Source organism: Nannobrachium achirus (genome assembly GCF_963921795.1).
Source record: "Nannobrachium achirus genome assembly, chromosome: 8".
Lineage (NCBI taxonomy): Eukaryota > Metazoa > Chordata > Actinopteri > Myctophiformes > Myctophidae > Nannobrachium > Nannobrachium achirus.
In genome coordinates this window covers 42,839,799-42,902,970 of record NC_137817.1, presented here as the reverse complement: position 1 = coordinate 42,902,970, position 63,172 = coordinate 42,839,799, and the positions used below count along the sequence as shown (strand labels likewise).

Genomic DNA, 63,172 nt, shown 5'->3' with positions numbered 1-63,172 from the left:
CTCGAAGGATCCTCTGCAGATTCGAACTGAAGATGGGAGGAGTCAGTTTACTAGGCTAGGTTGCTGTAGTTCATTCACTGTGTATGTACCCTTGCAAATGTACTTGGCAATACCCTGGCTGCTGTAATGTTAAGATCAACCACTTGGAACAGCATAGTTTTGGATTTCTTAAGACATGGGGTGGCTCATCATCATAAGCCTAACTTAGACTTAATCAACCCCCTCCGTGAGCCAGACTCTGGAGTCTGGATGTCATTTGGAACATCTCACAGGCTGTGTGCCACTTGGCTCAGTCAGTCCTCCTGAAAGTCCTAGTGGGTCACACTCTGTCATTAATGACAGAGTGAGCCGATCTATTGAGGATAAATGTCCAGAGCTATTTGACATGAGCCCTGGCTTGTCTTATTCTGACCTAAGGTCGCAGTTTACCATGAGAAATGTCACATTTTTACAGTCTATGGGTTGGTTCCCTTGACACATAACTGTGACATCACAGGTGATATCACCAATATAAAAGTCCATATATGGGTATTCCCCAGAATCCCTTTTATGCCCATATATGAAGATCCCTGATGTCATCGATATATATCACTGGCCAGATGGCCAAGACATGGCCCATATCTGTGTGGCTGGTTCAGATAGGGATCTCCATGTATGGGCATACAATATATTGTATGTTGTGATGTCATGGGAACCACTCTAACAGAATCCCTTTTATGCCCATATATGGAGATCCCTGATGTCATCAATATTAAGCCAACAGGACTTCATATGGGAATGCCCATATATGGAGGAAGACAGGGATCTCCATGTATGGGCATAAAAGCGATGTACTATATACAGTACATGGACTGGTCCGATATACATCACTGGCCAGATGGCCCTGAGGCATCTTACTAGTACAGTATAAAATACAGTATACTAGGCTAGCCTTTTTACCCAATGGCTTGACTTAACCCGTTGCCCCCCAGATTGTTTTCAAAGACGTACAGTATGTACGGTGCCTTTGGACAAGATCTCTCTAAATCACTGGTTCTCAAGCACATTCCCAAAAAAGCTAAGATTTTCTAAGTAATTTCATTAATAAATACAAGAGAAATATAAGAAGTTCCATAATGTCTAAGAAGTAGTGAAAATAGCCGGTATAAACTATACAAGTCTTTTTACTCAATGGCTCGACTTAACCCGTTCCCCCCAGATTGTTTTTGGTGCCTTTGAACAAGCTTCTCTCTAAATGGTGGTAATTTGGGTCATTGTATTATAGGATGAATGAAGGAAAAACACATTGTTGCATTTTAACAGACATGTCAAGCAATGCACAATAAGGCAGTCAGGGCAACGCCTACAGTATATAGTCGGCATAATATAACGTTTAAACACATGCACATCAAATAACTCACCAGAAAAAGCAACAGCTCCTTTTACTGTCTCTTTCCTTCCTCTCAGGTCCTTCTTTCTTATTTTCCCCGTGTCCACTTTCCACTTTCACTACGTCTATTCTAATGTCACCCAGAGATGGTTATTTGAGGTATCTTGCTTCTCTTAGTGGCTGGGATTGAGAAGGTGAGAAGGGACATGCTGTCCAATGACTGCTTTGCTGGATCAATTAATACAGAGGTGCCGAGTCTCACCACAGCCTGGCAACGCATTCTACAAGACCCATGACCTCCAGTGGACAAGCCTGCTTTCCAGGTCTTGGCAAGGCTGCAAGGAAATGTGACTGCATCTCATTTGTTATTGCCACTTTTAATATCGTTGACAGACAGTACATCGAGGAATTATGCAGTTTGTAGATTTTTTTCTATCACATTTTAATGTCTCGATCCCAGACGTCTCACAGTTTTTGTCACTGTACACTTTGAAAATGAAATCCTGCTATACAGTTACAATTTTTAGAATAATATTTCCATCTCTCTTTTAAACATTTTTGTATTTAGCTTTTTTAACACCCTATACAAGTGTTTAGAAACGAGCAAAAACTACTATAATTGTCAAGAAAACAATATACCATGGTCATTACCTTTCCATGTCAGAAAGGGTAAAATCATTGTATTTTATACAGAGAGCATCTTCTGTCCCAAAAAAAGAAAAAACATCAAATAGTCCACAAGGTTGCACAAACCTGTTAGTCAGTTTTATGTGCAGAGACATGACATCGGCTCCAGCTCAGTGCGGTTCAACATCACACTTCCTCTCTAAACGGTATGTTTAATGAGGTGTGTGTGTGTGTGTGTGTGTGTGTGTGTGTGTGTGTGTGTGTGTGTGTGTGTGTGTGTGTGTGTGTGTGTGTGTGTGTGTGTGTGTGTGTGTGTGTGTGTGTGTGTGTGTGTGTGTGTGTGTGTGTGTGTGTGTGTGTGTTTTCTACCTCCCTCTCTGGTCTATCTTTATGGCATACATTCTGCTGTATAGCTTGCATAGCATGCCACTGCTATCTATAGTATATCCCTTTAGTTCCATCACAGGACTTATCCTTTCACAGAACTCATTGTTTACTGTCAGATACTGTGCTGTCAGTCTTTCTGGCATGCTGCACGTGTGATGTAGGCCTACATATGGAGCTCATAACTTTTACACTTAGAAGTAATATAATAGAAGTAATATTTTGGTGTCACATAGATTTGATTTGATTTTCCTTCTCTTTCTATAGGGCTGTAATAACATTTTGTTTTGTGACTGAGCTGCCTTGAACAGAAGTCAGAAGCCTTTATCTATGGGTTTCTATCTGCCTACCCAAGTACCCAGGCACTGTAAGGTCAGTGAAAACACTTAAAATTACAGTTTTGGAAGCCGTAACCCCCTTGTTCTCACTGCATGACTGTTATTTTCCTTTTAAAAAAACAAAGTGCTGATTACAGTTGATGTCCATGTTGTGCGAGAAAATATTACACCAAGAATACTTTCCCGGCTAAATGCCACCTCAACTCTACTGCTTTTCTTTTCTCCATCAGTCTCTGGTTTCTCAGCTGAAGAGTTGAGTCCCTTTAGTTCAAGATGGTCAACATGGAGATATGTGGTGAAGCCAGAGTTTTGGTGTCCATGGCAACGACTTTAGGCAGAATCCTCTTCTGATACTCCAGTGTCCTGAAATGCCACAGTGATATCACTCTTAATCCCAATTCATAATTCGTCGCACGTTGTATATAGCCGACCTACAAGCTCACAATGCACGCGGATGTGACGCGTTGTGATCTTGTAGGTCTGCTATTTTTGGCGCGCAACACCGTCTTGTGGCGGAGCATAAATTGGTCTTGGCTGACCTCCAGAGCTTGTAGGCCTTAACTTATTCTACTCCCAATAATGGGTTAACCACATGAACCCTAGTGTTGCTTTTTTTGGAGAGAACATTTGGTCATAATGGCAGATCTACAAGCTCACTAAGCATTGCAAGATCATCTTTTTTCTGCAAATAGTCCAGTATAGGTCCAAAATTGAATATACATATTGAATACAATATGGTGGCCATCTTATAGGATCATGATTCTAGTGGCTAAATCAAAAAATGTAGTGAGGAAATCCAATGGTGCTAATTACAATTACAAATATTTGCAAATTATCAATGGCACAGATTTGGGTCATCATCTTTGCGTTAATCAGTGCTCCCATCACAAATACCCTAACAATATATGGCAGCAAAGTATCTGTACCTGTCTCAAATTGTGCCTTACAATCCATACATTCTACACCGGTACAATGCTCACATCAATCTGGAGACTGTGTGTGCGCTGTGCGGTCCTATGCAAATACCTTGCTTGAGATGAAGTTACAAACAAGAAGCGCTACTTTCTCAGCAATGTTGTTTATGAAGCGATCCTGACAAATGCATGTGACAACTCTAATCTACATTCATACAAATTCTGAACTCTGACTGGGGAGGGGATCTGGGACATAGATGGCCTTATTGCTCTAGTCTAACGTCAAATACAATATCCTCATGTGAAAGACGATATTTCACAATAAAATATAAACCTGCCACTTCATGTCAGAAAGGTCGCAAAAGTAATACAGACAGAAACAGAATTATACACGTGTGCAGAAACAACATTGCACCATTGCAACTTGCATCACTATTAGGTAGTAGGCCGGTGCCCCAACCGGCACTGTTCTAGTATATTACAATTCTTGATCGCTATGTAAATATGTGCTATTGATGTTTAGCTGTACTGAATTCTAATTAGAACGCTGCATTAGAACGCTGCATTTTAATTAGCACCATTAGATTTCCTGAAAACTTTATATTAAAAAAGTCCATGACTGTATCACTGTCTTGCTAATAATGACAGTACGCCTCTTTTGTAATATTGCTTAGTTAAAGTGGGATGATAATGTAACTTTGACAAATTACATTTGGTGTGGTATATTATGTAGCTTAAACAAGTCTCTCTCTGCAACTTGATTTTCATACTACACTGATAGTGGATTATTTGAAAATGAAATAAATTATAAAAGTTTCGAAACTTGTCGGCAGTGATGTCAAGTAAACCTTAGACTACCTTTATGGTCCTTTATTAAATGTTTGTTTTCAATTGGAGAAATACGCTCTGTGCTATATCACCCATGACCACTGGCCAGACTATTTGCAAATGCTCCCGTCATACAGTCTGGCGCAATGGAAGTCTTATGATGAGTGTGAGATAAAAGTGGTGCAGTAGCGATAACAAGTCCTACTGGATATTTTTGGGGGCGTTATCTCGTCTTTCTCTGGTGTTGTTGGTGTTCCTTCCATGATGTTTTCAAATGTTTTCTTAAACTATACACAAGAATATGCTGCTCGAATGACTCTGTCTGTGCTAGTGTGCTTCTGTTATGTTTCCAATGGTACTACAGTTCCATGCAGCAGTGACTACTTCCGTTACTCGTCGTTCGGGAGCTGTAGTTCCAGACTCTATATAGCATTCAGAGATTGTTGAATAGTTGTCTGGCTACGTGAGACTAATATCACCCATTTTGTAGTCACATTTTTCCAGAAGGTGGAAATTGAATATTCATTTGAATATCCTGCTCCAGTTCAGTTTCCCATAGCTTCCTTTGATTGGCTCGGCAGCAACCAGAATTTGAACCCGAATCACATGGTGTCATGTATTTCCGTTTCAAATCTTTACCGAGCCAATCAAACTGAAAGTGGGAAACAGAAGCAAGACAGGAAACTGGTATGCCACCTTCTGAAAACCTGGGACTACAGTTTTGCACAAAGCCCATTTCAGAACTGCCAGAACCCTTCAGAAGTGAAGTGCCCATTAACCACTTACACCAGTTGTTGACCGAAGTCCCCAGGGGTCTGTATACTAGGCCCGCTCAATTTTTCTCAGCAATTCTCTTCACCAGAAATGGCTGATGTACAAGCTCCCAACCCATTGCAACAAGAGGCACTGTCAACTTGTAGATCTGACATTTAAACCGAATGTTTGCCACCAGAATAGGGACGCAAGGGTTAATGTGGTTAAATCAAAAGGAGCAAAAGTACTACCATCTGGGGAACAAAATCATTTTACATGCAGTGAATTCTACGTGGCTTACCATCAGCTCTTGAGCTCTGGGAGACATGGCATATTTCTGATATGCAGAGATGATACAGTCTCTCCTGCAAAGACAGAAACAGAGGCAGATGGTCAGTGGAATTTGTTTCGATTTTTAGAGCCACATGTGGCTAAGAGTTCTAGTGAACAGACTACATACTTACTACTACTACTTATGATGTGTTTTGGCTCACTTGCTAGTAATGCCACCACCTGGTGGCAATCCTGGTATTGCTTCTGAGGTCAGGAATTTAATCACATACAACAGATCAGGTTCTTCGTCTCTAGACTTCAGCAGCTGGATACCCTCTATGGAGACAAATAGTGAACACCACAACGTAATGAATCAGGGAGATGGAATTTACCTCAAGGTATAGTAAGTTTAAAGGCCTGTTGTGTTGTTTAGTAAAGGCACTCAGATTATGATTATATTTTAGGGGTGTAACGATACATTTTAATAGTGATTCGATACATATACATGGTTGACGATACGATACATGGACGATATTGGTTCATTCATGGTGATACGATTCGATTCAATGATTTAAAATCGATATAGTAACTATTTATCAAAGAAATTAAATCTGTGTGAAAGGTGTGGATAGTGCAGGTTTTTAAGGGAAACATGTATTATTATGGACATAAATAAGTAAACACAGTGATTGTCTGCCAAAATACATGGTCATTGTATATTGACAAACCTGCACCTTGACATGAACCCAGAGATTACACACATTTATCGATAGACCAGTGTAGCTATATGGAAAGGAAAAGTAATTAAACCCCTCCTTTTATTTTTTTTGTCTTAAAAATGCTAAATACAATGCACAAGTAGGTAGTATCCATAAAATCAATTCTTTGCGCTGCCGATACGATACAAAATAAAACTATACGATTTATTTTCATTTAGATATACTTCGATTTTTTAAGTTAAAAACGATATTTCGATCCAGTTACTATATCGTTACACCCCTATTATATTTGTATCATTTATTAGTTGTCATGTTACTGAAATATTTTCAATAGCAAATCACCTTCCACTTTGAGCTCAATCAGTTGTTCCAACTCTGCCTCTTGTTGCAGTGCCTCCTGTGACACCTGGGGGGCGCCGGGGAAACGTACAATGATCAAACTCATGTTGTCCACACTTCCCTATGGAGGGGGGAAATAGAGACAAGATTGCATTTATTAGAGTTATTATGCTGAAGGGCATAACAATCTATACATTACATATATTTAAATGGTTTGCTGGTGATGGTCGCATGCATATGCTACTGTATAGTGAGGCAACACAATGAGTTTAAGTTCTTATGATGTCACCTAAGGTCATAATTATGGTATTATCAATTCACTATTCAATAGAATGATGGCTTGATGATGTTACAGAACTATTGATAAACACTACTGATAAACAATTGGATAATACATTCCTTGTGAAAATGCATTCATATGGCTACCGTACAGATTTTGCGACATGAAAACTAAATATTGAATATTGATCAAAGGAATAAGGTCTGCGTATAAATACTAGGGCTGGGATGCGATTAAAAATTTTAATCTAATTAATTACAGGCCCTGTGATTCATTAATCGCAATTAATCACATTTTAATCGCACATCGATATTTGACCTGAGAAGCATTTTTTTTTTTCAAGTAAAACACATTTTGTTGTACGAGTGAATCAACGAGTGAGTTTTTTTATATGAATTTGGCCCAATGTCACATCCACTGGACCAAGCAAAGCGCTCTGATCGGCTACTTCTCCCTTTGCGTTTGTTGTCTCTTCTTGATTGGTGCATCGCTATGATCAGTATGCCCGAAACTGAAGGTTCTGTGGTGCAAAAACTAAGTGCGATTAAAATGCGCTAATTTTTTTAATCGCGTTAATTTTCTGTAATTAATTAATCGCAATTAATCAGTTAAAGTCCCGGCCTTAATAAATACGTATAAATACTTCTAAAATTCTAAAAAGTGTTCATTTAATTCAGAGAGGATCAAGATGGGCACTTACAGGCACATATTTTACACTCAATTACTACTCGGGTTTGTAAGTACTGTATAGAACCTTTTCCCAGACAGTGGGTATAATGCCTGACTGTCCCATCTGGTGTGTAGTCAACACATGCAGGTTAATCCAAGTCAGTAGCCAGTTACAGTACATGACCCTCCTTCTCTTAATACATCTATAAATAGTGCAGGCTATGCTGGTGCAGTCTTAAGACATGCTATGTTGGTACTAACCAACGTAAGAATGACCTGCAGGAGAAATCCACTTACATAACAGTGAAGTAACATGTAACCCGGGAGGCTCCACAGTTAAATACTATTCATGGTCTACTGCCCCTTTTCTCTTGACATACATCTAGCCATTCATAATTCCATTCATTTGGAGAACTGCTTTTTGCGTTGCAGCTAAATCCATTGAGCTTATTTCAGAATAATGGAAGGATTTAGGTGTCAGCTAAGGTCACAGAGTTATACTATGTATTGTACAGTATGTGATTGGACTAAAGCCATTAACCCTAACCCTGATTGTCTTAAAACAATCCCAGGCTAATATAAGCCAAATATGAGTTATTCAATTATAATTGTCCTCTATAACCAAAATGTAAAATTAAAAACACTTTAAATATTTAATTTATTTTAGAAATAGTTCATCTTTTCCATCCATCTGATACTGTACTTTACTCTAGGGATGCGGTATCGGTACTCGTGGTATCGGTACTCGCCCCGATACCGGCCTATTTTGCGGTATCGGTACTCGTCCGATACTGCTCACAAAGCGCCTGAGTACCCTGTGTGTTCCGCCACTTCGCCTTTCTCTCTCTTAAAGTATCAAAAGTAAAAATACAAAATGTTTGAGCATAGCAGATCTAGAAGATTATGCACAGTACAGGAATTTCCATTTAATTTAAAGACATTTTGTATTATTAATTGTACTCGTATCGGTACCCGGTATCGGCGAGTACTCAAAATGAAGTTCTCGTACTTGTACTCGGTCAGCAAAAAAGTGGTAACGGGACATCCCTACTTTTACTCCCAAACAACAAATCTCACCATAACAACATATCTATCCCATAAAGGACCACTTCACCCATTTTCAACATATCTTTATATATTTGCTCATCACTAATGCTCATTAAAAGATGGTACCATTTTGTCTATTAGGTCTGTGTCTCAGAGAAGGAGGGCTGTACGTGGACACTGAACAGTTCAGTTTCAGAAACCCTACTACCAGTGACAACATCAGCAGGCAGGTTTGGTCATTTCAAACAATATTCTGAAATGTATTTTTTATTAAAGCAAGAACAGTGGCTTCTATTTTAGCATGCTAACCTTTCAGGAAGAGAAAGGGTTTCATTTGAATTACCTTAGAATACAAATTGATGATGTCACTGATGGGCAGGTTTCTGAACTGTCCCTAGCCCTCCTCTGAGACACAGTCCTGTAACTGTCTGGATTGCCATGGAATTTAAATTGATACAAATAATAAATAATATAATAATAATCTAATTGGCATATTTGGCAGCTTGCCATGAAATTTGCTGAGCACATACACGCCCACCAGCAGTTACCCCATGACTTGATTTCTAGCGCCACCCTTAGGTAAAACTTTGTGTATCAATTGTTCATTCAGTCTGACATTTGATCAGTTGTGGTGCACTGGTCTTGGGGAAAGTCCCAGAAAAGATGCGCTGTGATTGGCCAGTAGTCACCTTCAGTGGCAGTTGGGGCGGCAAACGCAGTCTTCCCAACATGATTTACGATTCTGTGCCTATCGGTACATAACTCGGACAGCATTGAGTTGGCTAAAGCAAAGTTTGCAACGATCGGCACTGCAACTCGCCCGCTTTAGCTCGCTCTGCGGTGCCTTGGACCAAATATTTCTTATATTTTCGATTGCACTCCAACAGTCTTGAACAATCCTGCCGATCTCTCACCTTGTAGAGGCAGAGGTCAATGACCTGTTCACAGATCTCTCTCAGGTCACTGCTGACCCGCATGCGGCTCCGCACGAACGCGCACAGCTCCTCGTTTCCCATGGCGTCCCACACGCCGTCGCACGCCACGATCAGGAACTCGTCCTCCGTGTTCCTCTCCAGCTCGTAAACCTCTGGCTCCGGGGACACCAGCTGTTCTGTCTGGGGCCTCCATTTAGGGATGGGACGATACCAAAATGTCATGTCATGATTATTGTGACCTTGATCAAAAATGAAAAAATACGCACATCTCTTGAATAAGGTGCTGGGTGAAAAATAGCAAAATTGAAAAGAAACCCGCACACTTTGCTCCAATGACTGAATTTTTATTGACAACGTTTTGAGCGTTTCTAGCTCTTCATCTGGTCAAACTCGAGATGTGAGTCACCAACCCGCTTTTGTAGTGACACCCATAGGTCACGTTGTCAACAGGGGGTGGAGCAACACAAAAAGTCAAACAGTGAACAAAACACAAGCAAATAAGACATGATTATTACATACCAACTAATTAAAAAAATCATGTCATATGTTTCTTTTCTTGGGCAACAATAGAACAAATATATAGAAAAAGCAAAAAATCCATACCAAAACATGTATATATATATACACACACATACAATAGAGAGACAGTTACAAAAAGTGGCTTATATAGAACTCCTCATTCATTCCCTTGGGAGACATAGTGTAAGGTAAAAATCCAGAAAGATTCTCGTTGTAATAGTAATTTGTTTAGGTCCCCACCTCTTCTAGGGCATTTGACATGTTCTATACCTTGGTATCTGATGGCCAAAAAGTGCATAGCAACAGGGCTCTTAGGATCGTGGTTACGAATGCTGCATCTATGTTCCGAGATGCGCGTCTTCAGGGCTCTGTTGGTCTTACCAACGTAACCCAGACCACATGGGCATTTTAACAAATAAATACAATTTTTAGTTGTACATGTTATGGTACCTTTTATGTCAAAATGTTTGCCCGTAAGTGGGTGCGTAAAAGTATGGCTCTTGGTGGTAAAATTACACTGTGCGCAGCGACCGCACCTGTAGTTCCCCTCGGGATTTTTGTTAAGAAATTGGATTCTGTCACTATTGGGATAAGGTCAGATTTTACCGCTGTCTGTCTAATGTTCGGTGAGCGTTTATAGACCACTTTGGGCATATCTGTAAAGGAAGTGGCCAATTTTGGGTCACTGCTGAGAATATGCCAATGTTTTTTTATCGTGCGTTCAAATTCTTTGCCGAGGGCTGAGTATTGTATGATACATAAGGGACCGTTATTGGAGGAAGAGTCTCGTTTTGACTGTAAAGCTTCGTTTTGTGTACAGTCACTAAATCTATCACGTGCCTTTTTTAGCCACTCGTCTGGATAGCCTCTGCTTCTGAAGCGCATATCTAGGATGTCCGCCTGCTTATTGTAGTCTGCTGCATCACTACTTAGTCTCCTAATGCGGCTATGTTGGCTCACAGGGAGGCTGCGCTTCAGAGGTAGAGGATGGAAACTATCAGCTCTCAGCAGGGAATTCCTGTCTGTAGACTTTCTGTACACATCTGTTTTAAAACCGTTTCCATCCCGCATAATGCGTATGTCCAGGAAATTGATTTCACTTGTATCATAATTCATGGTGAATTTGAGTGACTGATTGTAAGTGTTAACATAGTCAAAAAACATTTTTAATTCATGTTCATCACTGCCCCAAATCAGAAAAACTTCAACATAACGACGCCACAATTTTATATGGGTCAGATAGGGATTTTGTGAGCCAAAAACAATCTTTTTTAAATAGGCCCATAAAGAGCCCTGCGTAATTTGGGGCCATGCGGCTGCCCATAGCAGTGCCGCGTATTTGGAGAAAATAATCATTCTCAAACATGAAATAATTCCTAGTGAGAACCAATTCAGCCAGCTCTTTTATACAGTTGGTACTTGGTGAGAGCTGGGTATCACGTTGGTCTAGGAAAAAGGTAAGTGCTTCCAAACCACCTGTGTGTGGTATACAGGTGTATAGGCTCTCTACATCAAGAGTGGCCATAATCACTTCTCCTTCAATATCCCCCAGTTCTTTTAGGGTGCTAATCATGTCCATGGAATCTCTCACATAGGTTGGGAGAGAAATTACATGTGGTTTTAGGAAGGAATCTACATAGGTAGAGATCTTCTCAGTTAAAGACCCAATAGAGGAGACAATGGGTCTACCTGGAGGTGATTCCAAACGTTTATGGATTTTTGGCAAGGTGTATATTACTGCTGTGACAGGATCTTCGACTTTCATAAATTCAAATTCTTTTTTATCAATTTCATGATTGTCAAAAAAATATTGTAGTTTTTGTGACCAAAATGATTGCGATTTATGATATTATCGCCATAATCAAAATATGCCTAATACTCTTAAAATGCCACTTTTATGAACTACCTGCATCCATATTCTGGGGCAGAATGTTTTCCAAAAAATAGGCCTAATATAAAAACTATATAGTTTGCACTACATTTTACTTTCTTCAAATACAAAAAAAAACTTTGGTCATTTTATTATCTAATCAGGCTTTTATGAACACATTGAACAGTTTTTAATTTGCTTTATTCAATATTTAGATATTTGATGTAAATGTTATCAGGCCCTCCTCAACCATTGTAACTTCAAACTCCACCAAAACTCCATTTTAACCATAATAGATTTATTAATAACACCCATTATGTTTTCTGGTGCCCTCTAATATGTGAGCAAGCCGTGTTTTTTTGATAACTTTTTTCATTTATTTTTAATAATTCTTTGGGAAAATGGAAAAAATTAAATACAATAAAGAATTATTAAAAATAAATAAAAAAAGCTATTAAAAAAAACACGGCCTGCTCACGTATTAGGAGGGTAGTATGAGTCACTAGAAAGAATAATGGGTGTTTTTAATAGTATGAGTCACTAGAAAGAATAATGGGTGTTTTTAATGAATCTATCATGGTTAAAATGTAGTTTGAAGTTACAATGGGTGTGTATGGGGCCCTCCTCCTGGAGGAGGAGGACTGATATCGTTTACATAAAATATCTAAATATTGAATAAAGTAAATTAAAAACTGTTCAGGGTGTTCATAAAAGCCTGATTAGACAATAAAATTACCCAAAACTTTTTGAAAGTGAAATATCCCTTTAAGAGTGTAATTTATACGTCGTCGTACGACTGTCACACATTAAAAAATGTACGATCTATAAGCTCACACCACACCTGTTCGGACCACGTGAGCTTGTTAATCTGCTTTTTTCGGCAACGATAGACTAAGAATGCGTCGCACGTTAATTATGTCACGCTATTATAGGTGACAGTAGTAGTAACTAGTCATTCATTTGCAGGGAGCGATACTATACCTATGGAAGGGAGATTTGAGAGTTTCCCAAACGGATTAATATCAACTGGATTTTTAATGTAATGTTGTCAACTGGCGAGCATGTGTGTCCTGCGGCAGTGCCGACCGCGCCATCATCGCACATCGCATTGATATTAATGAGGGAGGCAGCAGCTGTCCGCAGCCTATCTGATACAAATTCTCTCATAACAAGTTTGGCCACATACTGTAGAGGGGGATAATCATAGGAGATAACTGCCTCAGACCCTCAGTGGCTGCTTGGCCGCCATGGACCTCTCCTTGGGCCGCCAAACGCCCACGGGCCACCTGTTTGACACCCCTGGTTTAAGTGGATCAAAGGTGAATTGATCCCAACGTATGACTGAGGACAATTTCACGATATATTAAAATCTCAGATTATTGTGAGCGTTTTTTATCACAATAAATGATAATGATTATCGTCCCATCCTTACCTCCACTCTACCTCCTTGAAGTCAAAGTCCCCCAGGGCCCTGGACACGGCCAGAGAGCCGTTGACTCTCTGCAGGGTCACCTGGCCGCCGGCGTTCTGGATGCGCTCCTTCTCCCTGGGGTTGTAAGGCTTGTGGTCCTCGGTGTAGAAGACCACCTGGCCGTTGCGGCAGAGGAATGTCCGGGAGTCTCCGCAGTTGATGAAGTAGATATAGCGAGGCGAGATCATGACCGCCGTCGCCGTGGAGCCACTGCGGTCCCAGTTGTCGCGGCGAGCGAGCTCGTGCATGTGGCGGTCGATGGCCAGGAAGCCCTCTGTGATGCCTTCCTTCACCGCCTCTGGGTCCTCCTCCACTTTCACAGCACCTGCACACGGTACGATGCTCATGAACCCCTAGTGACCCTATTCTGCAGATCCACAACCTCGCAAGTAACGCAAAGCGGTTTGAGCTTTTCTAGTTGGTGAGATTTGGTGTGGAGGTAAAAAAATGTAAAGGGAAAAAAAGAGGAGTGAACCAATTATAGAACCCTGGGGGACACCAGACAACTAAGTATACTATGTTGTGTAGAGAGAGTGTAAAATGGAATGTTAGGTTGTGTGTTTTGGTAAAGTATGTTGTACACCCAGGGTCACACTGCCTACATCTGGCCTACATCTTTGCACAAAGCGCCCAAAGTGTGTTGTACGCCCAGGGTCACATTGGCCACATTTTTGTAATTCATACTTTTGTATATAAAGTATCTTTACCAGTAAGACTCCCTAATCGGGAGATAAGCAACCGTCAGGTCGCATACACAAACTTGAGCCAATCAGGTGGGAATATGGGAAATGGGACAGAATCATGTTGAAGACATGACTTTAGAGATACTGTGTACCGTTTTGCGTGATTTTAGGGCAAAATCTGTAGGAGCAGTATCCTATCCAAAAATGTGTTTTGCAAGACTCGGCCTCATGATGGCGCTAGAAGAGGGCCATGTGAGAAATGAGGGGCATGGATCGGGGCAACGGTGGCGGAGATATGAGTAGGGCAAAAGTGTGACGTGTGACAGACCTGACAGTCGCAACATTCTCAGGTCACTAATGGCAAGCTTATCCACTCAGGACTTCTACCCTCAGTAATAAGTGGATTCTTGACATCTATTTAAGGTTTAACTGTAGCTCAGCATAGATGTCAATGGCTTGATCCAAAGCCTTTTCACTCTCACATGCCTGCTTTAAATCGAGGAATGTTCCTTGGTCGTTGTTCTAACACTAATACATCATAGGAAGGTGTTTTTAAGATGCTTCTTGTAGCTTTCCAATCTGTAGATGTCAGATAAATCCTCCCTTAAACTTGTAGAACAAGCCGTTTTACTACACTGCCCTGGGCCCTAATCCACTACTGTCAAGTACTTTGTGTCCATTAGACTGATTAGACTGAAGTAACTCTGAAAATGGTCTTACCTGATGACCTACCCCATTAAACCCACACAATTATCTTGTTAGGGAGGCAACAAGTCATGAGCACTTTGAATGAACAGACTTCACTTGAACGTGGCGTTGTAGGAAATGTATGCATTGAAACTGTACCTACATTCAACAGTTAAACAGTTATTAAGGCTAACATACAACTTACATCGCTGGATGTATTCAGGATGTTAAACACTGTGACCAGTGCCTGTATTCAGGATGTTCGTTAACTATGACCAGTACCTGTATTCAGGATGTTCGTTAACTGTGACCAGTGCCTGTATTCAGGATGTTCGTAGCTGTGACCAGTACCTGTATTCAGGATGTTCGTTAACTGTGACCAGTACCTGTATTCAGGATGTTCGTTAACTGTGACCAGTACCTGTATTCAGGATGTTTGTAGCTGTGACCAGTACCTGTATTCAGGATGTAATCCAGCAGGTATCTAGAGCAGTACTGTGCTACCGTGTTGCCAGCATGTCCATCAAAGACGGCGAAGTAGCCCCACTCCTCCAGCTCCCCTCGCATTCGAGGCATGCAGGTGTGGGCATCCTCCATCTGGGCCCTCCACCCCTGCATGCCCGTCACGGCGTAGCTCACCCCCGCCGGGCAGCCTCCCTCCGCCGTGTGCTTCTCCAGGACGGGGCGGTCCAGGTACGGGCTAGGCACAGCGTCCTCCCCCTCCCCCCAGAGGTCCTCGTCCTCTCCGCTCTCCCTCTCCCTGGGCCCCCCTTTGAAAAAGAACGTCAGCCTCTTCTCCGTCTCTCTCGCCAGCTGGCGGAGGAAGGAGGGCACCTCCACGTTGCTCGCCCGCCTGGCGGTCCGCATCGCCCCGCGGAGTCGGCGCTCAAGCTTTTTGCCCGACCTGGCCGCGGCGTGTCTCCGCCTGGCGACTCGCCTCCGGCCCTTTGTCTTCCGCAGGAGGTCCAGTGCAACAGTTTAGCCGTGTTACTGCAACGGGGTGACAACTTAAGTTAGTTGAGAAAATCAGATTTATGGTTATATGGAAAATTGGGCCGGTCCGCCTCTAGAAAGTATCAAATTCATCTTCAAATTCATCTTCGTCTTCCTCGACTGTTGGGAGAATCTAAAAATCCATGTATAGCATGTATTAGTTGACACGATGTTGGGTGATGCCTTCTCTTCTCTGTCTTCTTCAGGATGTGTACACTTCTGTCCCTCTTCTCCCTCCCTCTTTCCTCTGTCTGTCCTCATGTTGCCTTGGTGCGTCTATTGGTCCATCTATTTCTGTTGACCTATCCCTCCTCTAACACCCTCCCAAGCTCATTGTCTGTCTCTCTCACTCCCTCTCTATTTATTCCACTTCCAGATAATCACTAAGCTTCCAAGAGAGTGTGGATTAGCTGTGGATGCCCTATGGATTATGAGCATGTCAGAATTTCATAACAGTTCGTTGAATTCCTCTCATCCATAGGAGTACAGTACAGTACCTTACTGTATAGTTGTGCTTAACACCATATCTGTACTACATTATAAAAACAATCAGTGTAGCCTATACACATAAAATCACAAATTGACCCTCCAGTCATGCAGTTCACTTGGTAACAGTTGATTTGTTGCTGTTCCGTTAGGACTACTCTCTTTCTTAAGCTCATTAGCCACTTAAGCCTGGTGTAGTTGCAGTAATTCTGTAATTGACATACTAAATGTGCTGTATGTAAGAGTTGTTCTTATGACAAAGTTAATGATTTGTTTGTATGAGATTAATTTAACAGACGAACCCTAGGGTCCCTATTCGTCTGCATGTGGAAATAGCCAATCTATACACAAATGAGTCGCAAAGTACTTGCTATTTTTGCTATTTAGAAGGGAAAAAAGTTTGTTTTATACATTTTATGTATTTTAAAATGACATCACCTATAATGCCATGCACAAAATAGGGGTGCCAGGTTGGAAGTGCTTAAGAATGGGTGTGTATAGGCCTACTGTATATTTTCTGTCACCACAAGTTGACCAACTACACACTGCCCCCTAGCATCAGTCATCCACTGTGACCCCATCATCCATTATGAGAAAGGAGCCTGTGAGACAGACAGTGTCTTTGCATTATTTATAGATAGTCTCTCTACAGTATGCTAGATTATTTGCTGCAGTTAATTTGATATCATATCATCAGATAGAATTATTATTATCCATTATTTTTCTGCATTTCTACTTTATTTCTGAGATGGTAGCAAAGAGGGTCGGATTCGAACCTGGACCAGCTGTGGGAAGGACTACAAAGTTATTTATTTTATGTGGTATGCTCAATTCTTTATTAATATAATTTATATTGCACATGTTCTATTTTCATTCATGTTTTGTGATCAGAGGATATTATAGATGTTTCTCCATTTTCCCTCTCTGAATATTTGAACTGTCTGAGACTGTCAGAGTAGTCTTTCCCTTAAGGCAGACCATGTTATGGACTGAGAGAATGAATGGGAGGAGGCTTTATAACGGTGTGAGTGGCAGGGTGGGACACTGGGTCGGTCTTTATGGCAAGTTATGCTCCGTGCCAAAGAATTGCTGATCTAAAAGCTCACAGCACATCCCAATATAGGCTTTAGACTGTGGTTCTCAAATTGTGGGGCAAACTTTGGAAGGCAGTCATAGCCACTTGGAATGTGATCTGAAAAATCTAACCCATACATCTTGATTACATGACCCCATAGATGAATACCAGTTTGAGTGAGTTTTAGAGAATGAGCATCCAAAGAATACAGGGGGGAAAGATGATGTTGTATGAGCTACGGTTCAAGGTTTATTGGCCAAAACATTAAGTGGGCAGTTGTAACACCACAGCATCTCCTAGTAATAACGAGGTCAACATATAAGATGCTGATGTGAAACCATACGAGGATGAGAGAGGTGGACACGTGAAGGATCATCAACATGATGACTAATGAATGCAGGACAGCGTGCATGCGCGCACGCATACACACACACACACACACACACACACACACACACACACACACACACACACACACACACACACACTCTTGTAATACTATACTTGTGAAGACACTAACATATTGGGACGGTGATTTTGTGAATGTCGCTTAAAGGTCACATTTTCAAGCACTGAAGTCGAAAATAGACGATCTACACGCCGCGTTGTGAGGTTGTAATGTACAATTTTCAGTGCGCAACACAGGCACACAAATAAGCATGAATCAGACCCTAAACCTAACCTGTAAATGTCTAATCCTAACTTTTTTTCTTTTTTTTTTACACAAATTGAACAACCACCAACGGAAAAGTATCCTCACAATGTCTATTTCTCAAAATCAGGGGTATTGGTCTTCACAAGTATAGTGATACAAGTACACACACACTCTCCTTTGCCCCTGTTGTCATTTCCCTGCAGATATGATGATGTTATCCTAGAGAGCGGCAGAGGGAGAGAGGAGTGGGTGGAAGGAGAGGAGGGGAGGGGAGGGGCTGCAGAGCAACAGAGAGGAGGGGTGGGCTCATAGTAGATGAGGGAGGGAGGATGGAGGGAGGGAGGGAGGGATGGAGGATGGAGGGAGGGGGACTCGGGGGACCAGAGAGAGAGAGGGGAGGCAGAGAGAGAAATCCACCGGTCCTGAGGAGAGAGAGAGAGAGAGCCGGCGAGGGAAAGTGGGGGCTTCCAAATTGGCTGAGCCCAGCGATGCCTTGATGGAGCATGGGCCAGGTTTTAGGATTCTCCCACTGCCGTGAGTCTGTCTCTCTTGTCTGTCTGTCTGTCTGTCTGTCTGTCCTGTCTGCTTACTTGAACGAGTTGTGTATTTTAAGATCTGTCTCTTTGCAGCATCCTCATGTATATATTTCTGCTGAGCACCCTGTTTCTTGCTAGCTGCTATAGAAGCATCGTACTGTATGTGCTGTGCTACAGTCCTGCTCTCTCCTTCCCCTCTGCTGTGCGCTTGCAACACATGGTGGACTGGGGTTTATGCGGCGCTGTAGTGGCTGCCGTTGTTGTCGTTTCCATTCAGCTGCAGATGTGTGTGTGGGGGGGAGGTGGGTGGTGGGGTTACAGTCATGTTAGGCCAAGAACGGTAGTGTGTATTGTTGCTTTTGTGTGAAGTTTAAAAGGCTACTTTGCTGCAGTCAGACTGTATCTCCTTGACGTGGCGTGATGCGCCAGCAAATATGAAATCACAGATAATAGTTTGTGTTTGTCTGTGTGTTTGTATCGTTCCTTGTGTTGATGTATTAGCTCGCCTCATGCTGGCTGCTAGCTAATGTAGTGAAGGCCTTTACTCCCATGTCAGCATAGTGAGCTGTTTTCATATGCAGTTAAATAATTTATGTTGGACTTATTCTGTAGGTCAATTTATTGATCAACCTTTTGTAATGGGATGGGAACATGAAATTATACCCGTTAATGCATGAAGCAAAAGAACAGCCGTCCTCCATCTACCAATCTGTTCACTTCACAGCTCATGAGCGTTTTCCTGAGTCAACATTAACCTTTACATTTTTATTAGGTGTGATGAGTTCCAACAATGTGATGTTTTAGTCCTACAAGTGTCCTTTTGTTATTCAATCCCTGCAAATAAACTTTGACTTTTGCGTTTTAGCGGGCTTCATATTGAAGTCAAGCTTTTTGTTTTCTTCCAGAGGAGTACGGCTCAGTAGCTTCCACGCCAGACTCCACACCCCCCTGCACTGATGGTAAGAAGAGAGTACTTAAAGCTCTTAACCTATTTAGACCTGAAACACCTCTGCGTTCAAGCCGGGAACACTGTGTGTAGTTGTTGTTATATACAGTATATCATTGCTGCTTTTGGGCAGAAACCCCTTATCGCCATAATTTCACCTTTTGATTTCTTCGTAAAATCAAAGCTCTACTCAATCATACATGCATCACACAAAAGTATAACAAATTGCAGATCAAAAAGATTTTTTATTTTATTTGAATCCTGAAAAGTACGTTTTGGAAAGACAATAGCTAATAAATTGAGAACCGATCCTGCCATAAAGTAAGGGCGCTGTTTTTCATTTGACGATTGGTTCCCAGTAAGTAGTAAGTAGCCTCTGGAACCAGTGGTTCCCAAGCTATGGGACTGAACCATGACCTCCCAGTGTCAGGGCGGACACTCTAACCACAAGGCCACTGAGCTGATCTGACATGCATCATCTACACATATTGAAGTTGATGATGATGTCTGTACTAATATGTCGAAGTGGACTTCCACTGCCTTTTTTATATATATAATTGCTTGATGTTAGGAAAGGAAGCGCTTATCAAAGACAGTTTTATGCTTTTGATGCTTCACCTGTTTGTACTGTCACACAGGTGGGCTTTCATCTCCCACACACCTGTGTGACACATCAGAGATCAAACCAAACTAATCCTTTTGGGAACTCATGTTACAAAGCTAACACTATTAACCACATGAAGTACATGAACTACTAGTGTACCTATTCTGGGGTGACTATTTAGCAAAAATAGCCAATCTTCAAGTCTCGACACGTTGTGACTTCTGAGCTTATTTTCTGAGATATTTTGTATAGAGGGGGGGAAAAAGGACAGTCCTAGCATCCTAGAGTCCTGGAGACTGGTCAACAAGTATGCAGGGTTTAAGTTGTGTAATACCGAATATAGTAAAAGAAAAATAGAAGTTTCTAATGCAAGTTAGAAATGTCCTTATTGTCTCCACCAGCCGAAGGCTTGGGGGAGAGTATGTTTTCCCCTTCGTCCGTCCGTGTGTGCGTGCGTCCGTGCGTGCGTGCGTCCGTCCGTCCGTGTGTCCTCGCAGTTTGTGTGCAGCTAATCTCAGTCATCGTTGGCCCGGTCGCTGCCAAAGTGAGCACACACATTCCCTGGATGCCAATCTAGAACCTCTGCCCTAAATTTTTCAAATGGGCCTTTTCTAGCGCCACCTAGTGGCCGATGTTCGCAAAACACATTTCTGTGCACTACTCTTACAGATTTTGTCCAAAAATCCTACAAATCGTTAGGCAGTATCTCGACAGTCATGTGATCGACACAGATCTGTCCGCTTTTGCATATTCCTTCCTAATTGGCTAAGATTGGCTTCCAAAGTTTGTAGGATTGAGCCGTTTTGAACAAATGCCTCAAATCCCAAACGCAAAGTGCAATTATCATGAAATCGCGCACACACGTTCCCACTAGGCCGAGGAAGAAATGCCACTTAATTTTTTTTTTATCAGCCTCATGGTGGCGCTATAACAGGCCGATTTGTGGTTTTACCTATAACTCCACCGATCAGTTTCAAACTTTGTAAGCGCACTCCCTAGAGGATAAGGATAAACCTTTGCCCTGCATTTTTCACATCAGCCTTTTATAGCGCCACCTTTGGGCCGACTTATGTAAAACACATTTTTGGATATTACTCCTTGAGATTTTATCCAAAAATCACGCAAATCGGTACACAGTTTCTCTATAGTCATGTGATCAAGTCAGATCCGTCTGATATTTCATATTCCATCCTGATTGGCTAATATTAGCTTCCAAAGTTTGCAGGATTGCTCCGTTTTTGAACAAAATGCTTCAAATCATCAACGCAGCTTGCGATTACCGTGAAATTTGCCACACATATTCCCACTAGGTCAAGGAACAAATGCTACCTTTTTTCACATTGGCCTGTTATAGCGCCACCAGCAGGTAGAGTTTAGCAAAACACATTTTTGGAACACAATGCTTCAAACCATGCATGCAGCGTCCGATTTCCATGAAAGATCTATGGTGAAGAACATATGCCACCCTTTTTACATTGGCCTATTATACAGTAGCACCACCAGGACACACGGCCTGGTGGAGACCTGTGCTCAGAAGAGCACTGCTTCTAGTTTGTTTTGTTTTCTGACCCAATTTCAATTTAGGATAAGTTCATCTCTTTGGTGCATTAGCTTGTGTACAGTATATTCAAATGTTGCTTCTTTCTGTCTGTCTAGTCACTAGCACTAGACAGACTCTAGTCTAGTGCATTGGTTCTCAAAGTTGGGGGGGAGGATTACCAGGAGGTTCCCAGCAACATTTGTTAATATAGCGTTATAATCATTTTAACCACTTAAAACATATGTTATACTTTTATACTTACGCAAATTGCAGTTCATATAGCGCATAGTGCCGAGCTATGAGCTGCTTGTTCTGCTATTATACATTTTCAACTCAAATCTTTGCTTCTGGAGGTCCCTGAGTGATGGGGTCTGCGGCCAAATAAACACCAATTTGGGGGTCCATGACATGAAAATGATTGAGAAACACTGCTCTAGTGAGTATAATGTGTGAGGCAAAATAATCATGGAGTTTCCAATTGTCACATTGATTCAGGTGGAAACGACGAGTCTGAGCTGTACGAGCTGCAGACCGCCAGAGAGTGGTCCGACGACGGAGACGAAGACCAAGAGGACGACGATGACGGACTGGCCTCGTCGCCGTCCTCCTGGTTCACGCCCCGCCAGAACTCCCTGGAGCTGACCTTCTCCTACATCGCCATCGCCGAGGCCGAGGCGGTGGGCACCTCGCGGCAGCTCCGCGACGCTCGGCGCAGGGGCGCCGGCGCCCGAGCGAGCCGCGCCGCCCCCTTGATCCGCGCCGACACCCTGGAGACGCTCTTGGACTTGCCCGACGTGGAGTGGAACCCCCACGCCTTCCTCAGCCGCGAGGAGGAAGAGGAGGCGGCGCTGAGGAGAGAGCAGGAGCGGTCGGAGGAGAGGACGGCGGCGCGGGAGGTGGAGCGTCACGGACAGCCTGCGACCAGCGCCGGGCAGCCTTCTCCTCTCCAACCTCCTCCACCGCACCCTGAACTACATGTAGAACCCCACCAGGCCAACGAGGAGATCCAAAGAGAGGAGACGGACCGCTCTCTGCCTCCGTCGCCTCCCCGAACCCCCCATCCGTCCCCCCAGGAGCACGGACCCTCACAGAGCCTCCAGGGTGAGAGAAACGGGGCCAAAAGGTCACAGGGAAAATTGGGTGATTACTATCCTGGGGTCTGAAAGTTCTGGATTGCTGTTCATGCAGAAACATATTGGGAAGGGTCTCTTTCTGGTCCTTTATGTGTGAGTGTCACCCTTGCTTTCCGGTCCTTGATATGACTGGGTGCAGAGTGTCAGTGTCACCGCGGGCCGGCAGAAACCTAATGTGCTTTGACAGAATACAGTAACTGTGACCTTGACTGTCAACTGAGCACACGGCTGAATTAGAACGGCGGTTCTCAAATTAGGGGTCCGGGGGAAGCCCAGGGCAAAAGGAGGAACAGTCTATTTTAGAATAATGTTGACAACGGTTGACAAATCTTCTCTTATGGGGGTTCCTGGCATAAAATCAGCAACAGCCAAATACATATCCATTTGGTGGTCCTTCACATGGTGGAAAGTAACTAAGTACATTTACTGAAGATTTACTGTACAATTGTATACTTAATAAGTACATATACTGTATATTACTTGGATATTTAGGCTGGTTTCATTTTTTCAAAATCCTATTCAATGATGGGAATATTCTAAGTCCGTGGCTCAAATGCCAAATTAAACAATGCGAAAAAGGTTGAGAACTATACTGTTCTATAGAAACCATTATACTGCGTTCACACGGGCAGCTATAAAAGACACAAAGTACATATCTGTGGCCAAGTCGCTGTTGAAGTGTTGATCAACAGGCTTGTTGATGTCAAGCAGGAGACAAATATAAAGCTTGGGTTTAAAAAGAACATGGAACTGACTGACGGAAATAATTGGTTTCCCTCCATTACAAGCAGGAGTTGTGTGAAGGGAGAAGGTGAGTGAAAATAGTTAACCCAGTAAAACCTGAGACCCATTCTACAAATGCCTTCCAAATCTGTAGTTCTCAAACTTATTTCATGTCAAGGACCCCCAAAATGGTATGGATCTGGCCACGGACACCCCCAACCCACCCCGCCTCAAAGTTATTAGACATTTTTCAAACTCTTTCAAGATCTTTCGCGAAATATTCAAAAATAGCAGATGTACAAGCGTATTGTATTTCTCTGCCATTTGCAGAGATATATACCAAGTGTGTCCCTGCAAATACTTGGTATTTCTATTTGATATACCTGCAATGGCATCTGACACTAAACATCATCGTCAAATGATCCCCGTCATACAGTATGGTGTTGTCAGGATACTCCTCCAGCGTTCACATGTTTTAATTTTGTGTATTTGCTTCATTATCTTGGCGTCTCTGCGGTTGGACAGACCGTAAACATGTTATACCAGTATCAAAATTATCAAACCAAACTTAAGTCATCATGCTTTAACCACATTAACCCTGTGTCTCGGCCCTCATGTTTTTATGTGAGAATGTCTGGGAACTTCTAGGGCGATAAGGGGACAAAAATGGTTATTTTCAGAGATGTGATTTGTTGTAGTTCAGTGGTTTTCAACCAGTGGCCCGGGGACCACCAGTGGTCCTTGAGGGGGTTCCAGGTGGTCCCAAGCTAAATGGATCTTTAACTCCTGAGAGTGTAAAATGAAACCAAATGGACCGTTATGGGTCCATTTGGTTTCATTTTAACACTCTCAGGAATTAAAGTATTGTTAAACATCTGCACTACTTAATTTACAAGAAGTCTACACAATTATAATTGTTATTTTGGTCAACGTTGCCTTTCATCTCTCCTATTGGTAGCAACGTCGATATAGCACGGAATTGTGGACAGAATCGTATCCAACGGTGGTCCGTGGCTCAAATGCCCAATAAATAATGGGCCTCAGTATGAAAAAGGTTGAAAACGGTCGGGTTCCGAACGGAACCCTCGTTTATTTAATACCGGAGGAAAAGGTCCCCCATTGGGATACGGCGCCATCTGGCGATGCAACAGAGTAAAACTCATATACTCCCGTACGTCAAATATCTTATTTGTCGGGAGGGTTGTCACTCACAAACGAGGGCGCCGCCCCCGAGTGCATAAGGGTAACCCCGCCTGTCATGGCGTCCTCTAAACTGCTCCTCTGCCCGCAACTTGCGAACCGAGGGGCCTTAATCTGGGGGACCTTTTCCTCCGGTATTAAATAAACAAGGGTTCCGTTCGGAACCCGACCGTTTATTATCATACCTCCAGAAAAGGTCCCCCATTGGGATACATACACTCCCCGAGAAGCCATGAACCGACAAAACCGTCGTACACACGAAGACCAATTCGCCGCCGAACAAATCTCACTAACGGAGACCCCTTTGGACAAGGCCCAAGAAGTTGACACACCCCTAGTGCTATGGGCCTTAAGTGCCTCCGGCACTTCGGAACCCGCACAGGCGTATGCCAACCTAATGGCATCCACAATCCACCTGGACAAGGTGGGCTTGGACACCGCTTTTCGCTGACGGGCATTCATGACCACGAAAAGCTGAGAAGTAGACCTGCAGTTCCCCGTCTTGTCACAGTAGGCCTTCAAGGCCCTCACAGGACAAAGACAATGGAGACGCCTATCCTCCTCCGAGGCAAACGGAGGAGGGTGAAAAACCGTCAACACAACAGGTTCCTTCGGGACCACTCGGTTCTTAGGAATAAACCGCAGATGCGGTTTAAGAAGAACCTCGGAGTCATTATTGAGAAACCTCATACAATCAGGACTCACTGAGAGCGCATGAAGGTCACTCACCCGCTTGGCTGTAGACAAAGCCAGCAGAAGAGCCGTCTTGAAACTCAATGTTTCAAGGAGGTCCTCTCAAGGGGCTCGAAGGGTGCTCGGCAGAGACCCTCAAGAACCACCTGCAGATCCCAAGCAGGGAACAAAGCTCTAGTCACAGGTCTCAAACGGTCGACACCGTGCATGAACTTGACCACCTCAGGGACTTTAGACAGGCCCTTGCCTGACACCCCCAGGTGACAGGTGTCAATAGCCGCCAAATAACCCCTGAGCGTAGAGAACGCAAGACCCAGGTCCAAGCGGTCCTGCAAGAAAACCAAAACCTTCTGGGCTGGGGCCAAGTGAGCCGGCTCCTGGAGCGCACACCAGTCCAAAAAGGCATTCCACCTTCCATCATACACCGCCCTAGTGGAGGGGGCTTTAGCACTCTGAATAGTGGCTACAACCGCTGGTGAGAAGCCCGCGGCTAGCAGGTTCTCCCTCTCACGGGCCAGACCCACAGGTCTAGGGCCTGGGGGTCGGGATGGAAGATCTCGTCCCCCGCCTGGCGCAGCAGGTCCCTGTGCAAGGGGAGCCGCCAGGGGGACTGGTAGAGCAGTGGGGTGATCACAGACCTCCACACGCCTCTGGATGGTGCCACCAGAAGGACCTCCAGGTTGAACCTCCTGATCCTCTCCAGAGTGGGAAGGATCAGTTCCAATGGTGGAAACGCATAGAGAAGGCCCGCCGGCCACTCGCGTGCGAATGCATCCACCCCCAGAGGAGAAGGTCCCCTCACTGTGAAGTAAAAGGGGGGCACTTCGTGTTCTCCTGGGACGCAAAGAGGTCGACTTAGAGGTTGACCGAACCTGGAGAAGATCTGCCTCACCACCGCCGGGTGGAGAGCCCAGTCCTCGTAACGAGGCTCCCCCCTGGATAACAGATCGGCGCCGCCGTTCTGAAGGCCCGGGACATGGGAGGCTCTGATGGACCTCAGGCGCGGCACGCACCAGAGAGTCATCTCGCGCGCCAGCTGATCCAGCGGACGCGATGACAGACTGCCTTGTTTGTTAACACAGTACAAGACGGTCGTGTTGTCCGTCCTGACTAGGACATGACAACCCAGAATAAACGGCTCGAAAAACTTGAGCGCCAATTAGATCGCCATTAACTCCAGGGAGTTGATGTGGTACTCCAGCATCACAGGGGCCCAAGAACCCTGGCTGAGCGCCCCTCGTAGGTGGCGCCCCACCCCGAACGGCTGGCGTCGGTGGTAATCACCTTGCGTGACACCACCTCGCCCATGGAGACACCGCTCGCCAGAAACGCCTCCTCCCGTCAAGGGACTAGCGTGCCCAAGCAGTTCTGGTTGACCACCACTTTCCTGCACCCCTGTAGGGAAGGAATCCTGAGAGATTGTGTCCACCGCTGGAAAGGTCTCATATGAAACCTGCCCAGGCGTAGAAGTTGCACGGCCGAAGCAGTCAGCCCCGTCAACTTCATGCACTCCTTTGTACCTGACCAACCGGTCTGGCTAAAAAGAGTGTAGGCATGCCAGGAACTTGTCCACCCTCTCTGGCGAGAGACGGGCGGACATAGTGGTCGAGTCCAGAGATATCCCTATTCCAGAAAGGGATGCAGCCCCCCCCCCCCCCCCATTCTTTTCTGAACCAGGAAATATCGACTCCAGAAACCTAGCCGGTTCTGGTCTCGCGAGAACTCTACTACAGCACCATTGCGTAGTACTGAGCTTATTTCCTCACTCAGAGCCTCTGCTTTCAACCGCGGGCTCGAGTGTAAATACCTCTGCTGGATAGCGGGGGTTGGTTCAGGAATTGCAATCTGTGGCCGCGTGTTACCGACCGCAACACCCATTGCTCGGATTGCACAGTCTCCACTGTTTATTAGCATACCTTCAGGGGTATTAAATAAACAAGGGTTCCGTTCGGAACCTAATCGTTTCGCACAACGTGCTAACGTGTTGTGAGACGAGGGAGAAACCGTTAGGTTGCACGGGGGAGAAGGAACGTTGGGGATTAGCACTTCCGTATCCGGGAGGCTCCCCTCCGTATCCGGTGACGGCCGCGCCAACGGGCGTGACGTCAACACGTTGAACGGTGGTGGAAAAGAGAAACAGAAAGAGCATTCTGCGAGGCATGGTTCGTTACGTAAAAAACATTTACCCCAGCACGGGGAAAAACGTGTATACGTTTAAAACCTGATCTGAGGCCTTTAATAGTTCCTTGCGGGGAAAATTAGGCCAACTCAAAACCCCACACACCGATACTGCTTCCATCTTGAACTTCGGGTCCCACCTCCTGTCCTGCACTAGACTCGGCACGACGGTGCCGTTTAGTGGAGGCAGAGGAGAAACCGAACCACTGTGAACCGCCGTTAACATGGGTGGGAACCTTAGCATGTCTGAAAACCCATTCTGATTGTAACCGGTCTGCATGACTGGGAAATCTGTTATCATGAGTGAGTAGAGAGCCCTGCATGGGCTCCATTGCACTAAGAGGTTGCATGCGATATGAGGTTGTCTGTGCAAGTGTAAGAGTAAACAGCCAAGTTTGCTCAAACACTCTAAGAGACATTGGGGACAAAGGAGACAAAAACATTTTCATTGCCCCTGCATGGGATAAGGAAAAGAAATATCTGCGTCTGGGGGAAGGGGGCCCCTGTGCTGTCAGGGACCCCTGTACCCACAGTCCAAAGTCATTTACGCCACCTCCTCCCACAGGCCTTGCGGGAGGAGTCCAGCTTGGCGTCCCTGAAGAGTGTGAAGACGCATACGTTACAGGTACACAACACTCAATGCTCCTGTTCTGAACTGAACTCGGCACGACAGTGCCGCTCAGTGGAGACAGAGGAGAATAGCACAGAAGAGAAGCCTTGTTATTGTGACTAATAGCAAGGCAGGTGAGCCCATTGCAAACCAGGGAAAAACCTTTAATTGTCATCAGTTTGCAGGACTGGGACAATGTGTTATCCTTGAGTGATCAAAGAGCCCTGCATGGGTCTCATTACACTGACTGGCTGCAAGCAGAGAGAAGGGTCGTCTGTGCTAGGGACTGAGAGGTAGGGATACAAAAAACTTTGTTTTAGCACCACACTCTTCACTGATGACATAGGCAAATTCTACTGAACAACGGAGATTTTCATTCCCCTTGCGTGGGAAAAGAGCTCAAACGTCTGCGTTTGGGGGGAGGAGGACCGTGTGCAGTCACGGAACCCAGACCCCGCGGAGGGCTAGGCCCTCGACCCTATGTCATCTAACACACCCACTCCCCACAGACCTTGTGGGAGGAGCTGTGTTTTGTGCGCTTGGGCGCAAGTACGTGGTCTCCTTGAGCCCCACCGTGCTACGGAGGAGCTCAGGACCATCGCCCACGAAGGTCGTAGGGTGACCAGACAAGGCCAGCACGACCTTACGGATCCAACCCGTCCCCAGCGCAGCCAGGTCGACTTTAGTGTAGAAAGTAGAAAAACCACAGGACCAGATCCGGGTGCCGCCGGCCCAGGTCCCCTTCCACTGGCACAGTGGACCCCGCTAGCCGCCCCCGGCGTGGGAGCGGCCGGGCGGGCTAGCAGGCTCTCCTCCCTGGAACGGCGGCCAGCCGAACCGGAGGGAGAGAGGGCGAGAACCGGCGAGTGGTCCCGCGAAGTTGCAGCCGCCCGCCGTAGGGCACCAGCGGCGCGCTGGCGCCCCCAATAGGCGTTGTGGCTGCAGGCTGCGGCCCGGGGCGAGAAGCAGCGCTGGGGCGCCCAGCGCCGCGAGCCCCGGAGGCAGAGTGTCCGGTGGAAACGAAAATCCAGGCAGGCCACAAAGCTAGCGGAGGCTAACTGGAAAAAGGCACAAACAGCGGGCACCGCTGCGTGCCAAAACAGACCTGTCAGGAGAGGCCCGGAGCCCTGGTCGGCGAGGCCAGGGCGGCGGGAACAAGACAAGAAACCGGACAAAACAGTGGAAATTCCTAGCCAGCTAGAAAGTACCGATAATAGCGACACCCAAGCTAGGGCGCGCTAGCAAGCAGTGCCCTGAGAGGGCCTTCTAGCAGGAGGCTACCCAGCAGTGGAACAAGCAAAGCAAGGCTAATTGCTAACGCTCGAAAGACTCACCACATGATGCAGGCCTGAGGGATCGTCGAGGGAAATTTCCGAAGGTGGGTGTCCTCACCAGCGATAAGTCTCCTACATCCAGGCAGACCGCACTTCCTAGGAACCAAGGATAGCAGCATGCTAGCCGAGGGCCGTGGAGTGGACATCGTGGCAAGCTAGCAGGGAGCTAAGCTAAGCTAAGCTACAAACAGCTAGCGGTCGACGACGGTCTGAGGGATGAACAGCGAGACTTTACCGCAGAGAAAAGTGAGTAACACCGAGAACTGAAGTGGAGAGAAGATGAAGGAATAAAGATGTATAGTAAATATTCTATAAAGGCCGATGGCCGACTTCCTAGCCGCCGCTTCAGGCTAAACTTTACAGAATAATTGAAGAATTGCTGAGTTTGCTCTAGTTGTGTTGGCAGAGGAGCAGAAAGAGGACGCCATGACAGGCGGGGTTACCCTTATGCACTCGGGGGCGGCGCCCTCGTTTGTGAGTGACAACCCTCCCGACAAATAAGATATTTGACGTACGGGAGTATATGAGTTTTACTCTGTTGCATCGCCAGATGGCGCTGTATCCCAATGGGGGACCTTTTCTGGAGGTATGATAATAAACCACTGTTTTAGATGGATAAAGAGTTCACCTCATGTTAATTTTGTTGTAAAACAATGGTTCTCAACCTTTTCAGTCCACGACCATAGACTGTAAAAATAATATGGACGACGCAAAGCCATTGGTTTCTATGCGGCGAAAATGATGCTTTTTTGTCCCTTGTATGGGTGTCGCCATCATTGTTTGAATGGTACCCCAGGAATCATAAGGAATGCTATTGGCTGCCAACGGTCACGTGCAACCGCAGGGATACATGGGAGAATGTGGTCGGAGACTCCCGAAATAAAGAGCACGAAGAAGAACACAGCAGGCTGGTATCAGTTTAGTTGGCCACGCCCCCCGCAACTTTATCATCAATTTAAACATAAATGGGACCATATTTGCACAAAACGCATATCATGGTAATTGAAAGGCAGTTTTTCACTAGCAACAGGAACCATAAAGTATGTATGACGATGTTTATTAAGGTTAGAAAATCAAAGAGGAAAATGAATGGGGTCCAGTGGATAACAAATCTTTTTTGGTACCTCGCGGGGGGAAAACAGCGCAACTAGCGGCCAGATCTTTCTCTTCCGGGAAAGCTTCATGAATAATCCAGCCAACTACACCCCTGGCCACGACCCCCAAAATAATCATATTTGAACTGGGGACCCCCCCCACCCTGTCAAGCACTAAGAGTTGAGGCATTACCTTTTGTAAAACACAGTTCTATTGTGAAAATAGCAGATCTACATGCTTACAACGAGAGGCGTTGTGAACTTGTGAGACGACGTGAGCATGTAGATCAGCTATTTTCACAATTTCTGCCTCTAATATTTGACAAATTGTCCAATGTTTAATTTGTCATTTTAGAGGTATTAAAAAGTCCTTAAATTGTCACTTCAGAAACGTGCATATACCCCTCTATACACTTAAACTTTACATTGGTTTGTTTACTGTCCTTCTAGTATTGAGTCAGACTGAGCATGCCCAGCAGGATGAGGTCGGCAGCAGCGGTTGCCCGGCAGCAGGAGCCGCAGCCGCGCCGCCCGCCGAGCCCGAGTCTCCTGTCGCCATGGAAACCATTTCAGTCACACTGCTCACATCCGTGCGACCGCGAGGCGGAGCCGACGGAGACACGGCATCCGCTTCCTGTGTCATCGCCACCGCCGGTCCAAACACTCAGGGAGAGCTGGTCAGCGACCACTGGTACTCAGCCCTGAATCTGCCAGAGGAACCGACCGTATGCGTCCATATAGCAGGTACTGTTGCACCGTAATGTCATTATTGCACAAACACCATAGAAGTATGTTTTAAGAAGCCTTTGGGCCAGGGGTTCCCGGATATTGGTCTGCAAGTTGCCTATTTTAGGCAATTTGGGACCTGTTTTTATAGCCCATATCTTCCAAAAGATTTTCAGAAGTCCCCCCTCTCAATTTTTAATTCTCTTCTGAGTCTCAAGCTGAAATGTTTGGGAGAGGTAGATTTGTTGAATCAGAGTATTTGTTCTCTCTATTCATACACATCTATATACCACTTACAGTATATTAGATTCTCTGTACTAATTAAAACAGACCTTGGCACGTTACCCATTGTTTTTCCTGCAACGCCTTGCAAGCTTGTAGATCTGCTATTTTCAGCAAATGTCGTCCCCCCCCCCCTCTGGTCCAGGATACATATGGCTCAAGGGGTTAACTCTGTCCTGTGTGTGTCCATGTCATTGTCCATGAAGCTGAGTGTAATGCTTCGAATCAATGAATCTTAATCAATACTTGGGCTAAAAGAGATATCGTTTTTCGCCTTCACAAACTGCCGGGCCACACAGAGCGCTGCCTGGCCCCCAGAATAGATCCTTCTCTGGAAGCCCAGCGTATTCCATTATGTCTCCATGGTAACCGGCCCATTACATGGGCTTGTACAGTATGAGTGATGGGCTAATCGTAGGAAGAATATTCCTGGCCTGGCTGGTAACCAGGATTTATGGCATAACTGCGGACTTCAAAGTATGTCTTCGATTGCCATAGAGAGAGGAAGCAAGGTGTCTGCGTGTTTGCCCAAAGTGCATTGTCCAAGCACACAGTGCTCTAATAAGAGAGAGAGAGAGAGAGAGAGAGAGAGAGAGAGAGAGAAACATGACCCGGGGAGTTGAAATCCATCTTGTCTTCCAATTTGGTGCCAACACTTGAAGTGGAATGTCACTCACTGTTCTTATTTTAGTGGCCCAGGGTTGGATGCACATTCCAGCCTCAGTTTGTAGTGATTTATGTGTGGTCTGGTTGGTGACAGGGAGTCAGGGTGGGATTGGGTAACTAGTAAACTCAAGTGAATACAGTTTAATGGGGTGCATCTCTCCACTCCGACATGTCTCCTTTCCGACATGTCTCCATTCCGACACTAACCCTATCTCTACCCCTAACCCTAAACCTTAGGCCCATGGGGAGTGTCGCCACTCCGACAATAAGAAGTCCATTTCGGAGTGGCGACATGTCGGAATGGAGAGAGCCTCCCAGTTTAATGTACCGTACTTTACTAGCTCCTGCTTTCAAGAAATAACCGCATCACTTTACTAGTAACTGCAATATAAATGTAATTATTTGCGTTACAATTTTTTTGTGTGTGCAAAAAAACAACAACTCAACTTTCATCTATTGTTTCAATCCATCGATTCGTTTTGCCAGAACGTCTAAATTACAGACATCTGTAGCATACCAGCCAGGTCTACCTTTATATTTTTTATATATGTAACAGTAACGGCATTACTTAGCTGGAAAACCTAACTAGTTATGGTACTTGTTACAACAAAAAGTAGTTGCGAGTTAGTTCCAACACTGATTAACCTCTTATACCCTACAACAGTATATATATACTGTACTGTTGAAAGCCAAATAGCGAAAATAGAACTCATGTATGCAATGCGTTGTGAGCTTGTAGATCAGCTATTTTTTGCCAATTAAATGTTCAGCAAATGTTCATCCGGTTTTGCCAAATGTTAATTTCCAGTCTCTCTCCACTGTCACTGTCAAGAAAGGCAAAAACGTTCACATTGGATTGGAGGGGATTTGCTGAGTGCCGATCCATGTCCGTCACAAGCCAGAGCCTAGAAGCCAAATTCTAATGATGTGTTACAGATTGATATGAATAATGATGACATGCCGAAATATGTGACTGCCTTGTGGACCGAACATCCACAACATGGTCACATATTTCGGTAGGTCAACAATTTCATTGCGACACCACTATGCTGGAGGACAGAGGAGGCAAGGAGGCAGAAATTTGAGTATTGAAATTCCATCCCATAGCCTCTCTGTAATGGGCTAGTTAGTTGCTAGGCCAAGTAAGGATAGACTGGATCTCATAGCCCGGAGCAACGATTGGTCTGTAATTTGTTAGTCTGTTATTAGGCCAACTGGCTGATGACCAATGGTGTCAGTGGTAACATGTCATTAGGTCAAACACCCTTTGGTCCAACCACCAAAACCTAACCTTAACCCTAACCTCAGTAAAACTATGTCTAAACCTAACCCTAACCCTAACCTCAGTAACCGTGACGCAGGTGATTATCTAACCTGCCGACGCTGTTCGACCCAACGGGAGTTCGACCTATGGGGCAGTCCCCGGTGTCTGTCAGTCAGACAGACAGACAGACATATGCATCTAGTATAGGACTGGCCCAGTACTAGACAAAACGTAAGTAGTAATAGTATGTGTGAATAGTGTGTAAAAATATGCCATAGCACCCCAAATCATCACCAACTGCGGAAACTTCCCACTGGACTTCAAGCAACTCCAACTTCATAAGGTTATTATAAATCCTTGTTTTGAGTGGTCTTGTGTAATATTGTGATATTTTGAGACATGGATTGGAGTTTTCAATATTTCACTGCATGTGCAATGTATCTCGAATATATGAAAGTTAGTTTACAATTTTGAATTATATTACAGAAGTGTGTGTGTGTGTGTGTGTGTGTGTGTGTGTGTGTGTGTGTGTGTGTGTGTGTGTGTGTGTGTGTGTGTGTGTGTGTGTGTGTGTGTGTGTGTGTGTGTGTGTGTGTGTGTGTGTGTGTGTGTGTGTGTGTGTGTGTGTACTGTATATATTGCTTAAAGGGGAAGACCACCCATTTTCAATATTGAGCTGTCATTAATATACCTTAGAAGAGTTGTGTGGAAATAGAAAAAAAGTTCCCCCTCTTCTGTGTTGCCTAGAACTGGAGATTGATTTTGGGGTTTGTATTGCAAATTACAACTTGATGACATCACACATTGTACTTTACAATACAAACCCCAAAATCAATCCTCCAGTTCTAGGCAACACAGAAGAGGGGGAACCTTTTTTTTTTATGTCCACACAACTCCTCTAAGGTATATTAATGACATTGCTCAATATTGAAAATGGGTGGACTTCCCCTTTAAAGGAGTAGTTCATGAAACATTGAATTCATGGAGATTCTTTAGTTTTTGTCGCATTCCTATAAGCCAATAATTTGATGACGGGTCATCGGTCAGTAGGAGACTCAAAAAGTCTCATACCAGAGACTTTGCTGGTCGTCAAATTATTATCTCAGGAAGGCGACAAAAACTAGATAATCTCCATGAATTCAAGGCTTCATGGGTATAATTGAAAGAAATTGAAAGAAAACGTTCTAATGCAGGGCAACCACACTATAGTAGTTGTCCGACTTTATTTCAATCCTTCTAGATAAACTTTATTCTACTCCTCCCATAGTTTGGGTGGCACGCACTTGGGTCATACTTTATGCCAAATCGACCAGCTTCATCGGAACACGCAGGGAGCATTTTGCTAAGAGATACATTATAGTTTAATTTATATTATACATGTATTCGTGAATACATTTTCTCCATTGACTTTAATTTTTTTTTTTTAATCCCAAATATGGAGATGACTGACATCACATATGTCTGACATCATAGACCACATGAGACTGACACAGTATCGGGGATCTCCATATATGGGCATAAAAGGGACAAGGACTGACTCAGATCTCCATGTATGGCCATTTGTTTATTACCCCATTGACTTGACTTGAATTCAAATGTTATTAAGACAGAATTCATTTGCAAGTATGACTCGTATGACGGCAACCACACTTGCAATTTCCAATTGCATCTTTCTAGTTGATGCCAACCTATCCAACATCAAAGGAATACCGGCCCGTGACTGAGTGACGCCTTAATTTTCAGAGTTTACTTTTTAAAGCATTCTGATGCAGTACATTTTGTAGCGAATGGTATCGTTGTCAGTGATGTATTAATTTCTTAAGCTCGAATAGTTGTATATATTTATATATCTAGCCTTTGTTAGTGTTGAAAGTGTGGGGAGGGGGTGCGGGCGGACTGGATTATTTTCAGCTGTCAGTCCTTGTGGACTGCTGACAGAGCAAGAGAGAGCCAAAAACAGCTCGGACGAAGGGGGCAGCTCGGCGGGCCAGAGGCGCAGGCAGAGAGAGAGAGAGCGCTGTCGGTGTGTGTGTGGGGTAAACGCTGGAGCACAAGACCACCAAGATGGCCAGTAAAGGTGAGACCTATGGGCTTAAAGAGACATTAAGGAGATAATTTGAGACAGTGGTGTCAACCGTGATGCGCTTGTTGTATTGGACATTAACACCCGCTTGTCAGCTCTGGCTGGTGAGAGCAGAGGGGCAGCGATTGATGTCACTTAAGACTGAGGCTATAGCAACCAGGGGTGTAAGCGTGCTTCTGTGGATGCAGATTATACTGTCGCTTTGTGCCTTTGTTGTCGTCTACAGTAGTATAGTCTGTCAGTTAACCCTAGCGTTCTTGACCAAAACAAAAAGGCAGATCTACAAGTGTTTTGAGCTTTTAGATAGGCTATTTTTGACAAGGAAAACTTGGTGATTGAGGGAAGAAAAGTACTAGTTTTGGACCCCTGGGGGGACACCGGTCAGCAAAGTATAGAGGGTTTAAGTGGTTAAGAGACTGTTTGCTGAAGTGTGAGGGATTTCCTCTCATTTGTAAAGTCTGGAAATACTGTAGCATCTTCAGCCGTCTAGAGGTGTGTTTGCTTGTTTGTATTGAATTCAGTACACTATGTGTGTCTTAACTTGTGTACAAACTGTGGTGTAATTGGCTGTCAATGTCTGTCTGGATGTGTGTTTTTTGATATGCCGTTGTGATACTGCTGTAGTAGCCTGTAGTGTAACGAGTTGACCAGCTGGTTTCTCTCATTTTAACACTTCCTCTTTGGGTTGTAGAATTGACACTCAGTGAAGCGCCGAAGAGTGTCCTATTTATGTCAGTTCCCCATTGCATCCGAATTGGCTGACTGGTGTTTTGATGGAGGAAATGGGTGTTTTCTCTGGTCTGAGGCAATGCCAATGATCTCTCAGGATCGTTTAGAGGATAAATGGATAATATTACAGAAGTAGCCATGGTTAGACACCAGTGACATTGCAGAGCTGCCACACCGTTGTTCTGCCTCCAAGATGATGTGCTTAGAAAATCCTGCAGTGCCAATTCAGCATAAATGGAGGGGGAGGATGTCTCTACAGTACACAACAAATGTGTACTGTAAAAACATTACCCATTTTAAGACACTCTCTGGACTAGATTAACACACTGTATCTCAAAATACCTCAGTATAGTGTTGATGTTTTTGACCAAAGCTATGATGAAAAATGATCATCGACTTCTTTTCTTCACTGACGACTAAGCTAACTAAGCTAATGATAACTAAAACTAAGACTACATTTATTCAACGAATAAAGACTAGACTAAAATTTTAGCGAGGGACTAGTGAAGAAGAGATTAGTAGAACTAAAGATCAGTAGATCAGTAGAACTAAATGACAAGTAATTTTGGTTGCGCTTGGGTGTTGTGTACTGTAAATAGTGGATTAACTTCACAAGTTTGTAGATTTTCAGCATGCAACCAAGTGTAAAATCGGGCATTACAACGCCATCAAGGCCAGCCAAAATAATAGAATGGTATATAGTCGACTAAAACTAGACTCAAAGTAAAACATTTCAGATGACTAAAATATGCCTAAAACTAAATGGAATTTTATTCAAAAGACTATGAAACCAAATTTTGCTGGCAAAATCAACACTGCCTCAGTATATCCAAAATGTAACTGTATACTTAGTTTTCTGGCATGTCATTTTGTTATATTAAACCCATGAGTGTCCTGCTTTTGAATATTGTATTGAAACTCCTGACATGTGCGGGCCGGTGTTTTGAAACTGACAGCGACACAGACAAAATATCCATCCAATCAGCCTGCAGGGTACTGTGTGTGTGTGTGTGCATTGCATCCTATCGTGACAATGGACAGGTGTGTGTGCCAGGGATGTGACACTAGGATATGAATAGAATGTTTATTAATAGACCACCTGCTGGTAGGAACCTCTTGTCTGTGCCCTCCCCCCCCACCTTCAGTGCTAAAACAGACACATGCTGAATAACAATGACCGCAGACAGACAGATGCCTGCCCACTATTATTGGACCAGTGCACCACATTCACTACGGCACCACTGTCATCATGTGCCATAATTACATGACATATCATATCATTAGGCTGCAGGGTGGGTGTTTGTAATATGGGAGGCTATTGTTAGGAGAGTTGGGCTGAGTCACGCAAGTCTCAACGAAAGCTGTCTGGTCATTTACATTAATGACAGTTAGGGCTGGGCAATATTAGCCTGGAACCAGACCAATCCGCCTGGGCAAAAAAATTTGCCCTTGGCGAATATCGGTCTGGAGCTGCTCAATTGTGAACCCAAAATTTGGGGGAGTAATCAGGACCCACCCCTTGGAAATGAAAATTCTGCTCGCGAGTCCAGACTAATATCCGATACGCAGTGAGGAATTGGTATGAGCAAGGCCAGGCTAGGGCAATATATCGATTTTATGTCGATATTGTGATATGAGAATAGCCATCGTCTGGGATTCTGGACATCATAATACTGTGATATGGCAACAGTGTTGTCTTTTCCTGGTTTTAATTACTTATACTTATACTTTCAAACATTTTCTAACTTATGAACAAGCTCACATCACAACACACACTGCATCTCGATGAATTGTGAGCTTGTAGAGCTGCTATTTCCGCTGTTTTTGAACACTTCTGTGTGGGGGGGTATCATTTTCACAATACAATTTAATCATTATCATCTTCATATTATCGATTAGATATTGAGGTATTGGGTCAAAACCACTTAAGTGTCATTATGTACTTTGTGCAAAAGCAGCGAAAATACGCCATCTGCAAGTTCACAATGCATTGAGATGGCGGCACATTGTGATCTTGTAGCTATTTTTGCCTATTTTTTTAACTTTTTGCCTATGATGAATGACATGCCACATTCTAGATCAGAGGTCAACAACCATTTTGTAACATGTTTTTTATTTTCTAGGTAGTCAGTGTGCCATGTCAACATAGATTTTAATGACACGCCATGAAACATTCTGGACATTGTTACCAGTAAGACTCCCTAATCGAGAGATAAGTGACAGTCAGGTCACATACACAAACTTTAGAAGGCAATCGTAGCCAATCAGGAGGGAATATGGGAAATGGGACAAATCCATGTTGATGACATGACTTTAGAGATACTGTGTACCGCTTTGCGTGATTTTTGGGCAAAATCTGTAGGAGCAATGTCCAAAAATGTGTTTTGCAAAAATCGGCCTCATGGTGGCGTTAGAAGAGGGCCATGTGAGAAATCAGGGCTGGGGGTTGTGGTTTGCCAGCCAAGGAGTGTGTGTGCAAAGTTCGACATGGATAGGGGCAACGGTGGCGGAGATATGAGTAGGGGCAAAAGTGTGACGTGACGTGACGGACGGACGGACGGACGGACGGACGGACGGACGGACGGACGGACGGACGGACGGACGGACGGACTGGCTGACTGACTGACTGACTGACTGACAGACAGACTGACAGCTGGTGGAGGTTTTGATAGTAACTGCGACCTGACGGTCACAATAATGGTCATTAGACTCACAGCAATGATCCATCTTTCTAACCGACGCCCTCACCAGTCAGATTTCAGAGTTTTCATGAATGTAGAATTATGTGTAGGATGTAATATTCTGTAAATTAGGTGACTTAATTGACCACGTTTTAAAAGAATATTTGATTTTAAAATAAAAATCCTCTCTCTGCCAGAGTGCCAGTGGCCTGTGCCAATGTTGGCACCTGTGCCTAAGGTTGTCCCTACCCCTGTTCTAGATTGTCCTTATTTCCAGACTAGACTGCTAGGCTGTAGAGGTGAAACCAGCTTTGGAAGTTGTTTCTAGGATGCTCTTGGTGGTAAGCTACACTAAAGGCTCATTCATACTAGGGTGAAGTGAGTAGCTACTCCCTTTTTTAGGTGATGGGGTGATGTCGGAAAGTAAAAGCGGGGAGATGTCGGGTTTGCGTTGAAGAGCTCTTCACCGTGGCTAATATTGTAGTTTTCTGACTTTATTAAACTACACCGCTAGTCCTAGTCTTTTGAATACAATTTATTTTAGTTTTAGTCATATTTTAGTCATCAGAATTTTTTTAGTTTTAGTCAACTAAATATAAGATTTTAGTCCACTAAATCTACTGTTGATTTTGTAGACAAAAAATTATTTTGGCGGGCAGTGATGGTGACTTTATACTTGGTTGTGTGCTGAAAATAGTCGATCTGTAAGCTCACAACACGTCGCAGCGCGATGCGTTGTGAGCTTGTGGATCTTCTACACTCAGGGCGCAACCAAACATAAAATGACTTGTCTTTTAGTTCTATTGAATCTCTTCTCCACTAGTCCCTCACTAACATTTTAGTCTAGTCTTATTTTTAGTCATCATAGCTTGGTTTTTATTTCATTTTCGCATCATTTTCGTCAGTCAAAAAAAGATAGTCAACAAACTATTTTTTCGTCATAGTTTTAGTCAACGGAATCTATTGCAGAGGGAGGACTGTGAAGTCTGGCAGCAGGTGCTACGAGATGCAACATTTAAATGTTGCCTCCTCCCCCTCCCCCAGTCTTCTTTCAGAGGGCTATATTTAGTTCATGCCCAACACTCAGCAGCCACCAGCCTGCGTCAGTCTGTAGCCTAGAAATCCCTCTGGCTCATACCTTGCGTATCGTTGACCTACGATAACCTCCGTTTGATCGCTATTGATGGCCTTGCTTACTTTCGCTTTGACAGCTTCAGTGCCGCCCCAAAACATATGCGCGCGCGCACACACACACACACACACACACACACACACACACACACACACACACACACACACACACACACACACACACACACACACACACACACACACACACACACACACACACTCACTCACACACACACACACACACACACACACACACACACACACACACACACACACACACACACACACACACACATGCACGTTTGTACCACATGAGGACATCAATGTTTTTAGAATGGTGATTTTATGAATGGCCTTTTTTAGCAACTTTTTTACCCTTTAACTGATGCAGAAAAATAGACGATCTGCAAGCTCACAACACGCTGTGTGCCGCGCCGAGAGTTCCGGACAGTCTCCATGAGTGACTCCCAGGGCTCAATCTTAGGCCCTGTCCTTTTTACTATATATATATTAATAATATTATTTCTTCGTTTAATGTCAGGCCCAGCTTTATGCGGACAACGCGGTCATATATTGTGTTGGCGACACAGCCCAGCTTGACACTAGGAATCTGCAGTTTGCTTTTAATGCTCTCCAGGTTGCCCTTGTTGAACTGGTTCTGAATGCAAGCAAAACTAAGTTTGTTGTTTTCACTAGGGCTGGAACCACCAACTTGGCATTCCTCTTGGCATCTGGCTGGATGATACATTGACATTTAAATTTCACTCCAAATCTTATCACCAAACTTGTATCTTATATATCTTTTCTCTATAGACACAAAGCATGCTTTCCGGCATCCTGTAAAAAAACAATTATTGAAGCTACTTTTCTCTCTGTGTTAGATAGGGACATTATTTATAGGATTGCTTCTCCATCAATTTTAAAGCGCCTCAACATTGTGAACCATTCTGCAGTAAGATGGGTCAATGGGGACAGTTATGGTAATCATTGTATACTCTATATGGGAACTCAGGCTTATCCTCTCTGTCTGAGAGACTTGATAAGCAATGGTATTTTTATTTTTATTTCATTAAGCCATCTCAGGACTGAATGTGAACCCTAGGTCCCTATCAGACGCGCTCAAGCGACTTCCTGACGCTCAAAGTTCCATTTGCTCAAACAGAGCTAGGCAAGGGAGCATTTTCTGTCAGTGTTACATTTGATTGGAATGAGCTCCAGAAGTCCTTAAAAATCTGATCTTTGCCTTCTTTGGGTCATTCAAGACAATGGTTTCTAATATTTTTGCTTTAATTAACTGTTTTAGTCTCTTGAATATTTAATTTTTCTGGTATTGTCTTCTGATTTATATTTTAATATTACTGTATGTATAATTGCTGTTGATTATTGTATTGTATCTCGGCTATATTGCAAATGAGGGCCAGACCCTCAATTATACTCAGAGTTTAAATAAAGGTTATGAATGAATGAATGAATGGGAGATTATACTGTAGATCTACAACTTTCTGTTCGACACATAAACAGCTCATATCAGGCCTAACTCCAACCCTGTCTCTAAAACCTAAACTTTAAATGTCTAACCATTAAACCTAACCCTAACTGGAGTCTTTTACTCATTGTAAACCCAAATATTTTTTTAAACCATAAAACCATTTCTCTATAACTATATTTCAAATTAATTTTTATTTTATTTTTGTATTATTTTTATTTTATTTTTTCAAGATATGTTTTTGGGCTTTTTATGCCTTTATTGATAGGACAGTAGACTGACAGGAAATGGGGAGAGAGATGGGGAGTGACACACAGCAAAGGTATAGTCGGGATTGGGACTCGAATCAGCGACACACTGTCAGACTACACTGTGCCTATGCGCCTGGACCGGTAGGCCAGCGGGCGCCCCTATATCTCAAATTCTACTATACTTGTCAGGACATCTCTTGCAAATATCGTAATACAAGTGCACACTGCACGCACACACACACACACACACACACACACACACACACACACACACAGTGTCAGGATTCTCTCTGGGAAACTCGCTCTCTCTTTCCACTGGGAAACACTCAAATATCCCCTTGATCAATGATCTGCCTGGGTTTAAAGTTGTATCCGTTGATAGCATTTGTTTGGTAGTCAACCTTTGTCCACATTATATAAATAAATAAAAACATATAGCATTAAAAACATAGCAATAGCCATATTAAATTCACAAATAATATAGGTGTGAGCAAGTTGTACCAATAGATTGGTTGTGAATTAGTCTGTATGCAAAATGAGCATAATATACTGATGACATCAGCGATCTCTTGGCGTGCGTAGCGGCAAGGACTTGACGGAGTGCTGTGCCCGCCATAGAGTCATTTTATAGTAGTTGTCCAGAACTGCCAGTCCAACCAATATGCCCAATATATTCCAATACATGAGCATTTACTGATGACATCAGAGATCTCCATACTGTATATGGGCATAAAGGGGACACTATCACAGTGCATCTCAGGCGGTTCATTTAAGCAGTCCTACATTCTATGTTCATTCTGTGTGTTTAGCTGTCACTACTGGTTGTACAGCTGTTGGTGTTAAGAAAAATCCCTCCACCTCCCCAGCCTCCTCCCTGTGGAATGTAGTTACATATGTATAGCTTATGGATTGTACTATGTTTCTATGGATTGATTATGGTGTGATATTTTAAATCATACAACTGAAGGTTCAATGTTATGTTCATGTAATAACTGTATATTATGCTTGGCTCGGGGTTGTGAATTGATCTTAGATTCTGTCCCATGCTCGAGCAGATAATCTGTATATCACACCAGAGCAAACTATATGCTATATCATTGACCTAAATGGTAGATATCATTGCAGTAAATGATATATGGTTAATCTGAATGAATGGGAAATGGTTATTCCTGGGCTGAAGTGTCTAAAAGAATCGAAGTTGTGAAGACATGGCGTTCAGTGGTGCGGCGTGTCCTTGTGTTGGCTTTTTCTTCCTCTCACAACCTTTCAATTCCTTGTCACTCCTCCGTACCCCTCCCCCGAACCTGTCTCTCTTTCAGTGATGGATCTGATCTATTGGAAAGAGACGGAGCGCTCAGGAATGGTGCTGACAGGGCTGGTTGTGGGCCTATTGTCCTTGTTCCAGCTCAGCATCATCACTGTCGTCTCCACACTGTCCCTGGCTGTCGTGTGTTTCACCATCTCAGTGCGCATCTACTACCACCTGCTCCACGCACTCAACTGGGGGGACGGAGAACACCCCTTCAAGTAAGAGAGATTTATAATCTCCAGCAGGAGATCATGTTTTCGTGTGAACTCTGTGTGTGTGTGTGTGTGTGTGTGTGTGTGTGTGTGTGTGTGTGTGTGTGTGCGTGTGCGTGTGCGTGTGTGCGCGTGTGCAAATAGGTAATTTCCCGCACAATCACCCCTCTAGGCCAGTGTTTCTCAAACTTTTTAAATTTCAAGGTCTCCCCTTAACTCTGACAATGTACAAATGGAACCAAATGGACCTGTTACTTTCAGAGTTACAGACTTGTATGGGCCAATTTAGCCTAGAACACTGCTCTAGGCTATAGGTGTCCCACTACCAACTAGCCAATTAGAAATCTCCTGTCCCTGTGCAGATAAGCCAAATAGTCCTGTACACAACATTATACAAAGAAAGAAATACCATTACAAACATAATAAAAAACGTAGCAATAGCAATATTAAATTCACAAATAATATTGTACACAGTATGTGTGTAAAGGAGCAAGTGGTACCAATAGTTCAAAAACAACTTATGAATACAAGTATGAATTAAGTAAGAAATGAGTGTGTGAGTGGTAGCACGATCTCTGTGTGTGTGTGTGTGTGTGTGTGTGTGTGTGTGTGCGTGCGCGTGAGACAGACTGGAGAGTGAGGACAGAGCAAGGTGACTTTCATCCTAACCCATCCATTCACAGCACATGAACCGTTCACTCACTGACAAGGTGCTCCGTTGCTACGCTTAGTTTTTATTATTCTTCTGTTTGTCTGTTGGAGAGGCACTTTTAAGTTGTAATTGACCTTCAGCATGTTATTACTTATAATAAATGTTGATGATAATATAAATACCGTAGACTGTATTGTGACTGAAGCTGGATATGAGCCTGTTGGCACCGTAATGTGAGGCTGAGAGATTTATATCAAAGTCATTACGGATCCTCCAGGGAGTCTTGTTAATAAAAACAGGCTGCATCATGTTGCCACATACAGTACAGATCTCTGGGTCGACTTTGGGACATTTGTGACTTATTCTCATCTTGTGCCCTTGTTTTGTGTAAAATATTACTCTGTTGACAGTTTTAAAGTCAAAAGTGTTTCTTATTTTACACGATTAGCCTGCCATTAACAGTAATAGTAATAAATGCCAAGGTTGTGTCACGATCCATCTGTAATCCAGGATAATAGTTCAGAAGTAAGAAAAGGTGTGTGTGTGTGTGTGTGTGTGTGTGTGTGTGTGTGTGTGTGTGTGTGTGTGTGTGTGTGTGTGTGTGTGTGTGTGTGTGTGTGTGTGTGTGTGTGTGTGTGTGTGTGTGTGTGTGTGTGTGTGTGTGTGTGTGTGTAATCAATTCTCATAATTAATACAGTAAGTGTTTTGTGTGTTTGCTTATGTTGCCGTAGAAACGTAATGCAGAGAAATGGAATGAATTTAGACAAGACACTTTAATGTATTGTCACTGTGCTGTGCAGAGGTAGCATGCATGAACAGCTGATCTGCAAGCTTTTGTTATATAAAAGCTTGTAGATCAGCTATTTCTGCACAGCACAGTGACAATATCAAGTTTCATAGCTTTATATCGGAGAGCACTTACTCACATCCCAGTAAAACCTTCCTGGACATCATAGGAAGCACACTCCGTTTACATGATCATTACATGATTGACTGTTTCGCTATTGGGCTGTTGAATTCTACGTACAGTAATCATGGGGGAAAAATGCATTCTACCACCAAAATGTGGAATGCCCTACCAACAGCCATGAAACGTCTAATGAAACGCCTTAATTCCCCAATCAAATTTAAATCTGACCCTCAAACATAAATCGAATTGAAATTAAATTTTAAATAGATGTATCACTACTTTCTTGCTCCCAGAGATGCAAACAACCCCGTTTGAGTGGTATCCTCTGCCTTACCTTTTTCTTCTGTAAACATACTGTATTGCTTTTAGTGTTGTTGTTGATATGTAATGTATTGTCTGTCATCATCATGATGATGAATTGAGTCGAATGGACGATGCATCTCATCTCACTGAAAATGGCCCAGCCTAAATGAATGAAGTTGACAAAGATAGCTGTGACCCCTCAATGACAAAACTGATTTGCCGTTGTCAACTGTGAACAAAGTATGATTTATCTGAGTTGTGCAGAAGAAATACACATAAGTGGATCAGCATAAGACGGTACAAAGAACTAAATGTTGATCATTGGAAATACTGTCTCTCCCCACCCAGAGCATACCTGGACCTGGACATGAATCTGAGCGGAGAACGGGCTGAGCACTACACACGGAAATCTATTGTTATGTTCCTGTCTGCCCTCGACACTCTGAAGAAACTCATCTTTGTTGGAAATGTCTTTGACTCCCTTAAGGTAAGCTAACTATGTTTGTACTTGATTCAAGTTTATCTTGAGCTTTTAGATCTTCTATTTTCACCAAATGTTTTCCCCCCCAGAATACTTGCACTAAGCTTCAGGTGGTTTTGAGACTCGTCTTGTGTCCCTGGTCCCTCTCTCAAGGCAAACTACAGACTATACAGCAGGGTTCCCCAATTAGTTTTCCCCAAGGGCCGAATCATGTCTAGGGTCACAACATTGCAGGGGGCGACGGTGGCGTTCCCGCTACTCCAGCGACAGTTCAGATATCGTCGTTGTCGGGTGAAAATCTTGTATGTCCAAAACCGTTTTGCATTTATCATTTTAAATATGATTTAAACTAGTGAAAACAGCCGATCTACAAGCACACAACGCCTCGCACCGCGAGGCGTTGTGTGCTTGTAGATCTGCTGTTTTCACTACTTTTGTGAGACGACCTTGAATGATGAAGCAGGGCTTTACTTTGCGAAAGAACGTACACATTTGGAGATACGAGGTTTCCACCTGACAACGACAATATACTAGTGTTGTTGCTGCTCTTATACCACCATTATTACTGGGGTTGGTGGGGGCCTAACAGTAGCCCCCCGCGGGCCGCAAATGGCCCGCGTGCCGCCTATTGGGGAACCCTGCTATACAGACTTGCCGCCTATTGGGGAACCCTGCTATACAGACTTGCCGCCTATTGGGGAACCCTGCTATACAGACTTGCCGCCTATTGGGGAACCCTGCTATACAGACTTGCCGCCTATTGGGGAACTCTGCTATACAGACTCTGTGAGACTGTGTTGTACTACATCCAGTCTCATACTAACAGGACCTTGGCCTGTCTGTGGGGATTTGCTTCCGTCTCTCTCTCCCTCTCTCTCCTTACTGCAGACATCTCTCTATCCCTCCCTCCCTATCAGGCGCGTGCACACATAGACACCAAAGTGCCCTTTTTTCCGTCTGTAAAAAGTGCCCTCTCCAGACCATGAATGCAGTTTTTACTAGGGTGAAAGAAACGCAAATGCCCCCTTTCCATGCCATACCTGAAGGCAGCATATAAGAGAATTGCCTTGTCCAAACTCTCCTGAACTTGAATGCAGCATCTTATGTTGAAAGAATTGCCCTCTCTCTATAGAAATCCATGCCGTACGCCGCATCTCCAGTATTGACTTGATTATTTATGCTTTGTTCAGTGTGGTATCAAGTACCGAAAATAGCCGACCTCCAAGCTCAGAACGCATCGTGCTATTTTCGATATTTCCACCAAAGGCCCTTTTAGAATTTTCAGCCCCTGCCTCTCACATTCTCTGCACGTCCCTGCTCCCTATCCATTCTCTGTCATCTAGCATCACCCATCATCCCAGCTCCCTTGTTAGTCTTTCACTGCAGTATTGTTGTGCCGATAGTTGCCGTCGTTGCTTTTGCTTCGTCTTACAAATGAACTCTCCGCTTCGACTTTAGACTTAGAAAACTTGAATGTCCTTCGGGAGGTACAGCACAGAATATTAAAAGCACATCAAGTAAACAGAAACGACAATAATCCAATGTCATCTGTAGCAGCCATCATAAATATAATCAGTCGGGACACTCATTTAAACACTGTCTGTATTTCAAAAATACTACACACACACAAAAAAAAGCTCACAACTTGTCACACCATGATCCAGTGTCATCTTGTAGATCTGTGCTTAACCCATTCAGATAACTTTGTACTTCAAGTTTAAAATTATACTAAATATTTTTTCAAGTGTCCTAATAAATTCAAAATATTATCAAATTATCTCGCGTCACCCCTGGACTGCCGCCACAGCACCCCAGGGTGCCCCGTCACCCACTTTGAAAACCCCTGGCCTAGCATGTCACTCTGTGGAAACACTACACTGGTAGCACATACTTTTAACACTCCTTTGGCTGACATTATAATGCCAAAATATGTATTTCTGCTTCATAACATGTACATATGTATTAAATCTTTTATGATATGTTATACTGTAGGTGTCAGCCAGGATCTTTTGGAACAATACAATGAAAACTATGACGTGGATTTTGTGTCATAATGCTGAATACAGCACTACTACTGTAAATATAGTATTTGTATTACAGTAATAATAATAATAATAATAATAATAATAATAAACCTTTATTTCTATAGCACCTTTCAAAACCAGGTTACAAAGTGCTTTACATCAAAGGACAAAGAACAAAACATACACACAAAAGCATATAAGGATTAAAAACAATGCAGAAAAACAATGCATGATAATAAATATAAAGCTTGCGTAAGGTAGGATACAAATACATAAAAGTTACGGGAATTAGGGATTAAAAGCTAGTCTATAAAAATGTGTTTTAAGGAGAGATTTAAAGCGGGGGACAGACTCAGCGAGGCGAATCTCAAGGAGCAGGGCATTCCAAAGGGTAGGGGCTCTAAAAACAAAGGCCATATGTCCTTTGGTAGTATATTGATCTGTAGGAGGGTCCAGGAGTGCTTTGTTAGCGGATCTCAGTGAACGTGAGGGCACGTAATCAGTCACAAGGTCTGAAATATAGGCGGGGCAAGGCCCATCCTGGCCTTAAATGTAATTAGGAGGATTTTAAAGTTTATTCTAAACTCAACTGGGAGCCAACATGCAGAGATGCTAGAATGGGTGTGATGTGATCATATTTCCTTGTACCAGTTAATAGACAGGCTGCTGAACCAATTGGAGACTATGGATGGATTTTTTTTGAAAGACATGTATACAATGAGTTACAATAATCGAGACGTGAGAATATGAAGGCATGGACTACTTTTGACATATCGGAAGGGGTTAGGAATGATTTAATTTGTGAAATATTTCTTATGTGATAAAATGAAGATTGAATTACCTTTTTTATATGTTGTTGTAGACTGAGGTCTGGGTCGAAAGTTACACCGAGGTTTCTAACTGTGGTTTTAAGGTTGGGAAGTAATGGGCAGAGGTTTAATTCGATCGATACAGTAGGCCTACATACTGTATACATTATACAGTTTATGATCAAATACACCACCATTCACTGCCGTGTTAAGTGGACAGATGGGTGGGCCGTGTGCATTTTTAGAACATTATTTATTTTAATGATCAATCAATTCGGTTCGTGCCGCGCCCGTCCACGCATCGTCTCGTCTTTGCCTTCACATTGTATGTAATCGCACCGCTCGAAGTATCCAGGTTTAAGCAGGGATACTGTGTGGGTGGCTGCGGGCTCGGGCACCCAATTACAATGGCCAGCACACACTCAGTCGGCTCAGTGTGTCTGCTTTAGTACCCAATTGAATACATAAAAATCTGCGCCCATGCGCAGCATCACAGTTTCATCGTTTGGGAATCGCTGGGACTGATACCTAATGTATACTAATAATGTACACTGTATATATATTTATTTTAGAATGTATCATAATTTATAGCAGCAGTGTGTGACATGATGACACAACTGAATGCTCGAGTCATGACTCAATGTGCGACTCGGCTACATCATCTCCAGTCTAATCCCCTTAAGTCTCAGGACCTTCTGGTCTCACTCCTGATCTGGATGGCATTTGACATGATACACGAGTGGCTCTCTGCAGAGAGGCAGGGGATAAGGTCAGGTCCCTTTGCATCTCAAGAGACGGGTGTCCCGTTTCAGAGCAGTATTCCGTGGTCGAAGGCGATACTGTGTCACATACACACACACATACCCCTTGCAAGTAAACACATTTTTGTATCTGCACTGGGTAAACTTCTGTTCCTAATCATGGCGAATCTGGATGATATTATGCCTATCCTGATCTGGGCCTTTATATGGTATCTGGAACCGAGTTGCTATTGTGCAGACGCCGCAGAAATAATAACTCACGGTCGTTCCCACAACCTGTTGCCAAGTATCTGGCACTTTGTTACTCTGCTGCTGCTGCTGCAGATGTACTGCTTTCTATAAACCAGTGACATTAAAATCCCTCACAGAACAGTGGCATGGGTTTATATTCACCCTTTTCCAAGGCTAGAGAGAGCTACCATCGCCAGCCAGGCTTAACCACTGCTTTGAAGCCTTGTTATAGGCTGCTAATAAGAATAATGGTAACTTCTTCTTCTTCCTCCTTCTCATCTTAGTTCATGGCTCTGATGTACCTGACGACATTCTTGGGGAAACTGTGCAATGGCCTTACTCTGCTCATCATCGGTGAGAAACTCACACGCAGACATGCGAACAAAACATAATGCAACCCATTGATTAATTGCTTGTGAATGCTTGTCATGTAGCGTTGAACACAAATGACAAATCTAGCTTTAGATGACCAGCACATATCCTGCAATAAATTGCAATCCAGTGCTCATAATAAAACACACCTCCCTCTTTATTTACTCCCCAGGTATAATCGCTCTCTTCTCTCTGCCACTTTACTACAGACAACGCCAGGTAAACTGCTATCACCTTGCCTGAACTAATGCCTTCGTGTCCTTAAGTTTGCCTGTTATCTTTACATCTTGTCTTGTGTTTGCCTGTTATCTTCACATCTTGTCTTGTATTACAGGAACAGGTGGACAGTGTCTTGGCAAACATCCAGGCCCAGGTTGCCAACGTCTTGGACATGTAAGTGTGGCGCCATCTTGTGGCATAATACTTGCATCAATTGCCTTCCATTGGACTTTTTCCAGTGAAGCAACTTTGCTGAACAGAAGTCCTGGGTTTTCCAGAAAGTGGCATACCCGTTTTTTGTCCCTGTTCATTTTCCCATAGCTTTGTCTAATTGGCTCTGTAGCACCTTTTAATTGAAAACACAGTCTCATATTTCAAATTGTTGCAGAAACAAACAAAGTAAAGGAAACTGAACAGGAAACGGTGTGCCAGTTCCTTGAAACTCTACAGTTGCGTACAGAGCCCATTTCTGATGTAGGCCTATCACTATTGATACAACCAGTCATACAGTATGTCTCTCTCTGTCTTCCTCCAGTCTCCAGAGACTGGCCCACGGTGGCAGCCGCCCCCCTGACCCGACCGCCGGTGAAGCCAAACCCAAAGCCCAGTAAAAGCAAAGACAAGCGCGTCTACAGGAGGAGGGGCGGGGGGAGTGGAGAAGGATACCGGAGTTGCAGGCTGTCACTCAGATGTCTTACCCAGCAGTCTGTGCTCACATAGCCCCAGAGAACAGGGGCTCATGAGACTTGGGGGAGGGAGGGGAGATTACTTACAGGGTTTTACGACGGGACTTAAAACGCAGTACTGTACGCTGTAAATGTACGCATATGGAACAGGAGGTCGGGGGATGAGCAGGGTCTTAACGCAATGAAAGCAAGGCATATGTGTCACGGACGAGAGTTGTGCTGCCATCATGAGAAAGAGACATTCTAAAGAGGAAGATTTTACAAACCACAGCTGTGATATATATATATATACTGTATCCTTGTAAATTATTATGAACACAATGGTTTTACTGTTTACTGACGCTAGTGAAGAAGTGGCTTAGATGATGGGCAGCTGCAATCCAAATTAGGTAGTGAGACCAGGATGGGATTGGGAACCTTCACAGGGTGCCTGAAGTATTTTAGTCTATAATCAATGCAGTGATTTAGGGCTGGATTGGGGTTCAGGTGTGTCCCCAACAGGTCGTTATCATCATCATCACCATCATCATCCCTGTGTCAAAAAGGAACTGGATAGGCAAGGGGGGTCACCATTATCCACGGCAGCATCACATTTGCAATCAGAATGCATGCGTTCAAAGCATAGTATGTGAATGCACACATCTTCATGACTGTGTGTGTGTGTGTGTGTGTGTGTGTGTGTGTGTGTGTGTGTGTGTGTGTGTGTGTGTGTGTGTGTGTGTGTGTGTGTGTGTGTGTGTGTGTGTGTGTGTGTGTGTGTGTGTGTGTGTGTGTGTGTGTGTGTGTGTGTGTGTGTGTGTGTGTGTGTGTGAGTGAGAGAGAGTAAGCGAGACATTTGACATTCAGCTTTCTGAAATGAAACTGTTCCCTACAAGCTATTAAAATCACGTCTGTTCTTTAATTTACAAACATTGGTTGTTTTTTGTCTGTGCATTCATTCTGTGGTTTCTGAAGTGTTCTGGCTCTGGTTGTCTCATGTCATTTCACCACGCTGCTCATAGCTGCAGACTGACCCTTGTTCTGGGGACGGTCTAAAGCCTGAAGACCGAAGCCTGAGTTAATACGTGGCTGTACCATGTCACGCATTGAAGATAGCCGATCTACAAGCTAACAACGTGTCGCCCTGTGACATGAGATTATAGATTGGCTATATATGGAGTGTGACACCAGCAAACAATTAAAAAATCACCTTTAATTTCTACTCCATAATATGACTGAACTTCCAGAGAGATGAATGTCCAATCTTTATAGAATGAAAAATGAAAAGGCTTGGAAGTTGACCTCAACTATTCTATGGATGCTTTAAAAAAAGGCCTCACCAGAATGTGTCTCTCCCCTATGCCTTATTATTGTATGATTTGTGTTCAGCGACTGAAGCCTTGTTATGTTAACAGATTCAATCTTATAGGATATGACACCAGAACAATATTATGCGTTCTCTGCTGCCTGGTAACGTAGGCTACCCTTGTAACCCTACAGTAGCATTTTTCTGTACCAACATACATTTCTCCACAGTTTTGATGGCAAACAGCATTTTGTAATTCTCTGTAAAATAGTTATGTAAACTTTACACGAATAAGAGATCAGTGTTTTACCTCAGTGACTCTTCCCCCTGAAAAAGAAATAGTTCTCACAAATTAGAATGGCAAATGTCCCCAACTCACTGAGGCCGGTGGTTGTTAATTTATTATTTCACAGTTTTCAGGATTGTGCTGTTAGTAAGACATATCATCCATCACCGAGGTAGAACTGCAAAGGAGTTAGGAGTGGTACTGTAGAAGAAACAATCAAATGAAGGATTAAAGCAAAATGCATATAAGTGGCTGTCCTGACTTAAAGCATTACATGGAAGTATTTTGTATTCTGGAAAATAAAACGTGTTTACCCAACCTTTAAATTTTGCAATAATAAAGAGACCTTGAAAAACTCAACATTTTGAAAAGAATGTATTTTTAGCCAGATAAATAGATTGAGGCCACTACTTTAAGTATCCACAAGGAGGAGACAAAGTCCTAGCCATACTGTTCATTTGGCTTTCCTGATCCAAGTCAAAATGATTGACAGACACACTTCAAAAGGGCAATGGACGGATGGACAGACAAACGTGCAGTTAGTTACTGTGACTTTGAACCATGTTGGCCTAAACACATTTAGTAGTGGTAAAAAACCCAGGCTATTTCATAATAGACAGTTATGGAAACTAACTAGCTAGCATTCAACAGCATACTGTTGCAGTAGCCTACTTTTACTTTACCTGAATATTGCCACTTTTTAATACTTTATATACTTAGGCCCACTACATCTCAGAGGCAAATGTAGGCTACTTTTTTTTTTACTCCACTACAATTATGTGAGAGCTTTACTAGTTTCATAATTGCACATTTTAAATAGGTTATTAAACCAAAACAGCCTAATAAATTAGAGTAGGCCTAGCCTATGACATATTACACAATTAAAAACATCGTCCCAACCAACCTTTACCAGCTGAAATATTAAAGGATGAACACATAAATGCATTACAATCCAATATGCTGTTGTGAAATGGGACACTTTATTGTGCATATTGTAGTCTATTGTTACATTTGCTATAGTAGTAGGCCCTAGGCTATTTTTAAGTAGCTTGTTCAACTGCTTGTTGTAATTTCTACATTGTGGGTGAAAAGAACAAAATCAGAGTAGCTTCCACCATACTGAGACTATTGGACAGTTTCTGCTTGCTGGCTCTGGACTACCTACCTTGAGTGAGCAATGAGCCTGTTTGAAAGGTTAATTTATGAGTCATATTCATGACAGCTGAGCTGAGAACAAGTCTAGACCTGTCCTCCCTATACAATATTATGAATAGGCCTACAACATGCAGAGATATAGACTATAACTCATCCTACCAAAATAGTTGATCTTAGACCGGGTGACTTTGATTCAGTTTACTGCATAGGAACGGTGTAACAAGCTTAATTAGGCTATAATACTGCATATTATATTATATTATATTAAATGAATACATTTACTAAAGTGCTGTAGTAGACCTACATTTTGAGTATTTGTAAGCTACTTAATTGAGTAGCCTATTCCAAAACTTTTACTTACTCTCCACTAGGCTACATCTCAGAGGCAAATGTTGGACTTTTACTCCACTACTATTATATGACAACTTTACTAATTTTGTAGATTTGTTTTATTTTTATTATACTTACAAATCACTTCAGCCCTATACATTTCGGCCATTTGAAAATAGCCAATCTAAGCTTACCATGTGTTGCATTGTGAGCTTGTAGATCTGCTATTTTCAAAAGGTTTGTATGCTTTTAAAACATTGGAAAAGTTGTGAAACGTGACATTCCGCAAAGTGAGTCCTTTTTGTAGGCCTACTTTAAGTACATTTTGATAGGCCTACCAATACTTTGTAAAATTTGAATTCCGGACTGTAGCAAAGTATTTCTACATTGCTATATTGATTATTTTACTTAAATAAAACATTTTGAGTAGGCCTACTTGGTTAAATTATAGGCTAGTATTCATTATTATATGAATTTAAGTGACACGCCCTAATGGCGAGTGGCGACCAAAGCACAACTAGTAGGCCTAATGAATAGGTAAATGAACATGACAGCCTTTTCTATTCAAAAGTAGTGTGTTGGGTGTAATGGAGGTGGTAGTAGGAGGAGGAAGGGGGGGGGGGGGGGGGGGGGTATATAAAGCATGAGGTCCCGCCCAGTCCTCATAGAGCAGTGAACGGTGGTCGGTATGGTTGTGTGCTACAGAAGGACCAGTAAGGCTGCGGACGGGAGGATCATATCTCCAGGCTTAAACGGCTGATCGAGTCCTATAACTGGTGGTCTACAGTTTTATGATCCGAAACAACCGGGTCTTTTTAGAACCGTATTCTTCTCATCACAGTGCTGGGTCCTTGCGCGTAAAACCGTAGGCTGTGCCCTGGTTGCACCTGATCCGAGAGTCGATCTCCATGGATTATAACGGCAGGACCATGGCTCCCCCGGTCCCCCCGCACAACAACCCCCAGACCCGGCCGGGACAGCAGCCTCACGAGCGGGTGCTGAAGTGCGTGCTCCTCGGCGACGGGGCGGTGGGGAAGACCAGCCTGGTGGTCAGCTACACCACCAATGGATATCCAACCAAATACGTCCCCACTGCGTTTGATGACTTCTCAGGTATAATAAGGCAATATAAAGTCATGCATGGTGCAATTGTGCTATTCATTTACTCCAGTGGTTCTGATACTTTTACATTTCAAGGTCTCCCCTTAACTCTTGACAGGTCTATTTGGTTACATGCATTTGTATACTGTCAGAGTTACAGACTTGTAAAAGTCAATTTATAACCCCCATAAAGGAACCTAGAAAGTCCCTGGAATCCACATTGAGAACCACTGATTCACTCAATCGATAAAATTAAATAAAACAAACATCATTCATACATAGCCTAACAATGAACATAGCCTAATATGTTCATAGTCAAAAAGTCTTGACTAGGCCTATTCTTTATTATTTGTTTGTTATTGTCATTATTGCTGCTTCAATGTTGAGGACCTAACACAAAATCATTTTATTCTTGTGTAGGCTACTTGTATATAAGATGTAACAATACAATATTGACTATTGCTACCTGTTGCATTCTCAGCAATATTTAGCATATAGCCTATCTTACTGAATATAGTGCATTAGAACAGTTGTAGGCTATTTGTGCGCGCCCACCCAATCTGTTATTCTGCTGTTATGACAGTGTGTTTGGGTTTCTTATCAACTGTTACACATTTGCGATTAATTGACACACGTCATCCCTGATGGAGCCCAGTTTCCATTTGGCATCATTCCATTTTCCAAGTACTACTTTGCCCCAGCAAGCTTTCCACAATATATTTTTCAGTGTAAAAGAGAGAGAGGTTTGTTTGGAACTTTGGAAGGATCTGTGTTGGCAACTGATGGAAAATCCCATCGCTTTTATCACTGATGGACTTCGGCCTTTGCTTGTGTAGGAACTCCCTGCAAACAGTAATCTGAGCAAAACGTCCTGTTGATTCAGCTCTACTGTCATTATGATTGGCTTATCTGATAAAACGCAATGATGTCATCAAAAAGACATTGTGTGTCCAACAGTCAAGACACCGCAACAACACAAAATAGTCTTTTATCAGTTATTGATTGTTTACTTTAAGATATAGACTAGTTAAACCTCTATCCTGTGAGTAGACCTATAAACAAACGCCAGGGGTACCTGTGTGTATTGAGTCCTTCCCAAACTGCTGACATTATATTGAGGTGCCGTAAAACCGACAGTTTCATAGACCCCTAAAAACGTATTCATTAGCACCACCCACCACAGTGCACTGCACGCCGCCTTCACAAGGAGTCTGACCTCAAGCCCCATTATAAGTTGCTGCTCGCCGGTGCCCTGAAAATATGACACGTTGTGAGCTTGCAAATCTACTACTGTCGTTGCGCGACACCGCACTGCAACCAGACTATACATCAGGCATTAATCTCCCAATAGAACATGACTTGTAGAGAATGTCTCTTGTGGAGGGGGGTGGTGTGTTTTGCGACTGTTTTGGATTGCACAACTTTGTCTATTGTTGTCAGCCTTGACCTGCGAGCCCTCTCTCTTCTAGTCCGGAATGGGCACATCTGTTGCTGCGGCTCTGAGGCATAGATTGTCTTCCTCCGAGAACGTCACAGAGAGGGATATTGTGTGCTTGGGGGCCCTCACTGCCTCGCGGTGATGTCATTTCTTGGTGCCGCGAGAATCAGAGCCTTCCACTGGTCAGTTATGCCAGAGGTTCTCAAAGTTCCTTTGGGGGGAGGGGGGGTCTAAATTGACCGATACAATTCTGTAACTTTGACAGTGTACAAATGGAACCAAATGAACCCGTCAGGGTTAAGGGGAGACCTTGACATTTGAAAGTTTGAGAAACGCTGAGTTATGTTATGCAATGCCACAGGTGGCACTTGGAGGACGGGTAACTGAGAAGAAGAGGGCTGGCAGCAGAGGTAGATCGTATAGGTGGAAGCAGGGTGTTTTGGTGCAGTCCAGAGCTGAGAATCAAAAGGAGTATCACGTGTCTGGGATTTGGAAATGATTGTTCAATGCCCCCCCACCCCCCTCCCTCTCCTCCTCTCTCTCTCTCGTTTCTCAAAGCAAAGCGCTACTATGGTTCCTGTGTCCTGCTGGATGACTAGTTCCAGCGAGCTTCTTTGATCTGGCGCCGTGACCGACCGTGCACTCCAGGCAACATAAACGCTTCCATGCGCGTCCGCTCGCTGTATCGCATTGTGTTCTGTTCTCTTTGAACGAACGAGAAAAAAAACGGGCCCCTGTAAACCAAAACTCCCCGAGAGATGACTCATCCACTTTTCCAATCTGGAGGAGCTTATTGAAGGAGAGTTATATTAAATAAACAAAATCCTCCTCCACTCCCCCCCCAACACACACACACATGATGAGGCTACCTTCGGTCTCTGTCACGGCATGAGGGCCCAGCAAGAGTGGTGTTGCAAAGCAGTGACAGTAAAGTGTTATGGTCTGAACAGTTAACTAGCAGGCTGGGTGGGCGAGGCGGCAGGCTTGTGCTCTGAGTTGGGGAAGGGAGTGGGGCGCGGGGGTCTAACCAGGAGGTCCTTGTGTGCGTTCAAGTGGCTTTCAATTTTGTTTGTTGCAGAGAGTATACTAACTAGCAGGTAGATAGGTCGGTGATGAGTGTGTGTTTATTTACTGAAAGAGATTGTCAGGTAAGAATCTAGGCTAGGCACAATGTAACCGTAGCCCTGTTTAACAGCTGTGACTCATACACCCTCTCTCTCTGTCTGTCTGTCTCTATAGCGGTGGTTCAGGTGGACGGAAATCCAGTAAGACTGCAGTTGTGTGACACTGCAGGACAGGTGAGTTAAGCAATGCACACACACACACAAACACCTGCATGCATGCATGCATGCATCACACACACACGCATACATGCACACTGCACAGTGTCCCACATATCCAACATTGCACCATATTCCCAGTCTGCAGCAATGCATCACTGCCTCCCTACCACACTGCTGTCATATGAATAGCACGATGCCTGTAGGCTCAATGTAGCCGAGCACCAATGAATCTGCACAATGGACCTTCTCATTCCTCCACTGTGTGTGCGTGTGTGAGTGTGTGTGCGTGTATGTATACTGTGTACGCAGTACTTTATGACATTCTGGTGAGAGGCGGTGTCTTCTTTTGTGGTCGTCTTGCATGTCGCCTTTGCTCTCCACTCCAGTTTCCCTCAAGACTATACGCGGGCCCCCCGGTGTTAAAGGGGAACTTTGCCGGTGTTTTACGGGAATTCTACCGTTCCCTTTTGTGGAGGACGTGTGAAAATCTGACCTTAACGCGTACCATTGTCCCCATGCACTCTGCGCCAAGAGCTTGCACTGGAAAATCACACACGTCTGCACACGTAAAACAGATGCAGGCATCGAAACAATATGTCCCACGGCTGGTCCGTGTTAGCAGTGGGTGCCTGCAGAATGGACACCATCTTTGAGAAAGTAGACCCTGCTACTAGTGGGAGTAAAGTTCTTCTGTCGACTATTTATCAGGGTTGGGTGGTGGTGGGCTGTGTAGAGAAGATGGACGACTGTTGGATGTCATTAAGACAATGGCAAATTCCTTTTCTCATTCTCTCTTTCACTCTCACAGAGTGAGTGGCGTGCCACAAGGCACTGTATGCCAGACAGAAACAGTGCTCTCTTTGCCAAGTGTTCACACATTGTTTGGGACCGCTCACAGAGAACAGGTTGTGAAACTGTGGCTTTATATCTCTGGGCTATGGGTGGTGGTGGTTTCATAATCGCACGGAATAGAGAAGAATATTGTAAAATTAACCACCAGAGGCACTCTGCAGTACGTGACTCTGCCAGCTCTACCATAAAAATAAACATAGTTGAACTCTTAATACAACGGCATGTTCTAAACTTTAGTACCTGAGGTCACTATAGTTCACGACCCGCTGCAAGGATATACCTACATTTTAGAGAACCTCTATTTAACCCCTCTCTCTCTCTCTCTCTCTCTCACACACACTCTCTCTCTTTCACTCCCACGCGCAGGCACGCGCACGCGAGAGCACACACACACACACACACACACACACACACACACACACACACACACACACACACACAGACACGCACACTTAGGGAAGGAGCTGCCACACGTACAACTACCTGCACACACATATCTATCTAGCAGCCTGCCACAGATAGGCAAGCCGAGGCAAACATGGGCAGATCAAAGTCGGCAAGCACTCACAGGGCTGATGCACTTTCGAAAGAGAGGTGAACTAGTTCCAGAACATTTGGGGTGTGCCAGGAACAGGGTTAGAGAGAGAGAGAGAGAGGGAGAGGGAGAGGGAGAGAGAGACAAAGACAAAGACAGAGAGAAAACGATAACAGCTGCCGCCATAGCAGATAAACAAAGTTGCTCCACACTCAGAGGTTGATCTATGTGTATACTCTGCAAGAAGCCCCACGTCATCACATAGCAAACACACTGCAAGAAGCCAGAGTTTACACTGGTAACTCCTAAATGCAACGTGTTTAAAATGGTCACATTTATTAGCCGTAGCTGTACGTTTGAGTTACATTTCAAACTACTTTTTAACCAAAGAGAGATTTTGGAAACGTATCCCAGAGAGGAGATGGTTCAAAGAAAGAAAGATAGAAAGCCTTCTGTCAAGTTTCTTCTGCTCTTAATCTGTGTACTCAAGGCCCTTGCTAGCCAAAACGATGTGGCTCCAGAGTGTTAATTTAGGAGATTAGTGTTATATAAAAGCAAGAGGGGGCGGGGCTCATGTACTGTAGACAACTGCTCCATACAAACAGTATCGTATAGAACGTTTATTGTCTCTGTTCCCCTCTCCAAGACGCTCTGCGGTTCCCGTTTGCCATGACCCCATCAAGTGATTACTGAAAGGGTTTTTCTGTGCGCCTCTGTTGTAGATGAGAGATGAAATGAAATGATATATCACAAAGTTAAGAGTTTTGGAGTTAGTCCAAATTGAAATGTTAAGTATTTGATGGGTTACATATGTCAGCATGCAGACACTTGGTTGGCTTCGCAAACTCATATTCACAAGAAAGTTAATGTCCCGTGTTTTCATCTCTCATTCAGTCACTGTGTTCTTCTCAGTCTGTATTGTCTATTGCAAGCCAATATCAATCCTCACTCACACATACTGTAATTCTTACGTACATTGCATTGCAATAGCTAACATCTCCAGCTCCACCACATCGCTCACCGTCTCTTCCCCCCCTCTCTCTCTCTCTCTTTCTCCAACCAGGACGAGTTCGACAAGCTCCGCCACTTCTGCTACAGCCGGACGGACGCGCTGCTGCTCTGCTTCAGCGTGGTCAGCCCGGCCTCCTTCCAGAACGTCTGGGAGAAGTGGGTGCCCGAGATCCGCCGCCGCTGCCCCCTGACGCCCGTGCTCCTGGTGGGCACCCAGTGCGACCTGCGGCAGGACGTCAAGGTCCTGATCGAGCTGGCGCGGCGGCGGGAGAGGCCCGTGGCGGAGGAGGACGCCCGGATGCTGGCGGACAAGATCGGCGCAGTGACGTACGTGGAGTGCTCGGCGCTGACGCAGAAGAACCTGAAGGAGGTGTTCGACGCCGCCATCGCCGTGGGGCTGCGGCACTCGGACAAGCGGGCGCGGCGGGAGCGGAAGGTCCGCAGCACGGCGGACAAAATGAGGATGCTCTCCAAGTCCTGGTGGAAGAAGTACGTCTGTGTGCAGTAGGGAGCGTTGGTTCTCAAACGTTTTTAATTTCAAGGACCCCCATAACTCTTGAGAGAGCTATGGGGTCTCAGGTCTCAGAGTTGCAGCATTGTAAGGGTCCGTTTGGGACCACTGCTTTAAAAAGACTGGAGCTGCTAAGTTGTTCATTGGACTGGTTTTGTGTAGCCAGACAGTCAGAGATCTGTGCCTACTGATACAACCTGGTGTATGAGCTACAACAGCAGTGAGAACAGCCGCAAGACAGACATCTCCATCTATGGCCATCTCTGGTCTCTGGCTACACAAGACTATGGAGACTCTTCATGTTCATGTTCGAACACATCAACCCCAACCGTGTTCTTTTTTTTTACTGAATAACTTTGAACAAGGGGAGTAATAATTGCGCAGAGGTACAACATGACTGTCTAGACTGTAATGACAAAGAGAACAATGCTCAAACCCAAGACAAGAGTTGGTCCGAAACTCCGAACGTTGATTCATACAGTGTATGTGACCGGTGTTCAACGAAAAGCGCCGGAAAGAATCAAAGTCCATAGCAGCAAAGTAAGCTGGCCTTCTCCTAAATGAACATATGAACTGACTGGGTGGTGAGGTGTTTAAACTGTGATGTTGTGTACTCATGGTGGACGCCCTCACATGGATTTGCCAAAAATGAGACTCTTCTTTGTAACAAACTGTCAATTATGATGTGCTCTATACTGTAAATTCCAATCATGACGGAATCAAAACATGAATTTACTACATTGTTGCTTGGAGGTTTGAAACCATCTGTCCTTTTGATTTAAATGAAAACCAGTAATGCACCTTTTGTTGCCTAAATCACACGCATTTACAAACTAAAAATGATTTTGTTCTTTCTTTTTTTCCTTTTTTTTTTACTGTTTAATGGGAAATCTATGAGATGTATTCATCTTTGTAAAGCGTACACATGAGTATGATCTAGTATGCCGAGCTGTGCAGGATCCATCTGCCTCTGGTTTTATATTTCATTTCATAATGTGAACTGGTTGTCATGGTCTCATGGCCACCAAGATGAGGTTTAATTCCACTGTGTGTCTTTAACCAGCGCACAGAGTAGAGCCACATGTCACAGGGCTGTTGAATCCAGCTGTCACTGTCTGTACGTCAACTCCAGTCAGGGACTGACTCACCAATACATCTAAACTAAAGGAAACTAAAGGATGCATCCTGATGTAGAAATCTTTTAGAGAACAAAATTATCCCCTCATTAATGTTTATTAACCACTTAAGCCATTTCCCCCCCCCCCCCCAAAAACTGCCAAAAAACATTTCAAACGATTTTCACTTTTTTTATTTGTATGACCGTAATCCTTTACCTGGACTGTTAAGCTACAGAAAAATCCAGAAGGTGTTTTCAAACCCGCGCATCGGTGTGTAGCTGAGGTCAAATTGCCAAAGAGACTTGAATGTTTGCTTCTTATTTTTCAGAAGCCGTCTCGTAGTTCTCTTGTCTATTTATCTGTCCTTTCAAACCTTTAACTGCACACACACACACCCACACAGCCTTTGATCAACAACAAATATATGAAATATTGTATGCCATTATGTATGTTACATAGTAATCATTTGATGTTTGTAATGTCATCAGGGTAAATGTGTATATACGTATAAATATATATATATATATCTATAAAGAGAGAGCGAGAGAGAGAGCTGAATGTCACTGGCTGTATTGTCCCACTCTGAATGGTACTGAATGGAAACGTATGAATCTTTCAGTTGGTAAATAACGCCCAGTTTATGCGCCGTCGTGGTCGTTGTTGCATGCCGGTCTACAAGCTTAGACGCTACCGCGCTGTGAGCTTGTAGATCTGCTATGTTCGAGGTGCAACACCGTCAACAGAGTATAAATTGGGGCTTTATATTGTTGTGTGAGAGCGACACAAAATAAAAAATGTGAAATTTTGAACTCTTGCCGTGCAGCGCATTATGTTTGCTTTGTCTCTTCTGTAGAGCTGTGTTATCTTGGCTACATTGCAGCGAGCGTGATGAATTGAAATGATTGACTGAACGTGCTGTTCCATTGACAGCGGAGCAGTGCTGCTCACATGCCTAGTTTCTATAGGTCACAGGGAATTTCCTTCTGAATGCAGACATTGAGCAAACTCAACATGCATAACGTCACTGTCGGGCAGAAACCTTGTATCTCCAAGTTTCAAGTTTGTATGTTTTTTCACCAAGTAAAGCGCATGCTTCATCATACAAGGCTGTCGCACAAAAGTAGTGAAAACAGCCGATCTACAAGCACACAACGCCTCACAGTGCGAGGCGTTGTGTGCTTGTAGATCGGCTGTTTTCACTAGTTTAAATCATTATTCAAATGAAAAATGCAAAACGAACTGTTTTGGACATACAAGGTTTTCACCCGACAACGACGATAATATGGCTCCTTTCCTTTTGGTTGGATGATATCAGTGGTGTAAAGTAACTACATAGATTTACTTAAGTACTGTACTTTTTTTGTACATTTTCGAAGCATTTGTACTTTACTTGAGTATTTCATTTTACTCTACTACATCTCGGATCCAAATATTGTACTTTTACTCCACTACATTTATTTGAACACTTTAGTGATTAGTTATTTGGTACATTTT

The 63,172-nt window shown here is 43.7% G+C and overlaps 3 protein-coding genes across 3 annotated transcripts; 2 read left to right on the top strand and 1 right to left on the bottom strand.

Moving 5' to 3' along the window:
* Nucleotides 1-3,048: 3,048 nt before the first annotated feature.
* Nucleotides 3,049-15,572, bottom strand: ppm1na (protein phosphatase, Mg2+/Mn2+ dependent, 1Na (putative); the record flags this gene model as incomplete). Its single annotated transcript, XM_080731898.1, has 7 exons — nucleotides 3,049-3,081; nucleotides 5,515-5,578; nucleotides 5,708-5,822; nucleotides 6,548-6,665; nucleotides 9,455-9,662; nucleotides 13,297-13,660; nucleotides 15,161-15,572. 7 exons carry the CDS (start codon nucleotides 15,570-15,572, stop codon nucleotides 3,049-3,051), a joined length of 1,314 nt encoding a protein of 437 aa, XP_080588024.1.
* A 2,845-nt stretch (nucleotides 15,573-18,417) lies between these two features.
* On the top strand, nucleotides 18,418-50,698 carry rtn2a (reticulon 2a; the record flags this gene model as incomplete). The annotated part of the gene is made up of 12 exons (XM_080731897.1): nucleotides 18,418-18,448; nucleotides 19,356-19,409; nucleotides 22,036-22,641; nucleotides 28,033-28,092; nucleotides 28,628-28,771; nucleotides 30,956-31,249; nucleotides 43,124-43,331; nucleotides 45,539-45,677; nucleotides 49,781-49,850; nucleotides 50,041-50,087; nucleotides 50,203-50,261; nucleotides 50,623-50,698. The coding sequence occupies 12 exons, from the start codon at nucleotides 18,418-18,420 to the stop codon at nucleotides 50,696-50,698; spliced, it is 1,788 nt and encodes a 595-aa protein (XP_080588023.1).
* A 3,810-nt stretch (nucleotides 50,699-54,508) lies between these two features.
* Nucleotides 54,509-61,817, top strand: rhoub (ras homolog family member Ub). Its single transcript, XM_080732381.1, has 3 exons — nucleotides 54,509-54,942; nucleotides 57,608-57,666; nucleotides 60,102-61,817. The coding sequence occupies exons 1-3, from the start codon at nucleotides 54,738-54,740 to the stop codon at nucleotides 60,555-60,557; spliced, it is 720 nt and encodes a 239-aa protein (XP_080588507.1). The 5' UTR covers nucleotides 54,509-54,737; the 3' UTR covers nucleotides 60,558-61,817.
* The last annotated feature ends 1,355 nt before the right edge of the window (nucleotides 61,818-63,172 follow it).

Excerpts from the sequence above, each read along its gene's own strand:
- rhoub (XM_080732381.1), top strand. The coding sequence starts at position 54,738 with ATGGATTATAACGGCAGGACCATGGCTCCCCCGGTCCCCCCGCACAAC. Across the intron at positions 54,943-57,607 it reads TGCGTTTGATGACTTCTCAG|CGGTGGTTCAGGTGGACGGA; the intron begins GTATAATAAGGC and ends CTGTCTCTATAG. Across the intron at positions 57,667-60,101 it reads TGTGTGACACTGCAGGACAG|GACGAGTTCGACAAGCTCCG; the intron begins GTGAGTTAAGCA and ends TTCTCCAACCAG.